This window comes from Drosophila obscura, unplaced genomic scaffold, assembly GCF_018151105.1.
Source record: "Drosophila obscura isolate BZ-5 IFL unplaced genomic scaffold, ASM1815110v1 contig_73, whole genome shotgun sequence".
In the NCBI taxonomy this organism is placed as follows: Eukaryota; Metazoa; Arthropoda; class Insecta; order Diptera; family Drosophilidae; genus Drosophila; species Drosophila obscura.
The window spans coordinates 8745491-8815004 of NW_024542865.1; the positions used below are offsets into that span (position 1 = coordinate 8745491).

Below are 69514 nucleotides of genomic sequence, written 5' to 3' on the forward strand. Positions count from 1 at the left end.
TTGAAAGCTTCCGGCTACAAGAACCCCAATACAGACAGATACAGTGGGGATTCGTTGCAAAGAGATTCGTTGAATATGTACGATAAGATCAGCTCGAAAATCACTGTGGAAGCCTTCTTAGTCAGCCTCCGCTGTAAGCCCTTCTCAGACCACATCTTAATTCACTCTCCATTCATCCATTCATTCAGGCATTGAAAGCCCATCTCAAGAAATATCGCTCAAGATGTGTTCTGAAGGTCAGCCTGCGGCTACACACACGCATACATACATACATACCTAAAACATCTTTATTATCACTGCTGCTCATCGTAATGGTGGTGCGTGATCATCGTGATCGATCGCTGAATCGGTGTTCAAGAACAAATTATAACTGTCGCTGGCCACAGAGTCACAGAGCCACAGGGACAGCCATGTCGTCGGGCGACATTGTCTTGTGGTTGGTTGACTGGTGGTGATCGTTGGATCTGTGTGCTTGGTTTGATTTGATTTGATTTGGTTTGCCTTGCTGCTCGACTATCCGAAGGTTTTCTGCCGATTATCATCGAGTCGTTGGGCAAAGTGCATGGCCAACATGACGCTGCAGAAAGCTTTGTATTTGGCTTTCAGACCAGTTACATAAGTAAGCCAAAGAGCCACAAAGGTTCGGTTGGTACAGCACACACATAGAATGGGCGCCAAATTGCTAATTAGACTTGTCTGGGCATGGGATGGGAGGGCTCCAAAGTGTCCTATAAATTTACTTACTCAGCCTCATATTAGGAGCCAAAGTAGGGTTAATTGGACTCTTTAGACTCCTTCTCACCATCCTTTATGAACGTATGATCCATTAACTAGAAACACGAATGCAAATCCAGTGCAATTAAATATATTTTTTGGCAGTTTTCGGAATGCGGAATTGGGGAAACGATTTTCAAATTCGCAGAAAACTTCCAATCCAATCAAAATTGAATGGAATTGCCCAAGAGACAGTCAACAGTCGAGAGTCGATGCTGAGGTGATTGCGCACTATTGATTGTGCAAATTGCGATCGATAAATTCCACGACACACTAACGATTAAACGATTAAACGATTAAACGATTATACGATTATTATCGAGCAGGTGAAGGAAAAAGGTTTTTCGGGAAGACAAAAACGAAGCGAAACGATCTTCAAGTTTATGCAAAGTGCGCAGATGCGCAGCTGCAGGAGATTGTGTAAGCCGCAGCACAAAACAAGTCGTCGGGGGGGGGGAAGCTCTAATCCTGGACACGGCCCACTGGCAAACTGTCAAACTTACAAACTCCCAACAGCTGATAGACGGGCAGGCGGAATGGGATGGAATGGGACGGGACGGGATGGGATGGGATGGGATGGACAGACTGCCTGACAAAGTGAAGCTGGCAGTCACGAGGCGGAAACTTTTCGCGTAATCGTGTTGGCCAAAAACAAAACGAAAACGAAAACCAAAGCCGAAAAAAAAAAAACAAAACAAAAGGGGGGGAAAAAAAGTATCAAAAACGAAGCCCGAAAACCACTCAAAAGTCTGGTCAAGCTCAGAGGCAGAGCGACTCAGCTTGAAGCTTGGCTTTTGGCTCACTTTCGTTTTCATTTTGGCCAGGCTTTTGAGTCAGCTGCAGAGACGCGGCCCGAGACACTCGGCTCGACGCCGATGCCGACGCCGTCGCCGTCGCCGAGGCGTTAAGCGGCTGACACGGCGCTGCTCTGCTCTGCTCTGCTCTGCTCTCTGCTCCGGCCAGCGCGCTTTGTCTCGAGCTTTAGTCGCTTGTGTGTGATAAAATAACGTTAGTAATCAATTGCAGGCCCAACAGCCCAGACCACATAGAGCAGCGCAGGCACAGGCAAAGGCAACGCACCGCACCGCACACCACAGGCAACGCAGGCAGCACTCTCGATAAGCCACAAGACACTTTTTGTTTGTTGCATCCAGCGGATCCACGCAACTGTTGCCACCCATTTTTTTTTTCGTGTTTATTTGCTGTTTTGGAAGCCCAGGCCAGCGCAGCCCAGCCCGCAGGCAGTTGATCAACGTGTATGTATCTCCGTCGTGTGCCGATCGGATCGGATCGGTTCGGTTAGTGAGGATACCACCCCCCACACCCACCCCCCCCACCACCCAAAATAAACCATCGAAAATAAACCAAAATTAAAGCCAAAACTCAAACCAATAACGAACTCAATCGAAAATAATGAACCCAACATCAAACACAACAAAAACTGCTGGCCAAGCCAGAAATTCCATAAAAGAAACTATGAAAAAGTTTAACCAAAAATTTCATTTGAATTTCCATTACCTATTACATTTTTTTTTTGCATATTTTTTTTGCTGTGCCTTACACTTTAACAAGAAATTTCTGTTTGTGAAAAAACGCCAAACCAACATAAAAAAGAAAGAAGAAGAAACCCAAAGAAAAACCCAAAAATGACGCGTGTGCTGGACTATTTTCGGTTTTTGTCTCATTTCTCATTTGCTGCACTCATTCCGGCCTGGTCTCGATTACCCAATTAATGCGAGTTGGTTAACAGAAAACAGAAAACGTTTTTGATTGCCAACACTGATTGCAAGTTGCGTTTCGGCGGGGCTCGTGTTTTGTGTGTGTTTCGTGTTGTCGAGTGTCGAGGGCAAAATCGGTGGCGGGAAGAGGATACCAAATGGTAGTGGGAGTGGGGAGTGGGGAGTGGGAAAAAGAGAACAGAACATTCAGTGTACACATAGTTAAGCAAAGATCACTCAGCAGATCACGTTGAACTGAAGTCAAGTCTCATAGATGCAACCCATTACTCATACGCACCGTGGTCGGGGCGCTTTGCCCGGTCGAATCAGCACTTGCCGATTGCTTTCAACTCCAAAACAGTTGCCAAATCTCCTTCTCGAAATCCCTTAAAGTCTATCAGCGCTGTTTATTACAGTTTCTGTTTCTTTTTGTGGGGTTTTTGTATTGTTTTTTAATTACGACATGTCCATGTCGATGCATGCACTCAATGCCACATTTGCGTTGTTTTTTTTAATGATTTTCTTTGGTTGTTGTTGCAAATTTTTGTGCAATAACCAACGAGCAATCATAAAAAAAACAAAAACAAAACAAAACAAAAACAAAAACAAAAACAAAAATATCCGTATGCAAAGACCAAAATTTACCAGCAAAATGAATATGTCCAGTCACGTTGAAGTGATTCGCGTGTGTGGAGTGATCGGTGATTGGTGATCACTTTGGACAATTGTTAGAAGCAAATGGATCATAAAAGAAAAACATAAATTAAAAAACCAAAACCCAAATGAATGAGATAGAGACAGAGGCAGAGGCAGAGGCAGAGGCAGGGAGAGAGAGCAGCCTGAAAGTAAAAGCAAAAGTTGGCAGATGACATAACATTGTGGCTCTGTTATTGCCGGTTTGCGTCTCCTCTCCCTATCTTCCTCACTCTCTGCTTAACACTCTATCCATCTCTTTCCTTCTATCTTTCTCGCTGTTGCCTGCTTTTGGCGCTTACGCCCTACTTTAACAGTCTCTGAGCCATGTTAAGCCTAATCATGTTCTCTCTCTCTCTCTTTCCCTCTTGACCATCATCAACAACATGTTGCATGTTGCCGTTGTTGCCACTCACAACAAACTGGCGAACAAAATTGTTTCGGGTACCCTCTTCCGCATACCTCCCTCCCTCCCATCCAATCCCTTGGGATTGCCAAATTTTTTGATTGTCCGATTGATTGACAGAGAAAGACTTAAACAAAATAATTTTTAAGTTCATTTCGAATAAAGATTTTTCATAATACGAAAATATATCTGCTGTAGATACACTACAAAATAATTATCAGAATTCCTAGAGCTCCAAAAATAATTATGAAAATTCTTTAAGCTTAGAAAATTATTATTAAAATTCTTAAAGCTCAAAAAATAATTATGAAAATTCCTAAAATAGTTTCGAAGCATTAAAAGTGCTTCTGTTGACCTTTGGACAGAGTAGCTTGATGGCACTTGCTTGGAGTTTTGAACTTGGACCTGGTTTATCCATAGTTGCCTTGGTGTCAGAGCGGTCCCAGTTGGATCTCTAATCCCTAGACTATCTTTGGCACTTTCCATGCCCAACAATTTTCCACTATTGTCAGTCGGGGCCGCTGTTAACCTTTGTGCCTGCCCATGCTGCCATCATCCAGACGAGTGCTCGAGTATTGTGCGAGTATATCCAAAGTCCAAACAGGCGAAACAGGCGAAACAGGCGAAACAGCAAGCAGTTCTAATTAGCGGTTTCCCCCACTCTATACTTAGTTTCACCTCTAATAAAAGATTGTCATTAGGCCCCCCCACCCAGCTGAATGATTCACCTGCGAAGTGTGGGGTGTGGAGTGTGGAGTGGAGGCTGTCAGGGGCTCTCTGTTGACCAACGAAAATTAGCTGCGACCCGGCACCGGGTACCCTTCCGCTCTAAGCCCTTCAATTGGAGTCGCGACTCAAGCGTGAGCGTTTTTAATGCATTTTCTCACATTTTTTGTGTTTGTGTTTGTGTGTGTAATTTTCGCACTACCACTTTTACTCTCCATCTCTCTTTCTCTAAATTATTTTTTCTCGGGTCATCGCTGCCTCCGGGCCGCGTACAATTTCTTTGAAAGGCTTACAGCAACACAGCCACAAATACACAGCAACAGCAGCAGCAGCAACAGCGCTCGCTGCTGGCCAAATACAAAAAGTGAACAAGAAAATTACATAATTCTGATTGCCGCGCTTTCTGTTGTGATTTAAACAAGTAAATTGCTCGCTGCTGCTGCTGCTGCTGCTGCTGCTGCTGCTGTTGTTGTTGCTGCCGCCGTTTCTGCTGCCGTTTCCACATACTGCATGCGGCATTACTCATACGGCGTGTTGCCCAAGAAATGTCCAATATTTAAACTTGACCAAAAACCAACATATGCCGCGTCGCGGCTATATTGACAGTTGGCGTTAGCATCCGCATATCCGCCAGGGACCTTGGACGCGAGAATAGCCGACAAAAGCCAACACCAAACCAAAAGCCAACATCAAACGCGAGTTTTGGCTTTAATTTAACGTTTAACGTTGATCATTGACATCGGTTTTTTTTTTTTGGGTGTAGGACAAGATGCGAGACATGTGAGATATAACAGACAAAAAAACAAAAAAAAACCACAGCAAGAAAAAATAAACTGCCGCATCATCTGAAGGTCAATGCGACGACCTTTATCGATTGTACAGCAGTAACTGTGTATCTGTATCCGACTGTGTGTGTATCTGTGTATCTCATTAATTAATATGCAACTCTGGGCACCTCTCTTTCCAGCGCACATCTCCATATAGAGAGACACATACACAGACATAGACATAGACTCCAGAGCCATGAGGCAGCCAAGCAGACAGCAAATTCTGGCGCTGGCCCTTTGCAGCGCCGTCTGCCTGATCAGCGCCGTACCCGTGCCCCAACCCCAACCCCAGCCCCAGCCAGCCGGCAACCAGGAACTGGATGTGCTGCAGATACCACTGGCCAATGGCAAGGTAAGTCCAACAAACGAGGGTAGCCAAACAAGTTCTACACTTTGCTTAGATATTGAATCGAAACCATTCAAAAGTTCTCTTTAATTGTGAGAAAATTTAGCACTAAAATAAACCAAATGCATTAATTTTCAATTGAAAACTTTTATGCCCAACCTCGCTTAGAGTAGCGCGTGCTGCTGCTTCTGCTGCTGCTTCTGCTGCTGCTGCAGTCGCTCTGCCTCTGTTGCCCTTTCGAACATATTTGCTTGACAAATTTGCACTTGGATGAGTAAGCTCCAGAGACGACAGAGCGTAGAGCGTAGAGCGTTGAAGAGCGGCGTAGAGCGGTGCAGAGCGGTGGCCCCAACGTGTTTTGGTGCGACGCAAAAAAAACTTCCTTTTACTTTTTTGGCAAAGCCACGCCAATGCAGGTCTCGGGGTCTCTGGGCCCCGTCGGACCTGCGTGACCAGCTCGACGCTCATGGCTGCGAGTCGAACCAGTTCCAAGGAAGTTGGCACACTTGTTACCTGTTTCCTTAGCCAGCTATAGTCTCAGCTGCTGCTTGGCTAGTTGGCTACTTGGCTACTTGGCTACTAGCCTGGTGTGTCTTGGTGCCTGGGTGTTGGCCTGCCTGCCTGTCCACAATTTACCGCTCCAAACCGGACTTTTGGGTTACTCGGTTCGAGTGTTGGGCAAGCTGCAGCCAGGCAGCCAGGCAGCCAGGCAGGCAGCAGCTCTATTATTTTATTACTTAATTGCCAGCAAGACAATTCCCCACTGCCATTTCCAATTCCATTCCCAGTCACCAATTCAATTTCGATTTCAATTTCCATTTCATTTTCATTTGGGGCACAGTTTCGTGCTCGTTGTTCGCATTCGATCATCGTCAAAGCCACCATGGATCATGGATCATTGGGCTCTGGGTATGGGCGGGGGGGAGCAATTAACACTCCGGCCAGCCCCTGCCTCTGCTCCTGCCTCTCACCTGCACCTGCACCTGCACCAGTGCTAATTTGTTACCCAAAAAGATACCTATTCGGTCTGCGTTTTAGCATTGTTTTATGTCAATTTATGGCTTTCACTTTGTGCAACAAATTTGCACAAATGCCTGTCCCTTCCCCTTCCTTTGCCTCTGCCCCTGCCCCTTTCGTTAAATAATTATTTGCCAATTATTTAATGTGATATTTAATGCATTTTTGAAGGCAACCTTAAACACTTTTTCAAAGGACAAAAGACCAAAGACATCTGCAGATATTAACGCCGCTGCTGGGTGTTGTTTTTGCCTCGTCCAGATTGGGATCTTTCAATAGTTGTTCAACCTTTGATTGCTCAACTGAACTGAACTCGTTTAGGCAATTTGGAATTGTGATATCATGCACACACTCGTACAATGAATACATTTGAGTGCATCGCCCACGCATTTTGAAATATCATCTACTTAGGGCCCAAAAAAAAATTCCATAAAAAAAAACCAAAAATGTTTAAAAATGTTAAACAAAGTTGTAAGCCCAACAAATTTTGTCATTGCCCAATTTGACTATGGCTATGGCTATGGCTATGGCTGTGGCTCTGTGGCTCTGTAGCTCTATGGCTGAAAGCGGTAAACTAGGTCAAAATGTAGCCCACAAAACGATGATACGATAATGATGCCGATATATACATACATATACTCGAATATAGTATTAGTTTGCTATAGCCCACACGCTATGCAATGCCTGGCCATCCGTCTGCTGCTCTTCATCATTGTCTGTGGGATGCTCATCATGCTCATCTCGGCGTGTTGACATGCCTTGCGCCATAAATCATTTAACGAGAGGATGACAATGATGATTGAACCACCCCTTACCCGCTCCCCTATCACCAGACACAGCCGCACCACTAAGTAGCTCTGTGGAAGAGAGGCATCAGAGAGCTATGGACAATTTTTCCATCGTACTGCAGCGATGTCAACTGCAATGATATCTCCATTGTGTGCAGTTGCTATTTTTGTTTGGTGTGTCTGTCTGTCTGTCTGTCTGTCTGTCTGCCGGTCTATTTGTCTTCGACTGCGTCTCTCTTTCTATTTTTCCGTTTCGCTCGTTTCGCTAACTTCCTTGGCGCTGGCGCTGGCGCTGGAGCCCCCCAGCACGTGGTTCAAATGACATAACAACAACCGGTCGGCTGTCGGCTGTCGGCTGTCGGTTGTCGCTTGTTGGCCCAAGGAACACAACGAACTTTGTCATACCCTGAGGACAGCTGCAGGTCAGATACCAATTGCCGGTCCTTTATACTATCTCTATGCGGCAACATTTCAGTGGGATATCCTAAAGGTTTGATCCATCCTTCATTCAAAATACTTACGACTTGGGGCAGCCCCCGCTGAGGGTACCCCCACCCCCACTAATATGATTTTGCTTTCTGTGCCACAAGCCGTCGTACGTCTCGAACTGCCCTTTGTCACTATCACTGTCATCTTTGCTTCGGTTTTTCACCCACAAGCGACAGCATTTTTGATTCCTTGCCAAGTGCAAGTCCCTCTCTCTCTCTCCCAATAGCAGACTTGCCGCTTATGTAAGCTAAGCCTCTGCCTGCCCCTGCCCCTGCCCCTGCTGCTACTGCTGCTCCTTCTCCACCGGTCTGTTGCACACATATCACGCATATGCCGCCGCATTGTGCGACAATCGCAATTTGTGGCACTCGGAGGGTTGGGTAAGGGGGCTGTACGAGCTCTGTAGGCAATTTGTTGGTAGCTGCATTTTTGTTAAGTGGCAAACGAGACGCGCTTGCCTTGTCAGTCATGAAGTTGAGACTGAAAATTTATGCAGTTGTAGTAAAAAAAAAAATAAATCAAAAATAAAATAAACATGAATGGAAGATTAGCTTTGGTCTACACGAATCGAATAACATTTACCTTTGCCCTGCCCTGCCACCAGCCATTATGCTCATTGGAGATGTACTGGCAGCAGGATTGAGGGGGCTGAAGGATCCTGAACATATATGGACCCTCTCTGAAAGAGTATCCCACAGGGAATAGCAAAAAAAACCAGATAAATGCCTGTTTTCTTAGGCGATTAGCAAACTCTTGAGAATAATTAATACGTTTATCCAATGGTTAGACGCATTTGATTTATTCATTTTAAAATTCCAGTTTTGATCAGTATTTATGTATTTTTTTTTTCCAATTTAATTTAATTGTGTCGCGTATTTTTTATTAGCTCCGCTTGAGCAAGGCCTTAAGCTGGCTGACAAGTTGGCTTAAGCATTAAGCATTTCGACCACCGCCCCTCAATGGATTAGCCACTCATGGGCGTGTCCCGCATCCATATGGTTATAGATATAGATATAGAAATAGATAGTTAATCCACTTTGATCATGACACGCACTATGACGGGGTCGCATTTGCAATTAAATTGATATTTGATGGCCTCCATTGGAGTGGAGTGGCAGGGTGCAGTCAGTGTTGGCTAAGGCCTGAAAGCAGTGTTTGTCAAACATCTCTCTCTCTCTGTTAAATATTCTCTTGGAGATCAATTAACGCCTCGACAGTTTTTATTGTATTTCGCTTGAAGAAATCTTCCACAATTTGTTTTAAACAAATTTGTTGTATTTGTTTTTTTTTTTTTTTTTTTTTTGCATAGCTAATTTATGCGTAATTTCGTCGCTTATCGAATCTAGTTATTGCGGCTCCACTTTGCCAGCTATTCGCCATTGATTGCTTTGGGGGTTTCTTTTCATAAACCAGCCAGACAGCCATATATAGATAGCTACATATCTGCATACATATGTATATGTATTCATTGTATATACATATATGTATGACAGTTATTTGTGGCATTTTTTATTAAGTTTTAGAGTCGCCTTAAGTTGGTTAAGGTCAAGGCAATTGATATCTGTCTGGCTGTCTGGCTGTTTCCATTTAAAAAAACGTTGTTGGATTTTTTACTAGGTATTTTTCGTTATCACTGGGCTGGGCGTGGAGCTAGCGATGGCCCAGTGAATGAGCTCAGTCCACAGGTCATTAAATTCTACTATATCAATATTTATGTACATATCACATAGTTCACATACATATGTACATACATGTGAAGCCTGCGAGCTGTCCGCGTGCCAACGTGGCGAAGTGGCAGCAGCGGCTTCTTCCGCATTTGTCTTAAAATTCCCAACATACTTGGGGCAGCTGCTTAAAATTCACAGCATTCGCTTTAATGACGTTTGCCTGCCCGTTGCCTCCTGGACTTGAACTCATTTGAAATTCATTAAGATGTCCCATAAAAATGGCAACTTTTGCTTCAAGTACTTTCTGTCTGTCTCTATCCAAACAATTGTCGCACTAAACTGACACTGACAGACAGCTTAAAATATGATGAATACTTCAGAGAGTGAGAGTGAGAGAGAGAGAGAGAGAGGCGCGCACTGTGTGGCAGAGTCGCACAAACAGAGACAGGGGACAGGGGACAGGGAACAGGGGACGGGGACCTGCCAGATGGCAAGTAGCAAGTGGCAACAGTTTGTTGGCCAAACTATCAAAAGTTTACTTTATGCCATGTCTCCGCCCCATCATCATCATCATCATAATCATCTTTGCTGCTGCTTGCTGCTGCTTGCTGACTTCCGCCCGCGTGTAAAAGTCAACTTCCGCACCGACTTTGGAGTCAATTAAACACTGCAACAGCACAGCAGAGAGGCAACATCAGGAGTTGCAACAGCATGAGGAGGAGCCGCACTCTCAGCTGAATGAGCCCCGAGAATGATTGGCTGGACTGGGACTGGGACTGGGACTGGGAACGAGGCCATTCCGCTTCCAATCTTTTACCTTTAAGTAGCTGCGCGAAGCATTCCAAAAGTTTTACCAGCTGAGAAACGTGACAATTTCATTGCGATACTCTGCCAAATCAAATGGGGCAACATAGGCACACAGATGTGTGTTGCACAGTTCAAAGTGTACGAAAGTTGTGACGGCAATTTTACTTGGAAATTTAACTCGAATAAAATAAATTATTCATACTAAATACAATGGAAATCAATGTCAACCCTTCAAAACAATGGGCGCATTGTATGCAGCATATATGCATATTAATTACAGATTACAGATTCTGCATACTTTATCGTATCGGTAGGCAGATCGACTGAACCCCTCCAACAATCCCCGTAGAACAAAATTCCATTTGAGTTGAAAAATGAAATATTTAATTCGCTCTGCAGTGCCCAAGGGCTTCCATTGCTTAAGGGTATAAACAACTTTGAGTGGATTTTATCTCTCTGGCATTGTCCGATATTGAAATGGACACCTCAACCCCCTGCTCCTGCTCCTGCTCCTGCTCCTGCTCCCGCCCGTACCGCTACCCCTACCCTCCTCTCTGTGGCTCTGTCAGGGAAAAGCTATGGGGGCGGCAGAAACTTTTCCAATTGTTAAGGTGTTGATGGTATATTATTAGATTGTGCAGCTTGGGCACACCGTCAGTACCGCCCCCCGCCCCACCCGTTCGCCTTTCCACGACTTGCACCTGGCACCTTGACAATTGCTGCGACTAAGAAGTGGTTGTTGCTGCTGCTGCTGCTGTTGCATGTTTAGTGACTCGTGCTGTTGATTGTCCAAGTTAGTTGCTGCCTACCCGCACAGCCACCCACCCAGCCATTTATTCAGTGACTCATTCATTCCACCCACCCACAAAATGCAATTTTAATGCAATTTTCAAAATTTATTGTGCAATATTTTGATAGCTTAGCCCTAGACTTGTTGTTGTTTCTGCTCGGAATAGCCCATTAACGTTAACAACTTTTTGTGTAAAGTCATTTCGCTGTCGCTGTCGCTGTAGCTGTAGCTGTAGCTGTGCCCTGGCTCAAGAGCCACCCACTTAGTGGCTCAATGTGGTGCACAGACTGCTGCAAAACGGAGAATGATGCAGTGGAGACAACGGGAAAGGGAAAGGTTGCTGTGCAACCGATAGAAGACCACAGAGAAGAGACAAACAGCAAGAAAAACATAACCACATACAAATTACAATTTACAATTTACACTTGAAACTTGATTGCACAAATGACAGGGGGCGGGCAGGGTTGGGGTTGGGGTTTGGGTTTGGGTTGGAAGGGGGAGTGGAGTCACTCAGCCAAAGGCTACTCATTGTCTAAAGTGAAAGTCTTTTTTATTTTCGTCAATTTGCGGCCACTTTGGGGGCATTTTTGTTGTTTTCTTATTTTCATTTTTATTTTTATTTTTTTATTTTCTTTGTTTGACTTCATCTTCCTCAACTGCTTGCTCTCTGGCATTTCACTGTCAGATTATGCAATAGATATATATATATATATAAATACATACATACATAGTCTCAGAGTTTGTTTGATATTTCTTGCAGGAAATCGATGTCTTGACATTGGGCGCCAAAGATCAAGAACAATTGATAGCCGATCGCAATAAAAGAACAATTGGCTTGCTGCGCGAACTGTTTCCGGATATAACCAAGGTATGCATCGAACTACTATATACACATATACATATGTACATATATATATATCGAACTCCCTACCCGCCCCATGCCCCTTCTCTCTCTCCCTCTCTGTCTCCTCTCTACGTCTGTCTCAGAGCAACGCCACCCGATAAAAAAAAAAAGAAAAAGAAAAAGAAATGCAATCACAGTCCCGACCGCCCGCCCCCCACACTCAGAAACTTAACTCTCTATTCCTTCCCAGACTAGACTAGGGCTAGGCAATCACTCAATCAATCAATCAATCAATCAATCAATCAATCAACCAGTCACACCCCAAACTAAATGAAATGTGTTTTGTGTTTATATGACAAACGAATCGATTCGAATCGAAATGAATCGAACGAAATGAAATGAAATGTGTTCCGTGTAGGAGATCAATGTGCAAATCAATCGTCTAGTCAATAATGTGTTGGCACGCGTCGGGCCCGTCGTCCTTGGGACGATTCTTAATCCACTTTTTGATGGGCAGCCGGCCAGCCAGAGACCCTCAGACGAGGACGAGGACGAGGACGATACTGAGAACCAGTCCGATAATGGGGAGAAAATGAAGCGACCGTCCAGCGATATGGACTATGAGAGCCTGCCCGAGGAGTTGACCCGCTTCGAGCCCGATGGGGAGTTTGCTGGCCAGACCAAGGAGCCAAGACCCAGCCCAAAAATCTAACCAATATCTGCACACATATATATACATATAGAGATATAGCTTAAGGCATTACCCGAACTTCCCCACTTATTGGCACATTCTGATATCGGTTATTAGTGGCTGGAATTCCCTACTCCCGATACTCCCGATACTCCTCGACCCTTCGACTACCCGTTGCATGTCCCTGGGGCTTGGCAAAAGTGCACTCAACCACCCCCACCAAACCCCTCTCCGCATGCCAGCACCACCCCCCCACCACCAAGTAGAACCAACCAAAAAAAAAAAAACCAACTCGCAACACCAGACACAGAAACAGACACAACCCAACACACACATACAGCCCAGCAATACGAATCTCATATTGAGTTTTCAGCAAACGAAAAACCAAAAAAAAAACCACGAAACCAAATGAAACCATTCAAAAATTGGCCAAAGATCATCAATGAAACAAAACAATCAGCAATCAGCAACAGATATCGAAAAAAAAAAACAATCAATCGAGACACCAACCAGCATCAGCATCAGCATCAGCATATCTCATGTGGAAGCACCAACACCAACAACCAACCACCAAAGAATCATCCACGAATCCACCACAAATCCACGAATCCACCACGACAATCATGGAGGTGGAAGCTCAGCTCTCAGCTCCCAGCTCAGTGTTTAGTGTTGTTGAAACGATTTTTTGTTGCATATTTTCTTGTGCTCTACTCTCGATAGGAAATCGACTCGATAGTCAATCGCATTATAGCCCAGGTGATCCGTGTGGCCGGACCCGGCCTGCTCACTAGCATACTGGCCGGCAATCGTGGCGGTGCGGGTGCTGGCGGTGCGGGCGGACGCAGTACGACGCCAGCCAGCGATTTCGATGCTGATTTCGATGCCGATTTCGATGACGATGACGATGCGGCACCAAGCAGCAGCGCAGGTGGTGCAGCAGCAGCAGCAGCCACCAATGAGGTGAATGGCAGCGATGACAGCTCGCGGGTGAAGATAGATTTGCCCACATTTGAGCCAGAGACAACAACGACGCCAAGCACGGCGACAACTAAAGGTGATAGCTTACCCACTTTAGTAGCATCTTCATCCAATACCAGTCCCACCTCCACCTCCACCACCACCTCAACCACCACCACCACCGAAAGCAGTGTGGATATACCGAGCCTGTTGTTGCCGCGCTCTTTGGAGCCAGTGACAGCTGTAGATTCAGCAACAACAACTACAACAACGCCTGCAACAACAACCACCTCCACTACTGAAAATCCCCCTCCAGTACCTACCAAAACCACCATCCAGATTCCCACCGACAATAGCATCGATGAACCACAATTGCTAACCATCATCGCTGAAATCAATCGTTTATTAAATTCTACCAATTATTTTATTACAACCAGAGATAATCTAACAACAACATCAACAACAACAACCACCCTTGCACCAACAACAACAACAACGGGCAGCATAACGAAATTATTGCCAGTATTTGATTGATCTGAACAAAATGCTAAGGATTTAAAGCAACAACCACAAACAACAACAACAATCACCACAACAACAACAACAACAACCACTCCAACAGAAAAAACAGAAAAAAATACAACAACAAGAACATCCACAGAACAAAAAGAAGGAGAAGAAGAAGGAACAGGCATCTGAAAACATCATTTAGCAGAAAAAAAAACATTTCCAGTCTCACTCATCGTTTGGATTGAAACTTGAAACGGTTCAACGGTGGTTCCGGTATGGTTCGGTGGTTCCATAAGGAACTTCAAAACTTGAGAACAACTTCAAAAAGATTCAAAGATAAAACCATTTCTTATGTGTAATATCGAGCATAATGCGCGCTCAATCCCATTGGCTGCAATCTATTTTGAAGCTTCTATTTTTACACCAATTCTGAACCATGCGGAAGTGAAACCACAGCCAGGCTACGATTGGAATGGAATCTCGAACTGGAGAGCCAGAGCCGCACTGTTGAACCGTTTCTGAACCAACATTGAATCCCATTCACAAGTCACTTCACTCGAAACATTGGATGTACCATTGCACCCACCCCGTAGACCTCACGCCACACCACATTTATTGCGCACTCTTATCGTTGATATCCCTTAGAGACCCAACAAGTTCCCAGTTCCTTTCAGTAGCGACCCCTGACCCCACCACTCCACCACTCCACCCCTTCCCACCCACCAACGTATGTAACCACACTCAAGTAAACTAATCTCCCCCCTATGCACCCTATACGACCAACAAACACACCGAATCCACAATCCGCAATCCGCAATCGATTCCTGGTTGTTGTAGCAAATCGATGAGCAAGCGAACCGCATCATCTCCAAGCTGCTGCGCACCCTGGGACCCACGGTGCTACGAACGGCCATCCAGGGCAACAGCGCCAATGCGGCACGAACCAGCTTCGATGCGGACTTCGACGACGACGATGATGAGAGCAGCAAGAGTGACAGCAGCCCCAGTAGCTCCAGCACCTCCAGCGACTCCAGTGGCACGCGGGTGACCATCGAGCTGCCAACCTTTGAGCCCGACGATGACAACGAGATCGATGCCGTGGACAAGAGCAGCAGCAGCAGCAGCAGCAGCAGCACCACCACCACCACCACTGAGTCGGCTGACACCCTGTAAAGTCACAGAGAAACAAAGAAACAAACAGAAATGTGCGTTCCATTTGCTACAACAACTGTGAGATAACTCCAAAAGAAATGGCACTTAAATTGGTTTTTCTATCTATTAAATTTTTCCGTGCAGCGACTAAAAGAATATCCCCAACACAACAACAACAACAACAACAACCACCACCACAAGCACAGGCACAACCACATGTGTGACCAACAACAGCCCCAACAGATCCAAACAAATATTAAAATTATGTTAAATGGAAATGAAATGAAATGAAATTGGCATTGCTTAACAACACGAAATTGTTTTGAAATTACTTTTACCAACACTGGTTTTCAGCACACCACACCCACACATACCCACCCACTCACCACCAAGAAAGCACTCTCTGTCACTCTCTCTCTTCCTCTCTCTCTCTCTCTCTCTGACTGTACTATATCTGCCTGTCTCTCCACTGTCCACTCTCCTACCTTCACTCAGAACCTCTCTACCTATACCTACATCTATATCTCTCTCTCTCTCTCTGTCTCTGTGTCTCTCTGCATATCTGTACCTCTCCCTCATGCGCACTCTCATTCACTCGTCCCTAGGCTAGTAGGTGTTTTTTTACAAGAATTATATTTTACATTTATGTTGTATTAGTTGTGTAAGACATTTTTTTAAATACATTTCCAAATATACCGAATTAATGTTTACCCCTCGAATGACTTTTGCTATTGAAACTATACCCGCTCCAGATATATATAACAGATATATGTAGATGGTATCTCCCTCCCTCTTACATATACATATATATATTTCATACACACTTTTGGTGCCCAGACAGACTGCAAAACCCATTTCATTTTGTGGGAAACGAGTCACGCATCGAAACGAGTCACTCTTATTTTTTTTCTTCTTTTTTTTTTTGGGTAGATCAATCCTCATGCTCACGAGTATCCTCATTCATATCCTCTGACTTCTCTCACCCAAATATCGTTTCGCACATTCAAAAAGCATTCCACAAAAGCGATCTATATCCGTGTATTTATTCATTCCTGCACTCATCATCGTGTGCCGTGTCTCTGTCTACTATTTGCGTTCGTCTTGCTGCCGCTCAAAAACAAAGAGAAGCCAAAAACAAAACAGATGAGCAGGAACTGGCCATTCCTTCAATAGTTCCATATAGTACTCAGATATTCTCCACTCAAGTTCAGAGTTATTATCCAATCCGAATTTGACTTTTCCGTTCGAGCAGTGGCTCGATATACCATCTACCATCCAAGGTAGAGTCCTTGTCTCTTGGCTTGATCTATCTTCTATACCGCCTTCGCCACTCCACTCCACTCCACTACCATTCACTCCACTTTTGTTTTTCGTCTTTTGCTTATTTTTGTATCTTTTTCTCTTTATTTTCATGTTCCATTAAAACCCGATTCGATTTGTGCAATATCAATAACTCACAAAAAACAAAAACAAAACAAAATAATTATCAAACGATCAACTGATAACCGATAACTGACAACCGATAACTGCAAATCATTCCGACAATCAACGAAACAAAAACCGAAATCGTCATCGAAATCCAAATGTATACAAAAATACATCAAAACGCATTTGTGCACGTGCATTTATCTACTCATCACCACACGATTAATTAATCGATCAATCAAACAAATCGATTGTGCAAATCTCCTCGAAAACATTCCATAACATGCCTCCCCTCTCTCTCTCTACCTAAATCTAACCTCACATCGAACTCAATCATCAAATCAATCACAACCCACACACACACACCCCACCCACACACACGTTGGATGATACTCAACACACCCACAAACAAAACACACCACACTGCGCCGAATCTTATGCTTTATCCCTTTGGCTTCACGCTCCATGCTTCCCCGCTCCCCGCTCCCTGTTGCACACCACCCCCCCCCCCACCAACCCCCTCCCTATGTATACACACAAACGCACAAAATCAACGCCAAAAAATTCGAAATTTGTAAAAAACATCACCAAACAACCAACAACCATAAAAACAAAACCAATGACAATCCCGAACCCGTATCCGCATCCGTACCCGAAAAAAAATGCCACAACCCGCAACCTGCAACCTGCCACCCACCCGATAACACACACAGAACGGCGCCACCGATACACAAATCGATCTGTCGGCGATTAACAAACAGCTCGAGGAGACCATTCGCGTGGCACGCCAGGTCAAGGAGGCGGAGGCGGCCGCCGCTGCCTCACAGGCCTCGCCCGTTGCCCAGGCCCCCATTCCCCTCAAGTCCAACGAACCCATTCAGCTGAGCTTCAACAACGAGCTGCCCACGCACAGCACATCCAGCGGCACATCCTCGCCAACTGCCAGCCTCGGCGATGTCAAGGCCCTGAGCACCAATGATCTGCAGCAGTCGGAGTCAAAGTCACCGGCCATCGATGAGCTGACCCTCGACTCGGCTGAGGAGACGGCCGAGCTGGATGACCGCAACAAGAGGTAAGTGCGGTACACACATACGATATGTATATGGGGCCGAAACAGGAGTCACTTGACACCACCACCCATCCATTGGTCGTGCAGAACATTACATCACTTATCGATAGAACTGTTCGATCAATTAGCGATCCTATCGTCTATCGATGGCATTAACTTTTTAGTGAAAACTCAAATGAAAATTCCACCCCAGACACTCAACTAATCTCACACTTTCCTCCAATCACCCCCTCTTCCCCTCTTCACAACAATAAAACAACAAAACAACAACGAAAAATTCAACAACAAAACCCACACAAACCACCAATGGAATGAATGAATGAATGCACCCACCCAACCAAATAGTAATCTGTTCAAAAGGTTCCTCAATTTCGGCGGTGCGGGTTTGGCCGGTGGGTCCAGCGGCAACGGTGCCGGTGGCTCGCCCAGCGGCAATAGCCTGGGAGCCGGCGGCTCTGGCAATTTCCTGCTCGATGTAGTGCGGGTGAGTAGCCGCCCCCACACCGATCCAATTGGATGAACCGAAATCAAGCATTATATTCCATCTGTTTAGCTCTTCTCGGGCAGCGTTCAGACCCAGCAGGGCGATGAGGCGGCCAACTCCGTGGGCGGCGGCACCAGCAGCAGCAGCGGCGGCAGCCTCGGCTCCGACGACACGGACGGGGACAGCACCCGTAATGCCGATGGCTACACCGAGGGCATTCCCGGCCCCGTGACGCGCCTGGTCGTGCTGGCCAATCGTGGTCTGGCCAATCTGGTGCAGGATTTGATTCTGGTAAGCGACTCATTCCTCCCATTCCCATTCCCATCCCCATCCCCATCCCATTTTCGATGTCTTGGATTTTTGAAAATATTTTTTAATTCTGTTTCTCTTTTTGCAGCGCGTGGCCGCCACCAGCGAGAAGTTTGTGAACTTCAAGGCCAAGCTGATAACGGCACTGATCTAAGGCCCGAGGATTCCAGCGGATCCCCCCGGCCTTGGCCTTGGCCTTGGCTCCATCCCAGCACTGGCCACGCCCTCGCCCGATTTAGTCAAGTCACACGCTCAACTGTACAGAGTCAAATGCAGCAGCAGATCACACACCTTGTCCCCCACACACCCCCATCCCCACCCACAACCATCTTGCTACCCGTCACCGTCCACTCTGTCTATCTCTCTCTCTCTCTCACACACGCCACTCATTTGATACAAACAAAAAACAAAACAAAAACAACCACAAAAACCTTCTGGCAATGTACATTTTTTTTTAAATCGTTTTTAGCAAAATTCTCATAACAAAATATAGAAAAAAAGAGACATGGAAAAAAGGAAGAAAACGAAATACAGAAATTCAAACGAAGAAATTTATTTATATGTTAATAAAAATGAAGAACAACAAAAATCAAACAAAAAATACAATACGAATATGAATATATAAAAATATAAATATATAAAAAAAAAAAACAAAAAAAAGAAACGCCTAAAGTCCCCCCGCCCCCCTCTTAGTGCTGTCTTTTTCTTGTAATTCTTTGGCTTTTGTAAATATTTTGCTATTTGCAAGTTTTCACAACATTTTCCACACGTATTCTCGAGCTTTTCCTTAATTTGTACACCACCTCCCCTCAGACTACCCTCCCTCCATTTGTCCCACTACAATTTTTTGTGTATATTTTGTGTTCTATTAAAAATCATGACTGTGGTGTTTTATTTACTATTATTTTTAATTATTTTAAACGAAAAACGAAATATGAAGAGAACGAAATGATAAAGGAAGAAAAGGAGTGGAGGTTGCAGATGAGGAAAACACATCAAGTTTCCCGTCCCCCCCCTAAGAAGAAAAATATACTCGATCTTATATTTTAATATCTACCATATATATATTTTTTTTGTTTATTTGCTATTGTCACACACACCCGCACACACCCACACACACACACACACTCAAAGAACAGATATACTCATGTAGACATATCGATCGATCGAGCTTGCAACATACAATCTATATACCTATGCCACGCCCCATTTTTGTGCCCCTGGATTTGTTCATACGCCTCCCTACTCCTAAGCGAATTGTGTTTCTGTTTCTCATTATGATTTTTTTCTAGCCACCTAAGTGAATGTTTCGACAAATGTGTATAAAATATAAATAAAATGATTCTTAATATTAAATTTAAACATACATATTTCTTTTGATTAACTGACGACTGGGACACCTCCTTATGAGCTGTGCCACTTGCAGCAGTCTATAAATATCTGGATTATCCCTCTGGGCACATTCCACGGAGCTGCTGGAGAGGGAGAGGAGCAGGCAACGCATGCCGCACTTGAACGCATGCGTGGCATGTGTGGTCTTCTAAGGGCCACTTCCGTTTTCCAGGCAGCAGGCCGCACATAAAACCAACAAATAAATTGGCTAAACAAATTATCGATGGACAAATGAAGATGGGTATTTATCCTTGGGACGGATCGGATCGGATCCGTCCCTCAATGCGCCATTAATATTGTACAAGTACTTCGTTTGTGCGGAGAAAAAGGAATGGGTGGATGGTGAGAGTGAGCGGGAGAGGGAGAGGGAGGGAGCTAGTTGTGCGGCTTTGTTTTGACAAGTGCGCGAGCTGAGGGGCCAATGTAAGAAATGCTCTCGTTATTGTTGTTTTTGTTGTGTGTGTCTCTTCATGCACAATTTGTCGTCACTTGGCGATGACTTAATTCATTTAGCAGAGGCCCAGCGGACCAGCGGACCAGCAGATCAGCAGACCAGTGGACCACCATTGGACCTGAGGCTGAAGCGGAGCCAGAGGCAGTGATTCTGGGGCAGAGCTGCTGTTTCGGCGGCGTGCCACATTCAGTCAGCGATCGTCGAGGCAAACGGATGGCGATCTCATCAGCAGCAACAGCCACGTATCTGCTGACGGCCCTCAGCCACGACAGCCACAGCCACAGCCAGAGTCCCACCGATGGGAGTGCCAGTGGAGGGGCTGGCGACTCCGAGGACTCGCAGCCAGGCGGAAGCGGCAGGAGGCGGCCACCCAGGCAAAAGATCAATGCCAGAGAGCGTTACAGAACCTTCAAGTAAGTCCAAGGTACACACATAGCCATAGCCGCAGCTCTAAGGCCCTTCTCCACTCCTATAGTGTCAATGCCGCCTATGAGGCCCTGCGCAGTATGATACCCACGGAGCCGATGAACCGCAAGCTCTCGAAGATCGAAATCATCCGCTTGGCCAGCAGCTACATCACCCATCTGAGCAGCACATTGCAGACAGGTACGAGAGCTGCACTGGGGGGGGGAGTGGAATACCCGCCTTCAATTTTATTCTCATCTGTGGATTCTTCTCTTCTACCACAGGAACTGATTTTCAGCCTTGTCTGCTGCATAAGTACGAAAACGAAGGCGGCGGAGGTGGAGGTGGAGCTGGAGGCCCCAGCAGGCGCATCAGCATCTGCACTTTCTGTTTGAAGAGCAAGTGAACAATATTAAGTAATCAGATTAAGCTTAGATTATGTGCAATTGCAATGAATTTCGCGGTATTTATTTAAATTAAAACAGCCTTGGCAAATTCTTTCAAATTAACCGCCCACTACGAGCGCCATCTGTTGGATTTCGTTTGTACCCCATCAGCACTCAGTTGGACTTCACTGCCACTATGGTTGAACTGCTGCAACAATTAATTTAAGAAACATATTAATGGCAGCATAAAACTGTTGCCCAAGTCTAAAAGGAGTCCTTCAAATTACCAATCGCGTGGAAAATTAATTCGTGAATTGGATAAAATTATATGTGCAGAGCTTAGAGTCCCAGCTAGCTAGTAATATTAAACGGAATATCAAAATTGAGGAATATCAACATTGAATGTTTTGAAAATACAATCGATACTATCGTGATAGTATCGGGCTCAAATAATTATTAAAAAACCATTGAAACCTTTTAGGAACTTGTCCATTGTAAAAATTATATGCCACCTGTCGATTTGTTTACAAATGTGTCTTCGTATTTTATAGCAGCCAATCCAAACATCAAAAGCGCAACGACTCTAGCTCGATACTATCATGATAGTCTCAAAACCGTCGATAGTAGAGGCTAGCAGTAAAATATCGATACTATCGATAGTGCCCTCGATGGTTTGACACCTCTATTTTATCCATAAATCCACGGTCACACTGATTAGGAAGACCTCAAATTATTGTATAGTTTTTTTTCTTCGTAAAAACGAAGAAAAAACAGGCGAAAGGTATATTTAGAGTGTATTAGTGCACAAAAGGACAGACGCCTGTTAGCCGGCAAGCATTGTAAGTAACATTATTTAACCGGGCAAGCCACATCTACGGGCGCTACCGCTCCAAAGAGAAGTGTGTGTGTGTGTGGCGGCGTTTTTTTTGAGTGAAACAAAAACAGTGCTGTGCTGCACGAAAACAAGTAAAGAAATAAAGAAAAAGAAGACGAAGCCGGGAGAAGGCGTAGCGAGAAGGACCCGAAATCAAATTGAAATTTGATTTTGGACAAACACCAAATAAAAGGTAAGTAGGGAACGGGCCTGATTTCTCTTACTACCATGTGCTTCGTATTCGGACAGGTTTTCTCGGTGTTTAAAGATTGATTCCGAGATTGTGTGCGCCAGTTTTCCCCTCCATCTCATATAGGCAGGAACGCAGGAACGATGAGCTTTCTGCCGGGCGAACCAGTGCCACCCGGTTTCGAGGAAGATGACTCCTCAGTCCGCCCGGCAGTCATACAGAAGCAAGTTGAAGATTTCAGACGCGGACCATTGATTGGCACCGAATATAGCGTCGAGATCATCGAGGAGGGACGCCTGCGCCCCAAGTACTTTTGTGTCCTGTGCAACAACTTCAACGAATTGAGCACGGTGTTTGTACACTGGACGTCGGTGTCGCATCGCAGCAAATACTTGCAGACACATTTTCAGAAGGCCTACGAGGAGCTGGAGAAGATACAGAAGCGGACGCTAACTGAAACCGGCGATCTGGTGATTGCCACTGGGATTCTTTGCCAACACATTGAAAAACATTACGGCCGTGCGCGTCGCATTGTGTCGGTGCTTGGCGCACAGTTTAAGCAACATCGTTCGAAATTCTGCAGCCAGGCGCGTGACATGTACCATTTCGATGAGTGCTCTGGCCCTGACTTTGTCCAGGAGGCGCAAGAACTGGTGCAGGATATTAAGAAGAGGGAGGAGAAGGCCGGCAAGAATGCACCAAAAAAGAATGAACGCGATGAGAAAAAGAACAACAGCAGCGACTTCATTGCCCTCGATGCGATATCCAGTGATGATGAAAGCTTTGGCCCCGGCACTGGCCCTGGATCTGGCCCAAATCAAAAGCAGAGCATCATCGACGAGCAATCGCATAGTGGCCGTGGGGCCAATCGTTCGCCACCGGCGCCCGGTGAGCTGCCCAAACAACAGCTGCCCACGCCCAAGGAGCTGTCCATACAGGCATCGATTATTGCCCAGGAGCGCTATAAATGGGAGAAATTTCGCTGCATGCTCGAGCTGCAGCTGAAGCAGCTGCGCGATGAGACGGAGACATACGAATCGTTTCCGGAGAAGCATCCCGACTATCCGGACGAGTGGAAGCAGTTCTGGAACCGTCGCTACAAGCAGCTGCAGGAGGAGAAGAAGACCGATCCGAATAGCTACGATTACAAGCCCGAATGGATTAGCTACTGGAAGGACAGACGCGTCGAGCTCTTCAACATTGCCGTCACCAAAATCAAGAAAGAACTAAAGGACAAATTCAAGCTGACCGACGAGGATGAGGAGAAGACCAAGGACCTAATGGAACGCTACAAGATACGTGTCTCCAGTCCGCGTGAGGCATCAGCCCCTGCATCAAGCGGCCCCCATGTCCGCCGTAAGCCGAATTTTCGCAGCAATCGAGGTGGCGGCGGCGATGCTGCTGAAACTGTCATCGAACTTAGCGATGACGAAGCGCCCAATCCATCAACGCGGAATCGTGCGCAGTATAGACGCTCTCGCTCGCAATCGAAGTCGCCCAAGCGTGGCTTTGGCGGCGGAGGAGGCCGTCATCCAGGACGCAGATCACGCAGCCGTTCGCCGCGGCGCCACTACAGCAGACACAACGATTCGCGTAGCCCTTACTCGCGCAGCCCACAGCGTGGCCATCGCTCTCGTTCGCCTGTCTACTATCATCGCCGTCCCATGAACCATCAGGGTTTGTCATCGAATCATGGACGATCGCGTGATGACTACTCGGATCGTCGCAGCGGCGATCCGGAGCGGGACAGGGACAGGGAACGCACCAGTGATGCTGATTTCTATCGCAGCGGCAGCTATAGCCGTACGAGTCATGCGCCATACGAACGCATGGAGACATTCCGTGTGATGGACTCGCGTGTCTATCCCGAATATAGTTTACCCAAAAAGACACGCTCCGATTCGCCAGCAAACGCAAAGGATAAGGATACAGAGACGTCGGTGGCCGACGATGGACCCCTCACTGTGGTCAGTGTGCTGCGCATGCTATCCGCCGTCGAGGATCATTTGGGTAGTCTCGGACCGAAGGCATTGAGTCTGCTCAGCAAGGCACTGGCCATGGAGATGGTGCGGGCGAATGCGGCCGATGATCTGCTGCTGAACGAGGATAATTGTGTGCTCTTGGAGACAATCAAAGAGAAACTGAAGGGCATCCTCATAGCCGAAGTGCTGGATGATCCGCAAAAAGTGCGCGTTGTGAAAAAGTTGATCACGAATATAGCGGCCATCATCTTTCAAGTGAAAGCCAAAGGTATGTTTACAATCCCAATTATTTTATGCTCTAAGTTACCGAAAATTCGATTGTATGTACATATATCCCACTATATCTTTTATCGCGTTTCTTCGATATTCTCGTGTGTATGTGTGTGTGTGTGTGTGTGTGTGTGTGCGGTAAGTATTTAGTGTTCTATTTGTTCGTCCTACTCCAGTTTTCTTCTGGTCTTTTAGATCCTCTTCGAGTCAGTAAAAGGTATTCCCCCTTTGTCCTAGTATTTAACACTCGTTTTGTCCCTTCGGAATTCGCGATTCTTTCATTCAATCTCTCGCGCGCGTTTGGAGCCTCCCTCTGGCTTCAGGTTTTTTTTTTTTTTTCTTGTCGGCTCATACAACCGATAGAAAACCCGAATTCGTGTATGTCCTTTGTGACCGAATGAGAAAGGTTTTAAGCACCGGACTCTGTACCAAAAAGACTCTTGAAAACTATTGTCATTCCGTTACAAAGAAAGCATTAACTTTGGTTTTCTTTTTGTTAAGGGAATAATATATTAATTTGAAATAAATTACATTTCATCCACTATTTAATTCAGCTCAAACAAAAAGCAAATAAACGAAACGAACAAAAAGAGAATTGATATTTAAATAAAACGTTGATCTGAACCCTTTTGTTTTCAATCTGCTTGGGGGTCTATCTTTCTCTCTCTCTCTCTCTCCCAATAATGGTCATTAACCACTCTGTAAGTGAACGCGCGCACACTACAGCCGAAAGTGTAGCCAAAAACTGTTGCTTAAGCTCCGAAAAGCCAGGCTAAAAGCTCAACTAGATCCGCTGAAGGTGTGTGTTCTGGTCTGGTCTGATATCTACCTATCAATAATATTTTGTTATTATGTCACCGGCTATACATACATATTTATGATATATATTCCGACAAATGATTTGCAAAGTCATCAAAGAAAATTAAAGGCAACATTTCCACTCTATTAACTTATTTGATAAACAATTATCTGCTAACTATGGATTAAAATGTGAATATTAAAGGGAAATATTGTTGTATAAGCGAGAAGGAACGTTGTGAGTCGCTTCTGTGGCCGCGACTCTACTTTTATACTTATGTGAGCTTATGTTTTATGTAGAATTTTGAAAATTGAAGATACACATATTGGTAAATATTGTAAGCAATAATTCTAAGGCATATTTCAGGGCAGAGCTTACTATAATTATGATATAGAAACCTAAAAAGATAATTTCTACCGGAAACGCAGAAAGCGCTGGTATGGGCAGCAGCAAACCGATTTTCACCAAATTTAAGATGGTTTAAAAAACTCTGTGTTCAATCAGACCAGAATTCCAGTCAGCTTGAAAGCTTATTTTAGCCTCAGCACCCGCTTTGGGCTAAGCCTTCAGCTATAGTAGTGTGCGCAAGGCCCAAGAGAAATATACAGCAATTAATCCGATAAATAAATCGCCAACTCGATTTGAATCGGTCCGGTTATCGGTAATATCGCGCGCATTTTGGGGCATGATTTTTGTATACTTCTTCCCTTCCGAACCGGATCGGATCGGATCGGAATTGAGTACAACACCCTACAGACGTCGTCCGTTCAGACCCTTTTCGCGTTCGTGTTGCAGCAGTTGTTGATCGGTGATGAATTTGAGTCTAGCTTTCAAACAAAAAAAGAAACGAAAAAAAAACATAACAAACAAAGTGTAAAATTGAACGCCCGCAACGCCCCTGCGGAAGGGAGAGCAGCATCCTTCTACCACCGCCACACCATTCCATAAGTATAAAATGTTATTTTGTTGCCGAGTAATTTTTGTTGTACTGTAATTCGATTTCGATCCGCTGAGGTGGGATCGGAATCACATACACACCATTTGCGTTTAATATACATGAGACGACTGACGATTAACCTTTCCCTTTTTTTTTCTTTTCGTGTTGTGCTCCTTGCCGCGCCTTTTCACGTACCATTTTAGCCAAGAATGACGGCGGCAATAGCAAGGCGGCCAGTGCCATACCACCACCGCCCATACCATTGCCATACGATCGGCAAATTATCTACTCGAAGCTGGCCAGCGCCTTGGTTGTCAAGGGCTACTATGATGTGAGGACCGATGATATGGACAGGCTGTTGCATTTCTATGCCACGCTGGTGAAGATCGAGAGGAGCCGTCGGGTGGCGGGCAAGAAATTTAATTTCTCCGAAGTTCTCAATTTGCTGGGACTGAAGAAGAAGAAGGACAAGGTGGTCACCGATCCCATTGAGATTGATATCGACGAGCTGATGAAGGAGGTGGAGAGTCAGCTGCACAAGAAGGAGAAGATCGAAACGGTGGTGGGGCCCAAATCGGACAGCATTGGCATGGAGTCCCTCACCGATTCCGATCTGCAGACATTGCTGCAGAATTTCAAGTTCCTTTCCAGCGAGGAGCAGGTCCATCTGATCGGTCATCTGCGCAAGCTTGAGGTCCAGGAGCCGTTGCGCGTCGAATGTCTGCGCAAGTATGTCAATCTGGCGGAGCTAAGCGGCGATGGTGAGTCTTGCAGTGATTTTCTCTCACGCGTCGCTGGCACCATCAATCCGGAAAATACATCCGCTGTCTCGGCTGCCGTTGCCACTGTTTCATTGTCCAACAACTCTGCATCTGCTGGCGGCTCGGCGGCGGCGGCCACGGCCGCTGCTCTATCCTCGCTGAATGTCCGTCGTCGTAGCTTTGAGCGCGAGTTGAATTTGCGCGAAGGCAGCAAGCAGCGTCGCCTCGGACGCCCCTCACCAGGATTCCTCATTGACGATGACGACGATGACGATTACAACTTTGATGATTTGGTGATGAAGGCCTGCGACTCGAATGGCGGCGGCGGAGGCAATGGTGGTGCTAGTGGCAGGGGCACCGGCCTACTGTCTGTTGTACCAGTCCCATCCTCGCCGAATGCTTTGACTTTCAAACCGGCCGCCGCTTCAAAGTTTTCGCTCGACACTGAATCGATTATAGCCAATCTGATGGACACGCTCACCAACTGCCAGAAGCAAGGAGGCAGGGGCAGCGTTGGCGGCAGCAGTGGCAGTGGCGTCCAGCAGGCGAATCGTGAACACCCGTCTGGTGCTGGTACTCCGGCTCTAGGCAAGACCTCGCGTTCCGCCGCAAAGAAGCAGCAGCAGCAGCTGAAACAAGGATTCAACAAAATGGGAGGGCCCAATGCCAATCCAATGCAACAGCAACAGCAGCAGCAGCAGGCCGGCTACAATCAGCAGGATGTCAATTCGGCATTCCAAATGCCGTCGCATCATTTTGGCCAGGATCCCAGCACCAATTATAATGGCGGTTACTCCTATCCTGGCTACTCGAACTACCAGGGACCTGGGCAGGATATGCCGCCCGGCTATGGCGGTGTACCACTCAATCCTTGGGCCAACAACGGCGCTGTCCCCCAGCCGCCGCCGTTCATTCAGCAGCAAAACTACATGGCTGCCCAGCAACAACAACAACAGCAGCAGCAGCAGCCCCACCCCTCACAGCAGTACAACAACATGTTCGGGCCTCGTCACTAGTTTAAGTTTTCAGGCGTAACCTTAATATTTAGTAAATATTCATATTTCATTTCGCTCGCAACAAAACGCCCAAACCCCAAAAGGAAAAGGAGCTGCATATGCTGCAGCATACATACACATTTTTGTCTCATTCTATCTCATGCATAGCCGCGTTGTGTATGTGTGTGAGAGCAGTTTAGTCCGTTAGCGAACTCAGCTACAGCTGTTGATCACATCTTCATATCGATATCGATCATCAGTTTTGCTGCTGGCCACAAGAAGTGGAATTTTATATATATTTTTTCGGTTTTGTTTGAGCTTGAGTATGCGTCAGCAGATTGAGATAAGAGCGAGACATGTGAAGTGCAGTAATGCCGATTTTATAGCAACGGAACTATAGCTTCGATCATAACGGAGCGAGACTTCTTACAACACGACAACACCACCTCAGCTCTGCTCCCTCTCTCAGTGACTTGAAGTCGAAGAAAGTCGTCACCGTCTTGCCGGCATAACATTTTTGGTTTTGTAATAAAAATACAATTAAATATTACTATAACAAATAAAGAAAGAGAACGAAAATAAGCAGTAAACGTTATGTATAAGAAATTACATAGTTTGTATCAAGGCCCCGTGATCAGGACATAACGGTACTGTACCGGGACAAAAGCTTATTGATGCGAAGCAGATAAATAAATAAATGAATCAGTGATAATAAACGTTTCAGCAGATCTGCCCTCAGCATCTGTCCCGTCCCCCATTATTTAGCAGAATAATAAAGATATAACATAATCTGCAGTCCAAAGTTTACAGCATATTTTTTGTTTGTAATAAAATATAAATTTAAAACATCCCCATTTTAGCAGAACGAACCAATAAAGTGAGCGAAAATGTAAAGCATTAAACGATCGACTCTCTGTTTTCTATCAAGTTTTCTAACTCTAACTACAGTGTGGCAATCGCATGAAGTCCACGGTCTGTGGCTTCACAATAGTTGGTATTTCGAGCTGCAACAACTGATGCAGCGACTGGCCCGTGTGCTTGTATATCCATTTGCCGGCTTTGGGTGTGCCAACGAAATCGAAGCGCTTGGGGCCGCTGGTGGGGGAGCTCAGCCAGATTTGCTTGTTGGGCGTCTGGCGATTGATCACATAGGTGCCGTGGCTCTTGCCCAGATTCACTGTAAGCACACCATCCTTCCGAAAGAAAGGAAAAGACACTATAGCATGATGTAACCATTGCGTGAAAATCTGAGGCAACTTACGCCATAGGCCACGTCAGTGCCAATGAGGTCTGGGGCGTTCTCGGTCAGCTCCTCAAAGTAGTCGCACAGGCCGTCAAGGGTCTCGGAGCACAGGCGCTCGTAGGTGGCCGTGTCCAGGGCGCTCTCCGTCTCGATTTGGCTGCTAAAAAGCCGCCGGTTCAGAGGTCCACTGTTTTGATTGAAACTTTCAGAGGCCGTCGTTACCGTGGGCAGATGACTCTGGCACTTGTTGTGGTAGCCCGCAGCGGTAGCAGAACGTCTATTCAAGCGGCTTAGCCGAGCTATTAAACGCCTGGTAAACATTGTATTTGTTTATTTTTAATTCTAATATTAAAGTGAGTGATGCTGCCAACTTGGGTAAAATTGATCCATAATGGTATTTTTGGCAAGGGGTGTATTTTACGTTGCATGCGTTCCATTTTGTAGTCCGTTTTGCCTGTTGTCAGTATTTTATAAACAATCCAATGAAGGGGAGACCTTAAAATGGTCTAGATTGTAGAAAATTTATTCGGCAATTGGATAAAACTATATTTTTAGCGCTGAGTGTCTTAGTTTTAATGTAATTTGAAATCGAACATCAAAATTGAGGAATATGATTTACGATTTATTGTGACAATGAGAACATATATTTCGGTATATTTTTGAGCGTCAGACGGTATATTTTTTCGATAAGTCCGCGGTCACACTGACACCGACGCAAACCAGAGAAAAATGGCGTCCGCATGAAAATTTTTCTGTTGTTGTCGATGAAATAACCATTGAATCGTGTATTGGTCTAGATGCAATTGCCCTTAAATAAAACTAAAACATTGTGAATGAATGATAATGGCGTTGCCGAGCAACTACAAGCAGATAGCAGTGGGTGCGCCAACGGGGCCCGGGCCGGTGACACCGCTCCAAGGCGGCAGCCGGTCTCGTTCGTCTGGCGGCGGTGGCGGTGGGGACCGGAACAAGGACCAAACGCCCATCTTTACCCACAGCAACTATGGTAATCCGGCCTTCACACCACAGAAGGTGACGAAATCATCGAGCAGCAAGAACCAGAACGAATCACGCCTGCCCAAGCCACCGAAGCCGCCAGAAAAGCCCATACTGCCCTACATGCGGTACTCAAAGCGAGTGTGGGACATGGTGAAGGCCCAGAACCCGGAGCTGAAGCTGTGGGAGCTGGGCAAAAAGATCGGCGCCATGTGGAAGCTGCTCAGCGATGAGGAGAAAACGGAATTCATCGACGAGTACGAGGCGGAGAAGGTGGAGTACGAGAAGGCGCTCAAGGCATACCACCAGACGCCCGCCTATCAGTCGTACATGTCCGCCAAGAGCAAGTTCAAATCGGATGTGGATATGCACGAGACGCCGTCCCGAGGCGGTGGCAGCAAATCCCACGAGCGTCGCATCGACATACAGCCGGCGGAGGACGAAGATGACCTGGATGAGGGCTACACGGCCAAGCATATGGCGTATGCTCGGTATCTGCGCAATCATCGCCTGATCAATGAGATCTTCTCGGAGGCTGTGGTGCCGGATGTCCGATCCGTGGTCACCACCACCCGGATGCAGGTGCTCAAGCGGCAGGTGAGCTCCCTGACGATGCACCAGACCAAACTGGAGGCGGAGCTGCAGCAAATGGAGGAGAAGTTCGAGGCCAAGAAGCAGCGCATGGTGGAGTCCAGTGAGGCCTTCCAAGAGGAGCTGAAGCGGCATTGCAAGCCCGCTGTCGATGACGACACCTTCCAGAAGATGGTGCACCGCATGTACGAGGACATCAAGCGTGATCGTCAGCGGCTAGACGAGCCCAGCAATGCCAACAATAGCTCCACGACCGGCCCCGTCTCGGCATCCGTTGCTGGTGGTCCCACTGTGGCCAGTAGGAACGAGGAGGCCTCCAAACAGCAGCAGCCACCGACGCAGCCCGGCCAACCGTCTGCAACGCCTGCGCCAGCACAAGACGCGCTACCGGGAGCATTGACACCAGCGAAAGAAACGCCAGCGACGCCGGTGACGGTCAAGCCGCCACAGCCTAATCCAGTGCCAATACCAGCACCTGCGGCGCCGGTGGTGCATGTCCATGAAACTGCAAGCAAGACGGATCCGGAGCCCATGGATATTGAGCCACCGCCAAAGCCCTCAGTTCCTCCGCCACCCATCAAGCCAGAAAAGCTGGAAATGGCCGCTGCACTGCCACCACAGTCGACGGTGACGATAGGAGAACCGCCCAAGGATGTGCTGAAGGTGCTGCCACCCACTAAGGTGCCAACGCCGACGCCCGTGCCAACTCCCACACCGCCACCGCCGATGGCTGTTAGCGAGGTGACAGGAGCTAACCCTAGTGCACCGGGATCTGTTCCAGCGGCAGCGACGACGCCAACGCCACCGCCACCAAATGTACAGCAGCAGCAGACACCACTGCCGCCACAGCAACAACAGCAGCAGCAGCAGCAGGCACCACCACAACAACAGCAGCAGCAGCAGCAACAACAGCAAGTGGCCCCTCCCCCAGGAATGCCGCAGATGCATCCACATCCTGGCCATCCGCCACCGGGCCATCCGCACATGCCACCGCATATGACGCCGCATCAGCCGCCGCCAGGAATGCCGGGTCTGCCGCCGCCGCCACCACACACGGGTTATGCCAACTATGGGGGACCGCCGCACGGTCCACCACCGCCGGGCGGTCCAACACGGTCGCCGTACTACCAGCCTCAGTACGGTGGCCATCCCACGCCGCAGCCCTACTATGCACCCTTCTCCCCCTATCAGCAATCTTACGGACCACCGCCCGGCTCACACTACATGTCGCCGCGTCCACCGCCCCAGCACAATGGGAATCCGGGTCCGGGCGTGCACTATGCACCCGAGCACGGCAATAACCCACCTCCGCCACCACAGCAACAACAGCAGCAACAACAACAACAACAACAGCAGCAGCAGCAGCAACAACCACCTCCGGGACATCTGCACGAGCCGAGCGGAGCAGCAGTCGCCGGAGTCGGAGCCGGTGTGGGTGTGGGCGTCTACGGCCAGCAACCTCAGCCACCTCAGCAAGCAGCACCTCCCAGCGGCGGAGTCGGAGCAGGAGCAGCGACGACACCAAGCGGACCACCACCAGCAGCACCCGGAGCGGCAACTGGCGAGAATGCGGCCCCGACACCCGTAACAGCGGTGGCACCACCACCCGGCAGCAAGCACGGAGTAGATGCGGAAAAGCAGGAGACGGCAGACTAACTGGGACTTTTACCTCCCCCCATACCCATACCCATACCCATGGCTAGGTGCATCTCAATCAGATCCTAGTTGTAGTTTTTAAATTATTATTGATACATCTCTTTTTTATACGTGACGTCCTCCCCCTCGCCCCCGTGTTGTAACATAGCTCCCGCCCGTCCCGTACACCAGAGGTTGCCTCCTCCCCTAACATTGATCCCTTGATTGATATCTTGATATATCTCCATCCCCGCCCCCTCTGCGATCAAGTGGGACGACAAAACATTTTCATTATGTAATAAGTTGAATACTTATATCTCCCCTACCCCTCTTTTTTTGTCTGCTCTAAATAAATATTACTTTGTAAGTCGAATCATGAAATATTAAAATTAAATTAAAAAATTAAATATAAAACAAAAAGAAAATTAATTGATTTCGCCTATGGAGAGCTAAATAAGAGCTACAGATGGGGTTATATTTAATTATCACGATACGATATGCTGCTGGTTTCTGCCGATTTATTACACATGTATTAATTACACTCCAGTGGCGCCATGATCCTGCATGTTTGTGTTGTCTGATTTTGGTACTACATGCTGTCGAGATGCTGTAAAAACTAGCTCCGTGACGCCGCCAAGTTAAGCTTAGACTGCGGCCATATTTGGAACTAAGCTCAGAAGCTTTAATGGGAAAAATATGTAAGCAAACTTTGTGAAAAATGGTACACACACACAGAAATAATAAATATATACATATGCACATGCATTTATGCAGGCGGGGGAGGGGAGATCATCTTTATATTTCCCACCTCCAATACATCCACCCACCCACTTACACATCAGCACATACATGCAAGCATACGCACACAGCCAGTTGTACTAGAAATCTCTCTCTCTCTCTCTCTCACTCACTCTTTCTTTCATACACTCACACACACTTAGAGCCACACAGAGATTATCGCACACGTCGACAGAGCGCGCAAATGACGTTTGCTTAGCTTTTGTAGGCAACTGTACCCATGAGGCCACCAGCCACCACCACCCCCCACAAAATAAAGACACAGTAAATGGTTTTTTTTTTTTTGGTTTCTTCTCTAGAAAAAACCGTTTATTTTTTGTGTGTGATTTTTGTTGTTTTGTAGTTTAAAAGAGTTTTAGGGTTTACAATTTCTTTAGCCATTTTGGGTGTTATGTTTTTGTTGTTGTTGTTGCTGTATTGGTTAATTTCTGATGTTCTGTTCTTGGATGCTGTGACAATCTTCAAGATAAAGATTTCTGCTGAATTTTGTTGTAAACTATTTCTATGTATTGCTTGTATATAATGTGTATTTTTTTTGTTTTTGTTTTGTTTTATAATATATAGCATATGTATATAATAATGTGTAATTTGTTGTTATTGAAGTTTACGTTAATTTCTGCAATCTATGCGTGTGTTTTGAATGCCCGCCCCACCATCCCACCATCACACCATCTCACCATACATGATCCGTGGGGGTGGCTAGCGTTCTGTTCTATTTCTCTTCGTTCTCTCTCGCCTAAAACGTATAAAATGCATGTAATTCTAAAACTTATTTAATCAACTACCTTCGTCTCCGCTCCCCACACAGTGAGAGAGAGCGGAACGAGCCACCAGGGGGGGGCCACTTGTTTTATTCCTTTCGTTTCCTACTCTCGCCGTAACACCACAACATGGATGGGTGGTATTTATATGTGTGTGTGTGGTGTACTAATATTGCTTGATCTTCCAACAGCAATAACCGTTGTTCGGGTCCCGCGAGTAAAGGAAAGGACGAAAAAAACAAGATCTATTTTATATCTAGTGTCTACAAGATATATGTATGTTTTTTTTTGTTTGCTTGTTTGTTTACGTGGTATATGTATGTATATATGTTTAGAAATAAGTGTACTCAATTCGGTCTTCGGTGTTATGTTGGATACCATTTTCAGATGTTGTTGTTGGTTGTTTAAGTTGGGTGTTAAAAGTGTTGTTTGCCTACCAACCGTTCGCTTGCCGTCTCTCCCATGACTCTCACTCTCTCGCCGGGTATAGCCAACCTCCTGGTCTCTTGCTGTTTGCCAGCAGTCCCCATTCACACTCGCTGGATGGTATTGGTGCGGCATGCCCCATGCAGCAGCTTCTTTCGGGGACCACTCCACAGGGCAATTAGTTAATGGGTTCTGCCAGCAAACAGCGCATCCTCCACGACAGTTGGAGATGTGGTGGCGATGCTCCGAGACATTGGGATCCCATTTGAATGGGATGAGAGAGAGCGAGCGAGTCATGTAGTTTGCGGCGCAGCGACGACGGTGGCTTACAATATATATATATATATGTTGTATATATATATAAATATATATAGAAAAAAAACTTAAGTTCTAATGTACAATTATAATAGCAATAATAATAAGTGTTATGCGCAATATGTGTATGTATGTTTAAGTTAAATCTTCAGGTGCCATCTCTTGCGATGGCAATCGGGCGAACGAACCGTTGTGTTGTGTGGGTGCCCAAGTTGCCAGCATTTCGAAGGATTAAATTAAAGAAAACTGCCTCTTCTTAAATTAATCTTAACTCGAAAACAAAGATGGTAGGTGTATACATGTAGGTTTATGAATGGATGATTGATCAACTTGTTTTTGATTTGCCCATCAATGTGGCGCGACCATTTGCATGATGTTTGTATTGCTGCTGCTTCTGCTGGTTTTTGTTGTTGTTGTGTGTAGCAGCGCAGCGGTCGCGCGTCCATTGCACGGGGAATTGTTACACTACACTGTGACCATACTGCTCCTCCTTAAGCACGCTCGCCACGGATGCGGCGCGCCAACTGAATGTCCTTGGGCATAATAGTGACGCGCTTGGCGTGAATAGCGCACAAGTTGGTGTCCTCGAACAGGCCCACCAAATAGGCCTCGGAGGCTTCCTGTAAGATGTACCAGAGATCGATAGTTTTAGTTCAGTTCAGGTCATTCGTGCATCTAAGCGAGAGGGGGATTGGGGACGGGACGGGACTCACCTGAAGGGCACCAATGGCAGCCGACTGGAAACGGAGATCGGTCTTGAAATCCTGAGCGATTTCACGAACAAGACGCTGGAACGGCAGCTTACGGATGAGCAGCTCAGTCGACTTCTGGTAGCGACGGATCTCACGAAGGGCAACAGTGCCGGGACGATAACGATGGGGCTTCTTGACGCCACCGGTGGACGGGGCCGACTTCCTAGCGGCCTTGGTGGCCAGCTGCTTACGTGGAGCCTTGCCTCCAGTCGATTTACGGGCGGTCTGCTTGGTACGAGCCATTTTTCTTCTTTATTTGAATCAAAGACTGCAAAATCCGTACAAAATTGAATTCCCTTTTTAGTAAAAGATTTTGATCCTCTTCAATTTGAGTTAAATTTCTACGGTTACACTTAAAACACTGACTTTGATCCTATTCTACACAATTTCTAGACTTTCGGAGGAGCAATGCCCAAGCGGGCGATGCTCAGCGCCAGAGCGCTGGCAGCCAACTGTGGCAGATGAGGCCGCTGTGGCCCAGAGGAAAACCTAGCGAGGGTTGAAATCTTTGGCCAGCTGCTGCTGCTCAGTTCCTCTACATTTTCCATTTGCCGGCATTCGGTGCTTTCTGGGTAACACTTGAGAAACGTCCACTCGAGTGGAGACGGACGACGTCTGGTGTCTTGGTGAGCTTGGGCTTGCCCGCCTCAGTCGCAGCTATGGCTCGCTCTGGCCCCCGGCGGCGGCAGCAGCTTCGCTTCGAGTGCCTCTTCAGCGCCCTCTTGAGCCATTGTGCGAGTGCATATATTTCTTTTTCCATGAGCACACACAACATGATTCGCTCTTTTTTCCATCATCTTTTTTTTTGTATGTCGTTTCCCCCGAGCCATGCTGGGCCTTTCTTTTTTTTTTTTGTCGTGTTGCGCGCCTCTTCAACTTATTTTATTTTTTTATGCGGAATCAATCAAGTTGAAGTAATGATTCGTGGTTTTACATTTCTCTCTATTTCTGTTATTTTTACCCAATATTCTTCACCGTCTTACTCTTCCCGATCTGAATTGGCCTGGAAAAATATTACTTTCCAGAGCGCGGCGGGGTGGGGTGCGAAGAGGTTTGGTTTCTGCGTGTGTGTGTGTGTGTGTGAAGTGAACGTTAAATTGTACGAGGCGCCAAAAAAGTAAACAAAACAAAATAAATTATTGCGATGGCGCGCATTAAAACGCGCCAAGACAAAGAGGGATGGCACTACTACGATTGGCGTTAGACAGAGAGCGCCAGTGGTTGTGGCGGCCAGGCCAGCCAACAAATTGCGTCGTTTGTCAGAGCCTACATGTGAATTCGTGTGGCGTGTCCGTGTATGTCTGTGTGTGTGTGTGTGTGTGACAGCTGCACATCCCAACGAAACTCCAGACAAAAGAGAATATGATGCAAGCAGGGGGGACTGGGACTATAACTGTAACCCGGGGGAGGTGGAGAGCCTTCTGAAAGCACAAATCATCATCGACCAAACCAGTGCGCATGACTAGTCACACAAATATGCAACTGCACTTATCTATCTACATATATGTATGCATGTGGGCACGAAGACACACTTGCACACAAAATTATTTTATTTCTTTGCCCGCCTTTTTTTTATTACACAAAACTATTTAATTCGTCTCGTTACGCACACACATACAAATGTAGATTTAAACATCTGTGTGTCGTACAGCACTCAACAAAAAATAAAAACACAATCACATGAGTATGCATATGCATGTACGTATGTGTTGGTTCAGACAAAAAGCACAGCGCATACAAATTTAGATATTGTTAAAATATAAAACTACTTTAAGTACACCTTTAATATGCACCGTTTTTGTTTTTAACGATCTCGAAAATTCTCACAAAACTGTTAAATGTAGCACTTTTTAACACATTATTTCGTATATGCATTGTAATGCTTGCATGTGTGTGTGTGGAAATTCACACCAAAAAAAAAAAGGAACCGCCTCACCAATTAATAACAAATTATTTTATCTGATTTACAACCAAAATATGTAAATATATATTCTCGCGCCCTTTTTGATGGTCCATACTTTCCATACTCACACAAATATTTATAACAATCACTTAAACTATTTTGTTGCTACTCTCCCTCTGGCAGCCATTTTGAAAATTCGAGAAACAACAAACGGTACGGTACCCCACTTCAATGCATCCATCGTGCAAAACGAAGTCACCTCTCACGTCGTCTTCGTGCATTTGTGTGTGTATCCGTCGTACAAGAAAAAAAAATATTTGTAAAGCGGTATTACAAATCTGCTGGCCGTCCACCGGAACCCCAACAATAAAAACAGATGCAGACAGACGTCAAAAGTTTGGGGCTCCGCCAGCTGTCAGAGCCCCGAATACGAGAACTGAACATTTTAGGGCTCCACCGATTGGTTTGGCCAGCGGAGCACCCGAAAACCAGAAAAAAAACTAAGCAGACATGTAAAATCAGGGCTCCGCTAGACGGCCGCCGGAGCCCCGAAAACAAAATTGTCGTCCATACATATCTACCGCATATTATTTTAACAAAAACATTTCCTCTACAGCTATCAAGCAAATCTTAAGCGAGTAAATATATTTTAATAGACTTTTAAAGAGCACTCACCGTTTAATTAGTTTAACAAACTGGAAATCTATAAATTTCAAGATTTTTTCACAGAGAACACACGAACACACACTTCGACGAAAATTTCACAATCAAGACTTTTTTCCTAGAGGTGTCAAACCATCGATGGCACTATCGATAGTATCGATATTTTGCTGCTAGCCTCTACTATCGATGGTTTTGAGACTATCATGATAGTATCGAGCTACAGTCGTTCCGCTTTTGATATGTTTGGATTGGCTGCTATAAAATACGAAGACACATTTGTAAACAAATCGAAAGGTGTCATATAATTTTAACAATGGACAAGTTCCTAAAAGGTTTCAATGGTTTTTTAATAATTATTAGAGCTATCACGATAGTATCGATTGTTTTTTCAAAACATTCAACGTTGATATTTCTCGATTTTGATATTCCGTTTAATATTACTAGCTAGCTGGAACTCTCAGCCCTAAACAAATAACTGTATCCGATAGATACATAAATTTGGTTCAGGATTGGCAAGTTTTCAGAAGTCTTTTTTATTGGATTATTTACATATTAAGGTTCAAACAAAAACAACATAGATCGAATGTGTCGTCGTTTTGTGGCGTTGCCAGACTCGTGCAATTCGTAGTTGCAGCGGGCTGCCATACCATAAATATCAACAACAACAAAAATTAATAATTAATAATTATTTAAGCTCGATACTATCACGATAGTATCGATTGTTTTTTTTCAAAACATTCAAAGTTTATATTCCTCGATTTGGATATTCGGTTTAATATTACTAGCTATTTATGACTTTAACAACTAAACATATCATTTTATCAATTAGGATAATCAATTTTCAACAAACTGGCTTATTTTAAAGATTATTTATTAAATAAGGTTTAAGCTAATGCAAAATTGCAAGCAACGTGACCGATAACGATAAGAAATACCATGTCGCTAAAAAATAAATACCATTAAATACCATTTCAGTTTCGAGAAAAACCATTTAAATACCATGCCATAAAAAAACCAGGGCATCAAACGAGACTTAACCCACTTAACACCCCTATATTTAAAAATTTGAGCACCCTTTGTTAAACCGCGGTAAATAATACTGTTTGTAGAGGCTCCTTGTAACTCCATCTTCCTCTTTACTTACAAAACAAAAATGACCACCGACATCTTTCACCTGTAATGCGTAAAATATGTTAAAGTTACATACATTTTGTGGGAATATTAAATACCCCCTGGTCGACAATGGGATAACGTTCCATTTTATTAATTGAAATCGTATTCCTCGATTTTGATATTCGATTTAATATTACAAACTATTTAGGACTTAAACGACTGAACATATTATTTTATCAGATAGTTGATTCAATTTTCTTCAATCTGGCTTATTTTATTGACTCTTTGTTATGAGATTGTCTATAAAGTAAGGTTTCAATAAAATAGGTCAACAAAAATGTCCACACCGTCGACCAGAGCCCTCGTCCTCTCTCACTCTTTCTCGTCCAGTGGCGGACCGGAATGCAAACATCTTGAATATTTGTCAATAGGTGGAAAGAGTATAGAGCAGATTGCATTTATACTAAGTACTGTTCCGGGTTGGATAGTATCAGGGCACGTTTGCCCAGACTCCCAACGACAGGAAGCAGAAGAGACGCATAAAACAGGGGGAGAGGGTTTAGTGGTGGAAATCAGTGTAAAATGATTTTATTTTTGATTGCATTGCATTCACAATTGCAAGAATGCTTGTTTAAAGTATTAAATATTCTATTGCGACTTCTTGTCCTCCCTGAGCGGTTTGCCGAGGGGCTCATCCTTGAAGTGAAGGAACACAAACGAAAAGATAAAGACGCCAATCATCATGGAGAAGGCGCTCGTGTAGTACGGGAAGGCGCTGGGAATGAAGCGCTCGTACTGCGTGTGCTCTAGCGGACGCACCGACACCTGGGTGGTGCTATACAGATGGGTGTAGCCGACACGATTGTAGTCCACCTTGAACTGGTAAACGCCGTAGACATCGGGTATCTTGAACCTGGCCTCGTAGCTGCCCGTCTTGGTCTGCTTCAGGAAGGTCCTCACGAACGGATCGATGCGCACAAACTCCAGCTGGATGTCACTGGCCTTGTACGCCTGCCACTTCCCAGCGACCAGCTCCTCAATGGCAATGGTATAGATCACGGGATCGGTGATGGTGTACGCCTCCACTGGGGGCTGCAGCTCGCCCTCCTTGTGGTGCTGCACAGAGGCAACGCGCAGGCGGCCGGTCTCGCCAAAGACCCACTGGCTGATGGACTCAGCGACGACTCGATTGCCGGAGAGCTTGTGGAACACACCGCTCTGGGCATACTGGACGGCCGTGGTGAAGCTCTCGTCCGAAAAGAAGAGCAGGGAGCCGGAGAAGACGACACGGGCATTGTTGCGCGCCTGGAGAGCGGCAATCAGCAGAGTGCCGCGTCCCACAGCATGCGGATAATCGGTGACACTGGACTGAGGATTGTAGCTGTACGCGCTGCTCTCGGCGGTGAGGAGCTTTAGGACCAGTGGGTTCTCCTTGTCGGCAATCAGGCCCGTACCTCGGTACAGCAGTGGTGCCGAGTCGGCCTTGCTGTTCTCCTTGCCAACAATGGTATCGGCCTGGATCAGGTTCTTGGCCGATGTCAGGATGGTTGTGTGTTCGCCAGCATCGCTGACGTCGTAGTTTAGATGATCGATGACCGCAGCGTTCTCCTCGTCCAGCTCGAAGCCGCACTCCGAGGCAAACTCCCGCAGGGCGTCACCAGATTTTTCACTGCCAGCCACCAGAACATTGCCACCGTCGTCCACAAACTTGGCCAAACGCTCCACATTGATGTCGCCGCCAAACTCCTCCACACTGGGCGCAAAGATGATCACATTCTTGAAGAGATACTCGCCATAGCGCGACAGCAGCAGGCTAGAGTCGTCCGCTAGCTTGTAGGTTAGCTTAAACCCGCGATCTGCAATGAAATTCGTTTTTCCCCAATCAAAATTTGTACACGTCATAGGTTAGGGCCAGAAGCCGGGCGCGGTGTCTCTTACCCTGCAGCGTTTTGAAGAAAATCGAGTGAGTCTCGCGTATGGCCAGATTGTCGAGCAGCACAAGCGTATTGGCATCCGTCTGCAAAACTGCATTGCAATTAGAAATGCCCAGCAGGGCGATTAGTACCAATTTCCACATATTTAAGACCCTTTTTTCTCCCGGACCGGCTTTTGTGACACAAAAAAAAAAGAACCACTATAAATGGCCGCGACGATGGAGGCTACGCGTTAGTGCGTTTCTCACTGCGCGCTGTGTTTTTGAGCGCAGCAAGGGTACTCTTGAGTGTGTGGAATCGTGCAATTCACACAATATATTTTCATTCATTATCTTTGAATGTAGTAAAACCCTTGCAATGGACCGACTTACAACGATACGGAAATTCATTTTTGATCCGATATTTCACTTAGTAATCCCATATTAGGGTTTCGTAAAAGAGATCTATATTGTTACACACAGTATGGAACTGTCAGGAACTCGACAAATATCTTATAAATAACGCTTTTTCTTCTAATTTCTGTTTAATCTTTAAAAATGTTTATAAACTTTTGCGAGTTTCATAACAGACCGAACCGTATCAGGGATGCAACATTTACTGGAATACCCCCGATACAGCGCCAGGCTTCCATGGACTCGCGTATTTGAATAGTTCTCTGTATACAAAAGGCAGAAATAGGTTTATCTAAGAGAAAAGTTTTGATTGGTAAGAAAGCGCAATGGAAATATTCGAAAGCTGCTGTCGAACTTGCGGCAGCGAGTGCGTGGAGTCCCATAACATCTTCGAGGATGTGGTCATGGTACGTGGTAAGAAAGTGACGCTACTGGATATCCTTACGGCCTGTTTGCCCGCGTCGCTGACATCTTTAGAGGAGGACGATGACTATCCCAAGCAGATCTGTCGCATTTGCGTAAAGAAAGTGAGCCTCGCCTACGAGTTTCACAACACCTGGGTAACAGCCCACGCAGAATTCAATGTGGCACTGAAATTCGAGCAGAGACGAAAGCGCAGCCTGGCCTCAAAGACGCAGGCGAAAGCCAAAATAGAGTACACGCTGTACCCCAGTGTCGAGGCTATCGAGGATGCCCATCAGACTGATGATACCCCCACCAACACAGTGATATTCAAAATAGAGCCTGGAACAGGTAGGCTACTGGCGCACACACTGAACTTATCGAAATGAATTAATCCTCGTCCTCTCTCGTTTCAGCATCTTCCCCAGATATGGCGTATATGTTGCCGACAGGGCCAGTGGCCGAGCCGCCGACAGAGGAAGGGAACTACAAGTGCGCTCTCTGCGAGGCGCGGTTCCACACGGCAAAGGCCTGCAGATTCCATTGCAGATTCGTGCATGACGTACAGTACAGCCCATAATCCAACGCCATTCCATTGTGTGTACGTTTATGTTTTTGTTTTACTTAGCTATAGCATGAAGCAAAAAAAAAAAGTGGTGCAATGAGAATGACATTTTTTGCTAGTTTGTTGTTGTTGGCTTTCTTTAATCATCCTCATCGTTGCGCACCTTCTGGGCACGGGGATCGTCGTGACGGAAGACGACATAGCCCAGTTTGTAGCGGCGATTGTCGCCGTCCTTGGCATAATAGTTGGCCACTCCGATTCCTGCCATCACGATGCCACAAATGGCCATGGCAGAGCCGGCGACAATGTCGGGTATCTCGTTCCAGGCGCGCTTCAGCAGCGACGTTGTGCCACGGGCGGCGGTTGCAGACATCTTCGGTGCTCTGTTAAAGTATATTGTTTTGGTGGGTTTTCAAGGGATATTTTGCAATTATTTACCAAAAATTGCCGTTTCAGTTACACAACAAGAGACAAGCAGCTGCTGGTGGGGATGATGTTTAATATATATTGATATATCGATATACACAGCAGCTGTGTAGTTTACATGCCATGTCAACTACACGTATTATTGCGTTGTTCCAAATTTAAAAATGCCTTTTTGTGCTCTTTTATTAACAAATAAATGCGCTTTATTGTCCCAAACGAAGCTGATTTTAAAGTAGATCACGAATTGTTATTCGAAAGGGTGGCCCGCAATGCTCGCATATGGAATTTTTACATACAGGGCCAATATCGATATTTTTTTAGGATCGAAATAAAAATTCTTTTCTTTTTTAAATATACTTTTTAAAGGGGCGACTGCAGTGGCCTTGAATATTAATTTGTATTTTTCTTTTTGATTTAAGATAAGTTCCTAGTGTAAGAGTAGAGCAACGGTTATCACGCATCCTGCTCATAGTTTTCGGTCTTCATGTCGTTCAGACCCAACTGCTCGTTGTCGTCAAAGGAGCGATCATATCTCTCCACAATCAGCTTGTCGTCCGCCTCTGTATCGTCATCGCTCAGCGATTGTACATAGGTATTGCCAGCGGGATCCTCCAGCACCAGAGTGAGGACTTTTTCCAGTTTCATGACCGCATCGAATGTTTCCAGGAATGTATCCATTTTTGATTTGGTTTTCTCATCGGCGGAGTCATGGAAGAAGGTGCCGTCCAACTGGTCGCGCATGGCCACCAGCAGACCCTCAATGGTGGTGAAACGTCCACAGAGGGCATGGGGCCCCACCTCCAGATCAAGTTCGGGTATCGAAAGACTGCACGTCTCGGACTTGAGCACATCTCGGGACAGATCGTCCTTGGAGGCAATGCTCACCTTGAAGCGCACGCCCTGTTTCTCGACACCGCCGCCCGACTTCACCTCGTTGGTCTTGTGGCCGCAGCTGCCGCACACCGTGGCCATGATGACCACCTCCTTAAAGTGCGGTATCTCCGTTAGCTTCATGTTCGTCTCGCACGGCGCCTGACAGTTGGGACAGTTGGTGGCGAACTGCAGAACCTCGCCCTGCAGATTCTCGATGGGCCACTCGTCCTCGGCGATGGGCTGCAGCAGATGATCGTCGTGGTTCTGGTCGTAAAGACCTGGTTGGGGGATATGGAGTTATCGTTATCCATGGCGACTGACAATCAATTAATCCACTTACCCAGTTGTTCGTTTTGCTGCTTGGAGCGAGTGAAGAACGCTGTCTTTAGCTGTGGATCTGTGGCGGGCGCCACAGTATTCTCAATGAAGCTGTTACCGGAAATGTCCTCGAGCAGGAGGCGGAAGGGTTTCTTCATTTCCTTGAGCTGCTTCAGTCGATCAATGTAGACATCAATGGATGCCGCCTCGGTCGGATGGTCGATGCGGCGCTTCTCCTGGTCCTGCGACAGTCCGGCAATGGTGCGTTCGATGATACCCTCCACCGTGGTCACCTCGCCCTTCTGCGATTGCACTGGTATCTCCAGCTCCACCTCGGGTATGTTGATGCTGGAGTTGTCCGAGCGCACCACCCGCCGATTAAGATCGGCTGCCGTCTTCGCCTCCAGCTCGATGCGAATGCCAGACTTTTGGATCTCGGATGCCGACTGCATTTCATTGTTCGAGTAGCCGCAACTGTCGCACTTAAAGGACATGATCACCACCTCGCGAAAGAAGGGAATTTTGGTGGGCAGCACACGGGTGATGCCATTCTGGAAGCAACTGATGCAGACCGACTCAATCTCGACAACATCCTCCGTCTGATCGGCATTGATTTCGCGAAATATTGCCTCCGGACGCGCCTCGTCCACGCTGGCGGCACTATTCGCAGCGCCCACAGTTGACATGTTTATAGAAAATAAAATCTCACTTAAAATATTGCTGAATAATAAAATATGAGCAACGTGCAACCAGTTAGGGATGTGATTTTACAATATGTATTGATGGCATTTCTACGTGGTTTTTACATGAATTCTACATGAATTATGACTGCAGCAGGCAGTCGATAGCCGGATGGCACTATAGATATTTTGAATTCAAGGTATGTTTGCGGTATATGTTGCAAATGAGAAGGTAATTTTCTGTATATGTCTGCGCGTCAGACGTGCTCAAGGTGTTTTTAGAGCTGAGAGGGCCGACTATCTAGTAATATTAAACTGAATATCAAAATTGACGAATTTCATATAACAAAATATCATGGTATGGCAGCCCGCAGCAACTACGAATTGCACGAGTCTGGCAACGCCACGAAACGACGTCACATTCGTTTTATGTTGTTTTTGTTTGAACCTTAATATGTAAATAATCCAATAAAAAGGACTTCTGAAAACTTGCCAATCTTGTAGAAAATTTATGTATCTATCGGATAAAATTATTTGTTTAGGGCTGAGAGTTTCAGCTAGCTAGTAATATTAAACGGAATATCAAAATCGAGGAATATCAACTTTGAATGTTTTGAAAAAATCAATCGATACTATCGTTATATTATCGGGCTCAAATAATTATTAGAGAACCATTGAAACCTTTTAGGAACTTGTCCATTGTAAAAATTAGATGCCACCTGTCAAATGTGTCTTCGTATTTTATAGCAGCCAATCCAAACATATCAAAAGCGCAACGACTGTAGCTCGATATTATCATGATAGTCGCAAAACCGTCGATAGTAGAGGCTAGCAGTAAAATATCGATACTATCGTTAGTGCCCTCGATGGTTTGACACCTCTAGTTTGTGTGTGTGCGTTCGTGTACGCGACGAAAAGTATATAAAATCGTAACGAGCAGAGGAAAAAACGTGTGAAATATACATAAAAGGTACCGCCAGATGAAGAATAATTGGCGAATAGTTTAAGACAGTAAACGCATGGCTTTCTGTCTGGCTATATCTTGTTCAGATATGGCTGCTGTTTAGGCATTTCAAGGACCTTCTTTGCGTACTTCTCCTCCTCCGGCTGGCTCCCCGTTTTAGTCTGTGTTCTGCTATATACAGTGTGTTTCGGTGTGTGTGCGCTTGTGTCGCGTGTGTCTTCTGACCACGACCACCTGGGCGGTAGTCAAGTGGAAATTTTGCGTTCAAGGACAACACGCTAGTAACACCCTCTCCATCCCTTCCTCTGTCTTGTCCATAGGCTCCTTGCATCCACTGCGGGAGGGGCCTTCAAGGAGCAACCAAATGTTCTTTTTCCCTGGTCTAGTTATTGTCAAGAAGAGAGCGGTGGAGAAGGACGGCGACAACTTGTCTGGTATTTGTACAGTTACATTTGGAGGGGTTCCCCCTCTCAGAAACAGTGGTGAGGTGGTAAAGCGTTTGAATAGAGAGTATAAGGATTGATTATTCTAAAATAGAATCATATTTTCAATTTCAATTTTCATACAAATAGTCTAGTACATATGTAGGTACATATGTGTTCAAATGTGTGTGTGTGTGTGTGGCGGGATGCCGTTGCTTTTTCTGTTCTCTTATTTTATGCCTCCGCGTTTGAGCGAGCTTGCGCACACCAATACAAATGTACATGCATGCCGCTCTTTCGGTCGCGCGCCCCGAAACACATGGGACCCCAGCCAGGCCCCAGCATTGCACTCGAAAATAACTGTTCGCAATTGTGAGAGCGAGAGAGCAAAACAAGCGTTTAGAAGAAAAAATGTACGTAAAAGATGCGAAAGAAATGAGAAAAAAAAATCAGCTGCGACGTAAATCTCACACAAAAAACCGTTAGGTAGGATGAAGTGATGATGTGGAGGGGGGGTTGGCGTTGGGAATGAGGCATGAGGCATGACAACCATTGAAAAAGTGAAATAAATCCGGTAAATGGATAAAACAAAAAACCGTCACATTTCACTACCACGTGTGTGCTCGGTGTCTGTGCTTGACATGTGTACATATGTATGTACATGCATACCTATGTGCGTGTGCAATTGTTTTCTGCAGCTGATTTATTCGAATGTGCGAGTTTGCGTTTGTCGGGTAAGCGGTTATAGAAGGGGAGACCACCATCTAATCAAGTTTTAAATCTGTTACACATCCGCTGCCCAAAAAAAATTTTTCAAACTGTAAACGGCGATGGTTATTGAGTTTGTATGTACTATATTCAATTGCATACGCAATTTTCCCCTGGTCAAGGACTCAATTTTTGTTTGTTTAAATGTGAGACGGTTGTCCCTGTGAAAATGTCATTGGAAGCCAGGAGACGGCGAAGAACGAACTGGAATATTCCACAGATTGTTTTCCATTCATTCCCCTCCCAATCAAATTCCCTGTCAATTCAATTTCGTTTGACAGCTAATTAACTTATTGGACCAATTAGCCAAAAACTGGTTTTTAGTCCGTTACGTGCCTTTGCCCCCCCCTCAACATAGACTGCTAGACTTCAAGAGGTGATGATTAGAGGAAATGGGTTGGTGGGGGGGGGGGGGGATAGATGAAACGACAGCACTGCTGCTGCTTTCAGGTACCGTTCGACGCAGACGCAGGCGCCTGCGTGTTCCCCTCCTCCCCTCAACTGACGAAAAAAAAATGGCCAAAGGCTAAAGAGCAAAAGAAGAGCTCAGCTGCTTACGATTCGCGCGCGTGTTGTTTGTGTGTGTGTGTGTGTGTGTGTCTGTGTACTAGTACATAGCTATACATATAAAACAGAAATCGTAACGTAAACGTAACGTAAACTAGAACTTCCTCCCTTGCTCTCCCCACCGTTGCACTCCATTCCATCCCCGCTCTCAGCTTTCGCATGAAACGTGTATCCTATGAAAAGGGGGTAGGGTGGTGGGCGGTGCAGATTAAACAAATTGAAATGATGTGCGGCATGATCTGTCACCGTTTTTTGTTTATTCATAATACGAAATGATTTCTTTCCTATGAATTGGGGTTTAGGGTCTCATTATTTCCAGCTAACGGTGCCGCCGTTTCTCAAACGGCATCGGATACCAATTGGATTTATGTTTCTGATTCGCCTCAACCCGTAAAATATGCAGCATAATGCGTGCGTGCATATGCGCGCTCTTGCATAAGAGCGACAGGCGTTGTCTGAGTGAGAAAGGGGTGGAGGGTACTGCTGCCTGCGTACGGACTGCTTTCCCCCTACCACTGCTTAAAGAAGTCCTGAATAAAAGAGACATCAACTACTTATTTGCATCTTACGCATCCCATAATTCGCAGTTTGAACCTTCGAAATATATACATACACACGTACATATGTATGTAGAGTAAATGTCAAATCAAAACGGATCATGAAGGATCTATTTGGTTGAAAACCTTATTTGTCACTTTCTCTCAGTTGTTCAGTAGAGCAGGCCGTTCCGTTAGGTTGTCTTTTCTAGTTTTGTTTTTATTTTTATTGTTGCTGATTTAGTTCTTTTGTTGTGTGTTCTTGTATTAGTTTACTTTTTGGTTTTTTTGTTATCGTTCCTATGTGATTACTAATCGATTCTGTCGCGTTGATTAGGGTTTAGGTAATCGTTATCGTGGGCGATTATTGAAATCGACTGTTGCATTAATTTACTGACAACAAATTTATCAAATTGCAGCGCGGCGCTGTCGTCCATTATCTTTCTTCTTCGTCAGTGTTCGTTATCGTCGTAGTCTCGTCGTCCTTTTTTTCGTGCTCGTCGTCGTTCCGAACGAAGAAAGAACTGCATCAACAAGAACAAGATCACAAGCAACAAACACCCACGCAATGCAAATGCTTTAACCGTTGACCTCAAAGGATCAAAAAGACGACTGGCAAAACACGCAACACACACAAAACAGGAGGAGTATCGCCGCCGAGGATGTCCACAAATTGTCAATAAATGATATACGTGTGTATTTATGGTATGTATTCCCAAAGATCCGAATAGAAATAAGTCGTTGCAAACTTAAGAACAACAACAACAACAACACGTAATCGAAAAACAAATAACAGCAACAATTCAGTAATAATTCGTGCCGGCTTTTTAAAGTGTGTGCGTGCGTTAGTGCATGTGTGTTTGTGTGTTTGTATGCGTGCAAATGGATAACTGAGAGACGCCAACTCATATTAGTCTCTCTCCCACTCTCTCTCTCGGAATGACTCCCACTCAATAGCGTTACTCTGACGACTCAACCTCTCAGTCGTCTCTCTCTCACTCCAACTGCTCTTTGGCTGTGCCTGCGTCTTCGCCGCTGCTCGTTCTGGTGTTCGTGTGACAACAACAGCACTCGCTCTTCGCTTCGTGACTATTGTGTGTGATTGTGTGTGGAAGTACCGTTTTCTGGATCATTTCAATACCGAGGCTTGGCATGGCCGCTCGTGGAGAGATCAAGAATATCAGGGAGGAGAGCCAGCAACAGCACCAGAATCAACAATAATATTAAGCTCAAAAGTATTTAAAAACGAAAACGAAAATCGTAGAAAGAACTAAGTGGAAAAAGTGCAACTCTTATACATCAACAAAAACAACAACAACAAAACAAAGCCAAAGCCAAAGTTTAAGGATTTATACAACTAAAAAAAAAAAAGAAGAAGTTAAGGTTCCACAACTTAAGAGTGGAAAAAAACCACTGTAAGAATAAGCACACACAACAATCTCTCTCCTTTACGCAATCATTCAACCATCCACCAACACCACCACACCCCACAAAAAGGAAGAAACCACAAAAGACGAACACACACAACATCCAACCACAGAGTGGGTGGCAAAAGGAGGAAAAGTCAATATATATTTATATATATATTCGATTATATAAAACACACAACACACACCACACCAAAACAGAAATAAACGAAGAAAAAAAAACCTGTTGCTGGCAACAATGACAACCCTCGAGGAGCATATCGTCTTATCTCCCGTGGAGGCGGTGGAGTCGTCTCACGTGTCGCTGTGCGACGATGTTACCAATCTATCGGTCCTCGACACGGACACGGATGTGAGCAACACGAGCAGCAGCTCCAGCAGTTCCAGCAGCTCGAGCAGCTCTAGCTCCGGCACGGACACGGACACCGGCAAGGGCAGCAGCACCGTGGGCAGCCTAGATGTGACGAGCGTTAGTTCATCCAGCATTGGATCGGCCGCGGGTTCGGTTACATCGCCGGCCCCATCAACGGCTAATTCGAATACGTCGTCGGGACTGGGCCTGGGTCTGGTGGTGGACATAGACAGCACGGCGAGCAGTCAGGAGCTGAGCAGCCATGGCGTCACCGAGCTAGACTCGCTGGAGGACTCGTGCAGTGGCCTGATCAAGGATGGGGATAAGCTCTGCAAGCTGTGCAGGTGAGTCGATATCTAGATCTACATATTATGTACATGATATCTATATTGTCTAATATTTGATAGCTCTCGCTTGGTTATGCCCCGCATCTTGACCTGTCTGCATGTCTTTTGCGAGGATTGTCTACAGGCCCTGGTGGCCACTGATTCGGTGTCGGCCAGTTCGCCCAATAGCTGTTCCTCATCCTCCTTTGATGGCAGCGAGAATCAGCATTCGCATCGTTTGCCCTTGCTGTTGGAGTGTCCCGTTTGCAAGGATGTCACCCGACTGGGTCCCAAGGGTGTGAAGGGGCTCACATGCGATTATATTGTGACCAATATACTGGATCTATCGAACCTCGAATCGGAGCAGATACCCTGCACCTCGTGCAAAAGCAAGGAAGAGGCCATATCCCGATGCAATGATTGTGCAAACTTCTTGTGCAACGGCTGCGACAATGCCCACAAGTATATGCGATGCTTTGAGAACCATCAGGTGGTGCGCATTGAGGATCTACAGAAGAACGTCCAGGACAAGCTGTTCATCCATAAGCCCGTGTGCTGTGGCCAGCATGTTAGCGAGAATCTCAAATACTTTTGCTTCACCTGCCAGGTGCCCACCTGCAATGATTGTCTGCTGGGCGAACACAAGGGCAGCGACCATCACTATGAGACGGCCGTCGTTGCCGAGCAGGCAGTGCGCGCCGATCTGGAGGATATCATTAGCGAGACACTAAAGAAAGCCGACTACTGCAATGATGCCACCGGAAATCTAAGCAGCGCCCTCACCGAACTGCAAGCCCAAAACGACATGGTCCATCAGCAGATCGAGGATAGCTACAAGATGTACAAGCGTATGCTCGAGAAGATCAGAGACGATCTGATCAATGAACTGGGTCGCCTGCACTCGGATCGTGAGCTCAAGATCATGGATCTCATGCAGAGTCTGGAGAACAACTCTGGGCGGTTGCAGCAGGCGGCGCAGTTTGGCCAGCGGGCCATTGACAAGGCCAATGCCGTGGAGTTTCTGCTACTGAAGCCCCTCGTCACAGCCCAGTGCAAGAAACTAATGGAGCAGACACCCAAATGTGACATCAACTACCAGCTACAGTTTGAGACAAAGCCGGAAAGGTTCGAGCAGTTTGCCCGCAATATGTTTGGTAAATTTGCGACCGAGTCGAGCTGCAGTCCCGTGGATACACCCAAGCCATTGTCACCGGTGCCGTCGTCACACCAGCACCAGCAGCAGCATCAGCAGCACCAGCAGTTGCAGCAGTCGCAGTTGCCATTGCAATCGCTGCATCATTCGTCGCCACTGATTGTGGGCCATGGCCATGCCCAAGGTGGCAGCTCCTCGACGCGCGGCAGCTCCTCGGTGCAGGGACGCCTCAGTTCGGCTGTGTTTAGTCCAAATTCGTTGCCATCCTCATTGCAGAGCTCCTTTGATGGCGATAACTCGGCCATGACTAGCTTCTCGCTGATTAGCACTCTGCCACCGGACTCACCGTCACAGCTGCAGCAGACGCCACAGCTACCGCAGTTAACACAAATGTCGCAGATGCCACAGATGCCACAGCTGCCACAGATGCCGCAGATGCCTCAGCAGCAGGCACAGCAGCAGGCGCAGCAGCAGCAGCAGACACAACAACAGGCGCAGCAGCAGGCGCAGCAGCAACAGCAGCTACAGCAGAAGCAACACCAACACCAACAACAGCAGGCACAGCAGCAGGCTCAACAACAACACCAGCAGCAGCAACAACAACAACAACAACAAGTAGTACTCCATCAGCCGCAGACGCAGCAGCCTATGCCACCGCAGATTGCTCAACTGGTGACGCCTCAAGGCATTGTCCAAGTGCAGCAGCAGGCTCCTCATGTCAATCTGAATGCCGGACCCGGACCCAACATGGCCGCACTCAATGGCATGGCCGGAGGCGGCGGTGGTGGTCCACCCTCGTCCTTCAGCATGCTGGAGTACAATATCTCGAGGCTGGCCAGTCTCACCGAAACAATGTCCGATTCCCTATCCGAGGCATTGGCCGTGGGCGGTGCCGCCGCCGGACCGAATGTGTCTCAGGTAACTGCTGGCTCAGCTGTTGCCGGAGGCGCTGGAGCTTCGCACCATCAACAGCAGCAGCAACAGCAGCAGCAGCAACAGCAGCAGCAGCAGCAGCAGCAACAGCAGCAACAGCAGCAACAACAGCAGCAGCAGGCTGTTATGCCCGCCTCAGCGGTGACGCCCAGTCAACCAATCACTTTGGCGGACATTCTGTCCGGCGATCAGCGGGCGCTCAACAATCTTCAGGCCCTGGCCAAATTGGGACTCAATAATAATGGTGAGTGGATTCGATTCGATTCTATTCGATACTCTCTTTAACGAATGGTGCTTTCGTTTTTATATACTGTACCATTTATTGTTTTCTAAACCATTGCAAAGTCTTGAGGAAAATCATAATTGAAAAGAAAAGAGATGGAAGATATGTATGTAGGATATGTAGAGGAGCTCTTTACGCGAATTTTATATGAATTCCGTCTGTCAAAAATTATCACCAGGTTAACTATTGTTTTATAAAATAGCTATACACTTTTAGGATATTTCCCATATTCTCCAATATCTGGCTTTGCAACAACCGTTTTAATTTTTTCCAAATTGCTACGAAGCAGCCAGCTTTCCTACTCTCGTGGCAGGCCGTTTGTGCAACCAATTTTGGCTTCCAGACTCATGTATGTATATCACACTGTTACAAGTGGATTTCGAAATTTTTCCACGCCCTCTTCCGCCATCACAAAAGGCGAAAATCTGTGGCATGCACAACTTTGAAGAGAATTACCATATTTACCAGGTTGCCGAATTTGGTTCAGATCGAATTATTATTATATCCAGAATGAAGAAATTTTCAGTTGCTAACCCCACCAGCCGTTACTCATTCTCTTTCTCACTCGCAAACACTCTATCTCGTTCAAATCTACATCATGACAGATGTAGAAACAAAAAATGTAAACTGATGAAATATTTAAAAATTTCACATAAATCATAAGTTTACATATATACTGACTGATTACGGCTGTAAAAGTAGAGTCGCGTAACAGAAGCGGCTCGCAACGTTCCCTCTCGCAGGTAGTTACATGTCAGACAGATTTCCTAGCTTCATATCAAAGATCTCTCCTAGTCTCATAGTAGGCAGCTTACATGGTTTTATAGCAACAATCTTTTATAGTTTCATGGCAGCCAGTTTTCTTAGTTCATTAGATGTCTTAGTTTTCCAGCAGACACTTTTCCAGCTTCGTAGGAACGCGTAGTAGACAGATTTCCTTGTATCATAGCAGAGAGCTTTTTCCAAGACAAGTTTGATATTTTATCCCTGTATGTGGGTCAAAGATGTTCATGATAAGAAAATGTAAACATGTATATCTCTTCCAGACCTTGCAATGGTGTCCTTCCTATTATTTCTTGTCGCGCCTTCAGTTCTTATGCTTTTGAGTTTATTTTTCTTTCCTTTCCTTCCACACACACACACACACACACACACTCCAACCTCTACCACTGTACCACTCCAACCCACACACACACCCACTGCGACACTGCACACAGATGATCTGTTGTCGAGCGAAAGCTCATCGGGAATTGATTTTTTATCAGATTTCTGCCTGCCAGCTGCCACCTCGCCCAGCCTCCAGGCCCTCAATCCGATTGTCGGCGGCGTCGAGGATATTGGCCTCAACAGTTTCCATGCCGTTGCCCCTCCCGGCACCACTAGTGTAGTGACCGGCCGCAATAAGGCCACACCCATGCAGATCAGATGCAAATTCGGTTCCCTGGGCACGGCCAAGGGACAGTTTAATTCCCCGCATGGCTTTTGCCTGGGCGTTGACGAGGAGATCATTGTTGCCGATACAAACAATCATCGGATCGAGGTCTTTGACAAGATGGGTGCCCTCAAATTCCAATTTGGGGTCGCTGGCAAGGAGGAGGGACAGCTATGGTATCCCCGGAAAGTGGCTGTCATGCATAATAATGGAAAATTTGTGGTTTGCGATCGCGGTAATGAGCGCTCGCGCATGCAGATATTTTCAAAATGTGGACATTTTATGCGCAAAATAGCCATCAGGTGAGGGCCTACACATATTTCTTTATAGTATTTGTGTAAATACATAATTAATATGTGTTAATCCCTAACAGATATATTGATATTGTTGCCGGACTGGCTGTCACAGCAAAGGGTCATATTGTGGCCGTCGATAGTGTATCGCCCACTGTCTTTGTTATATCCGAGGAGGGGGAGCTGGTGCGCTGGTTCGATTGCAGTGACTATATGCGTGAACCTTCTGATATTGCCATACGAGGTGAGTGTCCCTATTTTTTATTTTTCCAATATTTTCTAATCAAATATAACTCTTTTTATTTCTTTTTCAAGACAACGATTTCTATGTTTGCGATTTCAAGGGTCATTGTGTGGCCGTTTTCCAGGACGATGGTACATTCCTCTATCGCATTGGCAACGAGAAGGTCACCTGCTTCCCCAATGGCATTGATATATCGAATGCCGGTGATGTACTCATCGGTGATTCACATGGTAATCGCTTCCATGTGGCCTGCTATTCGCGCGAGGGCGCCCTCCAGTCGGAGTTTGAGTGTCCCCATGTTAAGGTTTGTTGTGTACCCACCTACACTCACACTCACACTCACAATCAGACCAAACTAAACGAGAGCCATCATCGCACATCTGAACTCTCAAAAGACAATACTCACTGTTCCAATTGTAATTTACATGTAAGCTTTTTTATTTTCCACACTATCATTTCATTGTTTTGAGCCAGCTACATTTCTGGTATGCGTTTCGTGATGATAATGATTTGATTACAACGATCTCTAACTATTTTATTTCGACACATTTTTGTGTACTCAATATCAATACATTCATATTGCCAAACAATTATACCATGCTCGTACCATCAAATACTTATCATAAGACAATATTTAGTTGTAGTAAAAGTAGAAGTAAATGATGTAGCTTTTGATTAATTTATGTACTTATTTTACGAGTATTCGTGCATTGTATTCTGAATGTAAAAAATTGTATATTCCGTTGGGTCCATTAGTAGCACATTCACATTCTCTTTATTGTGATTTTACTCGCCTCTCACTTGATTTTCTGTCTACGAGTTGTACCAAATTCGTTCCTAAAAAACATCTACTAGTTATATCCTTATTAGTCCCTTGAATTTGTAGAAATACTGCCACATAACCTAGAATTTTTGATCCATTGATCTTATGGCATACTAGTAACTCGCATTTGTATTTAAGTTAGTTGATATGACACGGCGATTAACATGCAAATTATTCACAGGTTTCACGATGCTGCGGCCTGAAGATCACATCCGAGGGATATGTGGTCACTCTGGCCAAGAACAATCACCACGTTCTCGTGCTGAATACGCTCTATGTTCACTGATTGCAAATTAAAGCCCGCAACAATCGTCCGTCAGTCGACTTGATCAAATACAATTATAAATACTCGTCAGGGAAAATATACGGCTGTCGTCGTCACCTGATGCCCGGCCATACACACAATGCTATCTGTCATATATTGGCGAGAAAGCAGCAGAAGTACGAAAACAGGATGAACAACGCCAGCGTAAATGCCAACGCCAATGCCAATACCAACACAAGCGGCAGCCAAAACAGTCAGCAACACCATCACCAACAGCAGCAGCAGCAGCAGCCGCCACCGCATCCACCGCAGCCCCCGCCGCCGCTGCAGCCGCATTCGGTCATGGACCATCTACCAAATAGTCGCAATCCAATCGAAACCAACAGCTACATCTTCAACCACAACTACAACAGCATCAATTGCGACAAAATCAATGTCAATGTCACCAGCAACGTCAACGTCAACAGCAACACTAACAATTGCCAACAGTAAAGTGTATATAATCGAGAATATATATATATATATATAGACACATTATATATATTCAAGTTGGAGAAATACAAGGACGCAAAAACAAAATCTCGAAAACCAAAAAATCCTTTTAAATAATAATAAAACAACAACAAAAGCGTGTAAAAACGGCGATAAAATAACAACAAAATGAAAATGATACAAGAAAAATGCAACAAATACTATTTTTGATCTCTAATTTAAAAACAAACAACAAAAAACAATTAGCGCTACTATTAAAAATTATAAAAACAAAAACAAAAACCAAACATCAAACAAATCTAACAAACGAAAAACCAACAACAAATATTTTACTTAGTCTAAACAAAAACTAAAAAAAAAAACAACTAAAAACTAAAAAAACAAAAGGGAAGATCCGATATTTTCAAAATGTTTTTTAAAAACTTTTTTTAATCTGTTTTTCATTATAATACGTTTCGTCATAAGATTCTGTTCTTGTTAAAATTGTCATAAAATACACTATCACACGTACACACACACACACACACACACACAGTACACGCAAACATACACACACAAACACAAACACTACTATACATGTTACTTATTATCTATATAGACATATATATTGTTATATCGTCCGATTAGCTTTTTTGTGCATATACCCTTCCAGAATCTTTTTCTATAAACCAAACCAAACGAAACAAAACACGCATATATACAATAAATATATGTATATATATATATATATACCTAAAGATATACGTATATATGTATGTATAAAGTTCTATATCTATGTAAATCTAGCAAAATGTGCAACTTTTTGTGCACATCTTTTTTTTGCTAACAAGTAAAAATAAACGAAAAAAAAGCGAGAGAGACGAGAAGAGAAGAGAAGTGTAGAAACAGGAATAAACAATTTGTTGAGGGCGTCATAAAAGGTCGCGTACAGGCAATAATTATAGAGGATGGACGGTGGATGGACAGGAGAAGATGAAATCTAAGTAGTTTTATTTTGATTTCGTAAAAAACAAACTGAAACCAAACAACTAACAAAAACAAAAAACACAAGAAATTTAAACAAAACAAATTGAAATTGTTTAGGTTTTTCCTTACGCTGCTTATATAAGGTGATATCTATTTATATATAAATATATATATATATATATGAGTATATGAAAAACAAAAAACTACAAAATTATATATATACATATATATATATATATCTTAAACATATATGTGAAATCCTATGACTATATGACTTTGCCATATATATACAAAAAACCAGAAGAGAGAGAGAGAGAGAGAGAGAGTGTGCAGGAGGAGAAGTTAGCGATAAATAGAGAAAAACACAACACAGTACACCACAAACAGAGGCAAATATGATGAATGGGGGTTGAATGTGTCGGGGCAATATACATATATCTATTGAAACACGTATAACTAACTTAATAGCAGGATCAGGATCAAGCAGGCAAGCGCGCTGAACCCTTGAAAAAACCACACATTCTCGATAGGCTCATTACGTTTATGCGTTCTGTGTTCTGGCACTACAAAAAACAACCAACCATCAACCAACTCAACATACAAATTAATCTGTAAGCTTACAAACCAAACCAAAACAAAACCACACATGAAACAGTGCGAATCCGCACATATGGCCAACAAATATAACATGAAATGCAATATAAAACCGAAACAGAAACAATAGAAACAACCGAAAGAACAGAAAGTGAAAAGCGTGAAAAAACCTACAAAGCAAACAAAAATTATTTGTTAAGTTCTTATATACATTGTTAACAAAAAAACAAAAAACGATATTCCTTTTGCTTATATACAACAAAAAAAAACCATATATACAACACATGTGCATGGTATCCACAGGCACACCACACCATACCACACACACACACAGAACCATATATATACATCTAGAGATCTAGAGATCTAGGGAAACATTTACGATGATATACTATGTATGGATACATGCAACATTTCTTTCCCGTTGTAATACAATATAAGGCTGGTTTACTCCCAAGACATTATTATTTTACAAAAAAAAAAAACAAAACAAAAAAAAAACTAAAAAAACAAGAAAAAAAAGCACAGATATATATCTACCATATATCGTAAGTTTTCTTTTATGATTTATTCATTTTGCGTTCTCTTATACGTATAAGTACAATAGTTGTGAACTCTTTTTGTGTTTTTTTTTTAGTTTTGTGTAACATTTTTATTACTAAAACGTTAGAGCGTTGATGAAACGAAACGAGAAATGCAATTCAAAATGCAATTTATTTCGATCGAAGTTGAGCGAGAAAGCAAAGCGAAGCAAGCAACTTATTTTTTATAGGCTGTAACCACATTTATTATATACACACCACCATCCCCCAAAATCACCCAAAAAAACACACTCACTCAACAAACAAAACAAAAACAAAAAACAACAAAAAACCTATACATATACATACAACGAAACGAATCTACTTGTATTTTAAACACTTGTTCGTTTTGTGTTAATGTGGCTTTATTTCCGCGATTCCTTTTCGATGTTTTAAACAGCAAACAAAAAACTTTCATTTTAATTATAATTCCCACGAAAGTGGGAACAACTGTTTTTAAATCTTGTCATTTTTTTAATTCCTAAACTATAGGTTTACTCTGTATACAAACACACACATATACCATATACCATACTATATACATATTTTAAATGTTAAGTTGTTTTAAAAAACGAATACATTAATTATTTGAATAACGTATCATACATACATACATACTATTGTGTAATCTAAACGATTTGTGTTTTTAAGTTTTTCTGTTGTTACGTGTGAGGCTACACATATAATTTTAGACTTAAACAATAACTAGACGAACAATTTGTGAAACTATTCTTATTATGTTAATCATTGAAATTATAAAACAAAAACACAAACGCTGTTGATGGATAGATAGAGACCCGGGTCTAAAGAGAGAGATGGCTAGCGATTGATCGATAGACAGAGATAGAGAGATCGTGGGAGGAAGGGGTTAAAAAGAAAATGCAATTTTTTGTGAAACAATTTGGCTGTTGAAACACTGTAATTTTTAATTTAGTTATTTTTATGATTTTTCTTTTATTAAATTAAGAACAAAATGTTACATAAACCAAGTACAATACCAACATAAAGTCGTTTTGTTTGTTGTAATTTGAATTTAACAGAAACATTTTTAGTTTTTAAATTTTTTCTATAACTATTTAATTGTTTTTCCCTTCCGAATTCCTCTATATGTTTCCCCTCTCCTGTTTTATTCTTTAATTTTTATTTCTGCAACTAACTTTTATTGCAAAAGTATTAAGACAAAACGTTTTTCAGAAACACTCAAATGCAATGCAAATTATTTACCAAAATGATTTTTTTCTTCTTTGCCGTTCTTAATATTGATTTTATTTTGTACTAATTTTATTCATTTTAGTCAACAAAAGAAAACTCAAAAACTGTTATACAAAAACCAATTTACATTTGTTTCTAGTTTTTATGGAAAGCCTTCAAATGAAATTGTAATTCCACACGCTTTTATTTTATAAAACAACAAAAACAACAGTACACATGTATTTCTCAAGTTTGTTTTTCGCTTTATTTTCTCTCTTTGTTAAAAATCGAAAACACACAGAATGGAAAATATCAAGCATTGTTTTAATGGAAATTTTAAATTTATCAAGTTTAGTTTAAAACAACAAAAATGATATTAGTAAATGCTTTTTGATTAAACATTTTTCCACACCAAAAAAAAAAAACAAAAACAACCAACCAACAAATTTATTTCCTATGGCATACAAATTTTTAAGTAAAAATAAACAAAAAATGTGCTTAAGTTTAAATCAAATTTACAATTTAGTTGAGATTATGCAACTTGACGATGGGGGGAACCATTTATACCTATTATGTATAAACTAAACTATAGAATTTCTAGCGAAAATATATAAATATATTTTTATTGCTTGTGCGGAATAAGGGGGGGAGGGGGATTTGGTGTAGACGGGTGACGGGTAGATGGAGATGTAGGTGTAGGTGTGTGGATATGGCACGGGGTAACGTCGCAAGAATGCAGCCAGAATCAGAGCCAGAGCCAGAACTAGTCAATGTTTTTGTGGAGGGGTTTGGTAAGAGGACGACGACGACGCTATCGAAAAACCGTAACGAAATGTAAACCAAACGAAACTCTTGTAACGTTACGAAAATCTCTGTAACTTACTGTAAAACTTGCCGATAATATGTAACGTACTGTAAAGCTAATCGAAACTTTTATGTAATGCAAAGTTAAACGACATCCCTTATCGTTACGCAAATACGAATAGAAAATGTTTTCGAATACGTGCTACACAAATACAAGTTAACTTAACGTAATCCGTACAAACTTATGAAACGTAACGGCGGGAGGGATAGCCATCCATCGATCCTTCCCACAAAACCGAACCCGTGACCCCTGGACAAAGACAGGCACCACTCCTCAAGCATTCTTTTGCCTCTGGGCGGGCGTCCTACAGCTCTAAACTTAACGATGGACGAGAGAATATCGAAAGAAATTGTGCGAACGAAAAAGAGATAAACTATGAAGAGATATTTTCTTAGTTGCTTACTGTGTATATTGTGACAAAGTGAAAGCTTTCCACCTTAACTCTTTACATCTACATTATCTACATATATACTAAATATATATACATATATATTTATATTGTCTATATATACATACATTAAATCTTCTGTTCATATTCCTTGTACTTTATCGTTTTTCTTATCATATTTAATTTTATGTACTCCAAAAAAAACTCCAAAACAATTTTTTAAGCTTATTAGAAAATATTCAAATTTACTCTTAATCCATAAACACACATACAGACACACACATGTTTCTCAAAACACTTGATATACAATATAGCTATGTTAATTCCTACCTATAAAAATATACATAAAAGTATGTAGTCAATAATTTGGCAAAGAGAAGGAAAGGAAACCTTTTATAAAGATGCTGCCAAAGATTTTTTATACAATCGAAAAGAAATTGTTTCGAGCAAACCAATTAAGAATTATTACTGTGTAAATTATTAACTATTGTCACCTCTTTTATTATGATTATGTTAATTATTATTATTATTATGATTATGATTATGATTATTACCATTATTATTGTGAAGCGTATTCATTTTGTTTTATTTTTTTGTGTTTTTGTATATGGTCGAAAATAAATGGAAACGGATAACGAACGAAAGTCGAAAGCAAAAAAAAATTCTTTGCAAATGACAAAGAAATGATACCAATTGATAGCAGCGCTAATGCTAGAACTAACTAGAACACTAACTAACGATTAACGATCAATGATAAACGATTATTAATACGAGTAACGACGTACGATTAACGATAATTGGGGTAGGGGCGCAAGACATTTCTTACAGAATTTGTTGAATTATTTGTTCCTCAATGCGACGCTTACGAAATGCAAAACAATTTTCTTGTTGAGAAGAGGAGAGTGCAGAGTGCAGATATAGGACATATAACACTATACACTATACATATACGAGATATACATATTGAATGTGAATATATATTTAGAGGGAGTTACTCATGGAAGGAGGCCCATCGCTTCGATTGGGTTATCTCTCTTTGGGCTCAGGCAATCAGTCAGTCAAGGGTTTAGTTAACTACTAACACATACACTTACACACACACACACACATACACCATCAAAGGCCTCTACCAAAACCCCACCATCGCCCACCACCCCAAACCCAAGCCCTTTTTCTCATAGTTTATTGTCCCGCTCCCTTTAAAGCCTTGTATTGAATCATATTTGCATTTAGTTAAATTTTTAAACAAAAAGTAATATAACAACAAAAAAAAAACGCTTTATACATCAAATTATTTTAATATAAATGTATAAAAAAAACCATATATCTATATATATATATACATATACAAGCAGACATATACAAAACAAACCACAAATATATTATGTATTTTATTTAATTTAAATGAAATGAAATGAAAGAAACCAAACAACATTTTTAAATGTATTAGCCATGAAAGGTAGCGTTGAAGCTCCAAACTCTACTCTTAACAAAAAAACAAGGAAAAAAACTACAAAAAAAGAAAAACAGAGTATAAAAAAACTCAACTTATTTAGAGACAGTCCCCCACTAAAAAGGTGTTGTCTGAATAATTAAGAAATCGGAAAACAAAACAAACAAATTTACTAAATCGATATATACACATGGCATTAGCGTACATATAGTTATATACATACATGCATACATATACTTACATATATGTATAACAATAATTGATAGAAACCAACTACAACAACAACAACAAGAAAAACGAAGAAAAGCAGAAACAAGAAAAACCAACAGAAATACAATCTAGTGTACGTCAATTTTTTGATGATATTTTTCGCCTTATTATAGACAAAAAAAAAAACAAAAACAAATTAAAACAACAGACGGAAAACCAGATTAGAAGTAAAACTAGTTTAAATCAAATACATAGTTGAAAAAATTGGAAATGGAACAGAACGAACACAGTTTCAAAACAAAACAAAAACAAAACAAAAGATCGAAATGTTAGAAACTACTGAAACGGGAGGATGCATTTTGGGACTTAGTATTTGCAGGCAAGTGGAAAGGAAATGAAAGGAAAGGAAGGAGACAATTTGATAAAGGGATGATAAAAAAAACCATTTAACGACAAGCAATCAATTACTGAACAAAGCTAAAGAATATATATTGTATACCTAGATCATTAACTACACATTAAGCGGTGCAAAATGAAACAAAACAAAAAAAAAATAGGAAAAATATGTAATCAAAAGCAAGTTTACAATACACACACCCGATAAAACTAACAAACATTATCAAAACTCAAAGACAGCAAATCAATTAAAAATCTAAGCAAAACAAGAACTAACCTAAGACCAGAACACCAAGAACTAACTGAACATAAAATTAGGCTAAACTAAAAATAAAATTGTATGATCGAAACACCAAAAGTGAGAAAAACCATTTGTCAAGTTACAATTCAAAGAAAGAGAGAAAAAAAAACACTAAGTAATAGAGAACAACTATTGAACTAATTAAATACAAATAGTAATGAAAATATTTTCAAAGTTCAAATCCCTCAATGAACAAAAGTATGAAATCAGCAATATACTCGTATGATTTGCCTTCAATGATTAATTAATAAAGTAAAGAAGTTCCTCAGGTCAACACCGCATAGAAATATTCAATTTGAATAATTGAAAAATATGTTTAGTTGTTAACTCTATTTTGCCTTATTTTAACATTTGTGTTTTATAGTTTCATTCACGAAATTAAACGAAAACGAATTGAAATGAGAGAATGTGAATTATATTGACAGTTTTTTTCAGCGTTTGTGAATTTTCGTGTGTATGTATGATCGGACATGATATTTATATAGATGCATAGATAAATGAATATAGGGAAACCAGGGATTAACATGTAGTAATTAACAAATTAACAAATGTTTTTGTATCCTACTTTGATCTACCACTTTTTTTGTTATCTGTTCTCTTTTTATGCTATTATGAAATATACGAGTATGCAGCAATTTTTGTTGAAGTATTCACAAATGTTCTTAATTTATTTTTGAGTATATTTTATACGTTCTGTTCTTCTCAATTTATTCAGGTTTAATTCAGCTCAAAGTTGCATCGCTTGTAATAGTTTCTATTCATTTTATGCACTCAGATCATCTACCAATCAAAACTACGCTTCAATCAACGCTTTTAGCTTGAGATCCAATCACCGCCCTAAAGTAAAGTAAAACAAAAACAAAAGATTGAAACCAAAATTGAGAGATAACAAGCAACAAAAAGTAATGTGAATAACTCCCTTGGAAGAGTTTTTGTGTTAAAAATTTGCGTACATATCAGTGAAAATTATTTACACTAACAAAAAAATATTTAGAGAACAAAAAAAAAACCAAATCAAAACAAAACCGAAATAAATGAAACACTTTTTGTTGGCATAGTGTTTACACTATTCTAATATATGTATTACTTATACACCATATAGGGATTGGTTTTCTCAAATTGTTTTTACATTTATGCATGGGTTTTTCTTCGATTGATTGATTGTTGCTCACTTTTTTATTTTGTCAGTGTGCGTGTGCTTGTGCAGGGTTTTTTAAACGTATATATTTAAGTGTATATGTGTTATAGAGGAAACCATACAGTAAACTAACAACTATAGTGCCATGATTCATGATAGAGAACAAAATAGAGAAACTCCCGCAACAAAAATACGGGGGAAACTATGTAGTGAGTCCCTTTTTGACAAACAAACAACAAATTGAATTAAAATAAAAAGAAATGCAAATATAAATATACTTACATAAAGTATAGACATACATTATATACATATTTACTAGTATGTAGCACTGCAAGGATCAGAAGTAGTAACAAAAGATAGCAACAAAAATTTGCAATACAAAGTAAAAGAAAGCAAACAAAACAAAATACAAAATAAAACAAAAATAGAATACAAGTTTTTTCGTGCTTAGGCCAGATCGATCGATCGACGGGTATATATGTGCTATATGTAACGGAAGACGACAAAAACATATGAAAACAGAAGCAATAAGAAAGCTTTTATTTTTCTAGAATTTTCATACAAACCGAAAGAACAAAACAAACAGAAACTAAAGCAACAAACAAAACAAAAACGAAAAATGATACACCAACTTCCTAATTTCTCTCAGTGTATTACCAAAAGCAAAATCAGCATACATAAAAAAATAACAAAGTACATACAACTAGTAGCATATACAAACCTATATATATATACATACTATAAAAGATACAAACGTGTATAAAAACACACACAAATATATTATGATATACAAGAAATGTCTACAACTATAGAGCAATAATTATAAAGCAAAGATCCGCGAACTAACAATTTCAAAACCAAAACAAAACTCAAAACCAATGTTTCTGGGGCTTGTTCACCAAAAACCAAAATGAAAACCAAAATATAGAATCTTTTTATGTGTAAACAAGAGCGTAGAAAACATTATTAAAAATAAAAAAAATGTACACAACAAAAAAAAAAAAAAAACAATTTATGCATATAAATCGATACTGAATACAACAAAACAAAGGTAAAATATAATGAATATATTTAAACTAAGATTTGACCAAAAAAAAAACAAACCGTATAAAATTGTGCGCGCCTTGGCAAATTTTTAAATATATTAGATAATATAAGCGGATATACATATGTACTATTAGTGGAATGAACACTGAAACAGAAGCAGCCACAGAAGCACTCTTCCCAAAATGTTTGGCCAGGCGAATGCGAAAGACGTCGTCAAGCCAACCGCTAAACAATTTGTCAAGTAATTTAAAGAAAGATGTTTTAAATTGAATGTAGAAGATATACATGCAATACACAAACACACAAGAATATCGAAGGATATGGCAGAATTACTCCTGTTTCGAGTATTTTCACATTATTAATAGACTACCGCATAGAAAAAAACGAAAATAATCAACATTTCAAATACAAGAAGATATCGAGAGAGCGAGAGAGAGAGAGAGAAGGAAAAACCGAGCAGAGCAGAGATAAACCCAATAAGATAAATGAACAAATTCCCTGTGTTGTCAAAAGGCTTTAAATAAAAATAGGTTACCCAAAAGAATACGATTTGTAATTTAGCATAAAACAACAAAAAAAAAAACAGATGTATTTTATAGACCGCAAATTACATTTTTTGTGGTATCGCATCACGTCGGATGGGGCAGGAAAAAAACAAAAAAACACAGTCAACCAAGACAGCAACAATATTTTTGGGCACCAAATATACAGTCAACTAATTGTATTGCATTATGATAAATATACATAATATATACATATATACCATATTATAGATATGTATGGTTATATGTATGTGGTTTACATACATACTCGTACGTTTGGAGTACGATGTACGGTGTACGTGTGCGCAGGGGAGAGAAGGTTGCCAGAACAAAACCGACAACAAAACCAAATAAACATATTAAACTTAGAGTGTTTTATGAATTATATACACCATATATACATGATATATATATACAGACATATACATGTGTACTTTAGCCTAAACGATAAGATGTTGAATGAATTTTATGTGAGTTATTTTTGATGTTGTATAATTAAAAAGGAAACAAAAAAAAAACAATTAACAAACCAAAACAATCTCCCATTAATCAACCAAAAAAAAAGAAACAAAACAAATTGTTGGGCATTTTAATTAAACAAAACACAAAGAAGTAAATTCAAAGTGCAATACAATAAAAACAAAAACAATTAAGAAAAAAGGATGGCACATAAGACATTTTTTCGAATGGTACATACATATATACCGTATATACTATATATGTGTATATACCCAAAAATAACATATAGTGTATGCATATACTATATATGTATATATTCATACATATGTTTAAACCAACAACATCAACTCTTAAAAGATTTATGAGTTAGTTGTCTTTGAAACAAACAAAAAAAAAACTAAAAAAAAAGCTGCCTCAAAACGAGATTAAAACAAAGAATATTTAACTAGAATCGATCAAGAAGTGTTATATATATACATATAAGTTTACTTAAACAAAAAGCAGTTTTACCATATGAAAACGAACACCAAAAATAATTATTTAACTAAATTTACATACGATTTATTATTTTATTTTTTTTTGGGCAGCATTTAGTTTATAGCACAAGGGTTAAGGGCGACACCAATAATATATAAAAGAAACAACTTAAATATATATGTATGTAAATGTTCCTGTAGAACCAAGCTAACTGTTCTTCTACCTACATTTAACCCTTGTGCGTCTGTGGAATATTTCGATAATTTGATGCTTAGCTCAGATAGATGTGTTAGATAAAAACTTTATACCTACATTATAAATGATTCAAAATGAAAACAAAAAAGCAACAAGAAAACAAAAAAAAACTATTTACATAAATGTGTAATTACTACAGAAATACAGAAACCAACTTATACCATTTTTGCTGACTGTACTCCTTAGGCTTTTTACACCTTTTACCATTTTACTCGAAAAGGCAGACTATTTAAATGAAACGATAAGTAAACTTTTGCATGCCACCACACCCCACTCAACTCTTAGGCCTACATCCATGTATACATCGACACGAATATATACATATATAGTACATATATCGCTCTTAATTACATATATGTAATTCTTCTGGCGGCACCTTACTATATGCGAGTTTGCCTTGAACTCAGACGAATCAAATCCAGGCGAACCGAAACTAGTTTCAATTGTTGCTGCTATCCTCGAGAGCAGATCAGGTCCATCTTCTTGGTCTTTTTGTCCACTCCACCCCATTTATATTTACAATCTTAGACTTGAATAGGAACAAGTATCTTTAGCCCCCCCCCCCCAAAGGTCTCACTCACTACCCCTGTCCCCCGCCTGTGATAGTGTTAAAATGAACAAATATTATTTGGTTTTAATCATTTTTGATTGATTTTTGGAAAATGTATTCATGCGTAATTTTGTGCGTGCACGTGTGTATTTTTTTTTTAACTTTTAACGTGCTTTATACATATGTGTATAAATGATTTATAACAAATATTTAAAAAAGAGGTATACAAATTTTTAAAAAATAAATGAACAAAACCAAAAAGACAATATTTATTTATTGAGCAAAACGATAGGAGATTGCAAAAAAAACATATCTTTCTTTTTATTTAAATTAATTGCGAAATGATAAAAAAAGTTTATTTTTTAGTGCGCCACAGTCCGGTCCGGACATAAACGCTTTCTTTACAAAAGATAGAAACGATGGAGAAAAAAAATTGGTTGAAAGACCCCTATGTATTAAACGATTTTGTAACTCGAATGATTTTAAGCTGAAACCCGCAAAAAAGAGGAATACACACACACACACACACGTGCATACACTTAGCAAAACTTTTGAACCAATTATACAATAAAGAAAAAGAATTAAGCACAAGTGACGAAAACGAAATGAATAGCATTCTTAATGGTAACTGTACCTTTCAGCCCAAAACTTAAACTCAAATGGAAAATTCCCTCTCACTTTTCCAGCAATCGAAATCGATATCGATTATCACCTCTCTCTCTATCCTCTCTTTGCCCCCCATTGTAGAGCTGACAATATTTTATTGAATATTGCGTATGTGAAAATTACTCGTATTCCAATTCAATTTTTAACATTGAGCAATCCCCCTAGAGAAATCCTAATTTTGTAATTTTTTTGCAAAAATGGTTTCATTTAACAATTATATATCTACACACCATTTAACGGCGAAAAAATCTCTACAGATATTTTTGTATATATACCAAAAGTGAATGCAACACATTAAATGGTAAATCCCCCCCTTCCCATAAAAAAAAAAACAACAACAAAAGCGAAGAACAACATTTTGGTCCGAATTTTTTCAGGCAGCAAAACAAAAAACCATTGAGAAATGAATTGTATTATCAAGAAACGATGAATATATATAATATATATACATATAGAGTGCGTGTAATAACTAGAATCACATAATTCCATCCACTTTTGATATTTTAACAAATGATAAAAAAAGGAAAAAAAAAAAAAAAAAAACCTATTTATTAACTTAACGAACCATCTTAAGTGTTTGAATGTTGTCTTATAAATGTAATATTAAATTATATTATATGAAAAATATATTATACACATATACATATATGGATACATAGTTAAGAGGGGGTGTCATTCCTACAAAACAAACACAATAAATACGAAATAAAGGAATAGACATAGATCGATTCAGAACAGAAGAGCGCAGTGCAGGTGGTGGGAAAGACATTTATTTCGTTGTGCTTTTTACACGAAAATGTTGAGAAATCGTTTCCAAAGGGTTCAATCGAGTTTTCTTATGCCTGGTACAAAAGTTTCTATACACGAGTAGAGCTGTGCTTTGGGGAAGGTCCAACCTCCTAGGCCTACTATTCTACTCCCCTCCACCCAAAAAAAAAACACACACAAAACCAAAAAACCAACTAAAACACACACACAAAAAGACTCACACACACATACATCTGAAGTATCGGGTATGGACGTTGAACTCCTCTCCCCAATCTTTCGATACTTGGACACTCACAAGATACATATTTATATATACGTATATATACCATATATATAGTGGCACCAAACAAAATATATAAGCATCTATATTGTCTTATTGTACGAGTAGCAAACAGTTATTGATATTTACACATCATACAATAAATGGATAAAAAAAAAAAAAACTATATACTATATATAATTATATATGTATATATATACATATATATATATATATATAAATGTAAGAGTGCTTTAAATTATATTCAGAAATATATATACATTATATACACTTACAATATATTTACTAAATAAACAAGAAACCGAAATCAGTTAGGAACCTTTTTCTATAGAATGTTATGTCTTCCCTTTGAATCAATTACAAAACCGCAACAGCAAACGCAAACAG

General features: G+C 42.8%; 11 protein-coding genes across 19 annotated transcripts; 6 read left to right on the forward strand and 5 right to left on the reverse strand.

Annotated features, from left to right (window-relative positions):
- Window positions 1-1776: 1776 nt before the first annotated feature.
- On the forward strand, window positions 1777-18680 carry LOC111081786 (zinc finger CCHC domain-containing protein 10). 8 transcript variants are annotated; one of them, XM_022377946.2, is made up of 7 exons: window positions 1777-2030; window positions 5285-5496; window positions 11809-11916; window positions 17341-17699; window positions 18057-18180; window positions 18250-18471; window positions 18578-18680. In XM_022377946.2, exons 2-7 carry the CDS (start codon window positions 5341-5343, stop codon window positions 18641-18643), a joined length of 1035 nt encoding a protein of 344 aa, XP_022233638.2. In that variant the 5' UTR covers window positions 1777-2030; window positions 5285-5340; the 3' UTR covers window positions 18644-18680. The 8 variants fall into 8 exon arrangements, 7 of the variants coding, with proteins under 7 accessions (XP_022233638.2, XP_022233668.2, XP_022233621.2 ...); XM_022377929.2 differs by having other exon boundaries at window positions 1778-2030; window positions 18042-18180; XR_002608673.2 differs by lacking the exons at window positions 17341-17699; window positions 18057-18180; window positions 18250-18471; window positions 18578-18680 and adding exons at window positions 14888-15280; window positions 15347-15908 and having other exon boundaries at window positions 1785-2030.
- A 1638-nt stretch (window positions 18681-20318) lies between these two features.
- Window positions 20319-21496, forward strand: LOC111082299 (transcription factor 15). The gene is made up of 3 exons (XM_022378492.2): window positions 20319-20748; window positions 20811-20941; window positions 21025-21496. The coding sequence occupies exons 1-3, from the start codon at window positions 20549-20551 to the stop codon at window positions 21144-21146; spliced, it is 453 nt and encodes a 150-aa protein (XP_022234184.2). The 5' UTR covers window positions 20319-20548; the 3' UTR covers window positions 21147-21496.
- Window positions 21497-21836: 340 nt separating this feature from the next.
- Window positions 21837-28830, forward strand: LOC111082332 (uncharacterized protein CG7065). Its single transcript, XM_022378537.2, has 3 exons — window positions 21837-22193; window positions 22250-24440; window positions 26382-28830. Exons 2-3 carry the CDS (start codon window positions 22334-22336, stop codon window positions 27953-27955), a joined length of 3681 nt encoding a protein of 1226 aa, XP_022234229.2. The 5' UTR covers window positions 21837-22193; window positions 22250-22333; the 3' UTR covers window positions 27956-28830.
- Window positions 28726-29556, reverse strand: LOC111082334 (frataxin homolog, mitochondrial). Its single transcript, XM_022378539.2, has 2 exons — window positions 29196-29556; window positions 28726-29127 (listed from the first exon to the last, which is right to left on the reverse strand). The coding sequence occupies exons 1-2, from the start codon at window positions 29496-29498 to the stop codon at window positions 28873-28875; spliced, it is 558 nt and encodes a 185-aa protein (XP_022234231.1). The 5' UTR covers window positions 29499-29556; the 3' UTR covers window positions 28726-28872.
- Window positions 29557-29883: 327 nt separating this feature from the next.
- Window positions 29884-32769, forward strand: LOC111082333 (formin-like protein 5). Its single transcript, XM_022378538.2, has one exon. It carries the CDS (start codon window positions 30015-30017, stop codon window positions 32418-32420), a length of 2406 nt encoding a protein of 801 aa, XP_022234230.2. The 5' UTR covers window positions 29884-30014; the 3' UTR covers window positions 32421-32769.
- Window positions 32770-33644: 875 nt separating this feature from the next.
- Window positions 33645-38136, reverse strand: LOC111082335 (histone H3.3A). Its single transcript, XM_022378540.2, has 3 exons — window positions 38030-38136; window positions 35413-35719; window positions 33645-35319 (listed from the first exon to the last, which is right to left on the reverse strand). Exons 2-3 carry the CDS (start codon window positions 35692-35694, stop codon window positions 35191-35193), a joined length of 411 nt encoding a protein of 136 aa, XP_022234232.1. The 5' UTR covers window positions 35695-35719; window positions 38030-38136; the 3' UTR covers window positions 33645-35190.
- Window positions 38137-39688: 1552 nt separating this feature from the next.
- LOC111081558 (dolichyl-diphosphooligosaccharide--protein glycosyltransferase 48 kDa subunit) lies at window positions 39689-41266 on the reverse strand. The gene is made up of 2 exons (XM_022377653.2): window positions 41069-41266; window positions 39689-40986 (listed from the first exon to the last, which is right to left on the reverse strand). Exons 1-2 carry the CDS (start codon window positions 41205-41207, stop codon window positions 39779-39781), a joined length of 1347 nt encoding a protein of 448 aa, XP_022233345.1. The 5' UTR covers window positions 41208-41266; the 3' UTR covers window positions 39689-39778.
- A 400-nt stretch (window positions 41267-41666) lies between these two features.
- Window positions 41667-42526, forward strand: LOC111082284. The gene is made up of 2 exons (XM_022378470.2): window positions 41667-42209; window positions 42275-42526. The coding sequence occupies exons 1-2, from the start codon at window positions 41783-41785 to the stop codon at window positions 42436-42438; spliced, it is 591 nt and encodes a 196-aa protein (XP_022234162.2). The 5' UTR covers window positions 41667-41782; the 3' UTR covers window positions 42439-42526.
- LOC111082285 lies at window positions 42461-42969 on the reverse strand. The gene is made up of 2 exons (XM_022378471.1): window positions 42862-42969; window positions 42461-42806 (listed from the first exon to the last, which is right to left on the reverse strand). The coding sequence occupies exon 2, from the start codon at window positions 42794-42796 to the stop codon at window positions 42563-42565; it is 234 nt and encodes a 77-aa protein (XP_022234163.1). The 5' UTR covers window positions 42797-42806; window positions 42862-42969; the 3' UTR covers window positions 42461-42562.
- A 56-nt stretch (window positions 42970-43025) lies between these two features.
- Window positions 43026-44811, reverse strand: LOC111082283 (zinc finger protein ZPR1). The gene is made up of 2 exons (XM_022378469.2): window positions 44063-44811; window positions 43026-44000 (listed from the first exon to the last, which is right to left on the reverse strand). The coding sequence occupies exons 1-2, from the start codon at window positions 44724-44726 to the stop codon at window positions 43303-43305; spliced, it is 1362 nt and encodes a 453-aa protein (XP_022234161.1). The 5' UTR covers window positions 44727-44811; the 3' UTR covers window positions 43026-43302.
- A 777-nt stretch (window positions 44812-45588) lies between these two features.
- On the forward strand, window positions 45589-56151 carry LOC111081718 (E3 ubiquitin-protein ligase TRIM33). Of its 2 annotated transcripts, none has more exons than XM_022377857.2 (8): window positions 45589-45690; window positions 48397-48682; window positions 48935-50100; window positions 50164-52412; window positions 53669-54185; window positions 54257-54420; window positions 54492-54724; window positions 55425-56151. In XM_022377857.2, exons 3-8 carry the CDS (start codon window positions 49643-49645, stop codon window positions 55527-55529), a joined length of 3726 nt encoding a protein of 1241 aa, XP_022233549.2. In that variant the 5' UTR covers window positions 45589-45690; window positions 48397-48682; window positions 48935-49642; the 3' UTR covers window positions 55530-56151. The 2 variants fall into 2 exon arrangements, with proteins under 2 accessions (XP_022233549.2, XP_022233556.2); XM_022377864.2 differs by having other exon boundaries at window positions 53717-54185; window positions 55425-56150.
- The last annotated feature ends 13363 nt before the right edge of the window (window positions 56152-69514 follow it).

Coding starts and splice junctions, on each gene's coding strand:
- LOC111082335 (XM_022378540.2), bottom strand. CDS start 35,694: ATGGCTCGTACCAAGCAGACCGCCCGTAAATCGACTGGAGGCAAGGCT. Junction 35,320..35,412: donor CTGCCATTGGTGCCCTTCAG/GTGAGTCCCGTC, acceptor TACATCTTACAG/GAAGCCTCCGAGGCCTATTT.
- LOC111081718 (XM_022377857.2), top strand. CDS start 49,643: ATGACAACCCTCGAGGAGCATATCGTCTTATCTCCCGTGGAGGCGGTG. Junction 50,101..50,163: donor AAGCTCTGCAAGCTGTGCAG/GTGAGTCGATAT, acceptor AATATTTGATAG/CTCTCGCTTGGTTATGCCCC. Junction 54,186..54,256: donor ATGCGCAAAATAGCCATCAG/GTGAGGGCCTAC, acceptor AATCCCTAACAG/ATATATTGATATTGTTGCCG.
- LOC111082283 (XM_022378469.2), bottom strand. CDS start 44,726: ATGTCAACTGTGGGCGCTGCGAATAGTGCCGCCAGCGTGGACGAGGCG. Junction 44,001..44,062: donor GCAGCAAAACGAACAACTGG/GTAAGTGGATTA, acceptor TCCCCCAACCAG/GTCTTTACGACCAGAACCAC.
- LOC111081786 (XM_022377929.2), top strand. CDS start 5,341: ATGAGGCAGCCAAGCAGACAGCAAATTCTGGCGCTGGCCCTTTGCAGC. Junction 11,917..17,340: donor TGTTTCCGGATATAACCAAG/GTATGCATCGAA, acceptor TAACACACACAG/AACGGCGCCACCGATACACA. Junction 18,472..18,577: donor TGGTGCAGGATTTGATTCTG/GTAAGCGACTCA, acceptor CTCTTTTTGCAG/CGCGTGGCCGCCACCAGCGA.
- LOC111082284 (XM_022378470.2), top strand. CDS start 41,783: ATGGAAATATTCGAAAGCTGCTGTCGAACTTGCGGCAGCGAGTGCGTG. Junction 42,210..42,274: donor CAAAATAGAGCCTGGAACAG/GTAGGCTACTGG, acceptor CTCTCGTTTCAG/CATCTTCCCCAGATATGGCG.
- LOC111081558 (XM_022377653.2), bottom strand. CDS start 41,207: ATGTGGAAATTGGTACTAATCGCCCTGCTGGGCATTTCTAATTGCAAT. Junction 40,987..41,068: donor TTTCTTCAAAACGCTGCAGG/GTAAGAGACACC, acceptor ATTTCATTGCAG/ATCGCGGGTTTAAGCTAACC.
- LOC111082333 (XM_022378538.2), top strand. CDS start 30,015: ATGATAATGGCGTTGCCGAGCAACTACAAGCAGATAGCAGTGGGTGCG.
- LOC111082285 (XM_022378471.1), bottom strand. CDS start 42,796: ATGTCTGCAACCGCCGCCCGTGGCACAACGTCGCTGCTGAAGCGCGCC.
- LOC111082299 (XM_022378492.2), top strand. CDS start 20,549: ATGGCGATCTCATCAGCAGCAACAGCCACGTATCTGCTGACGGCCCTC. Junction 20,749..20,810: donor GAGCGTTACAGAACCTTCAA/GTAAGTCCAAGG, acceptor CCACTCCTATAG/TGTCAATGCCGCCTATGAGG. Junction 20,942..21,024: donor GAGCAGCACATTGCAGACAG/GTACGAGAGCTG, acceptor CTTCTACCACAG/GAACTGATTTTCAGCCTTGT.
- LOC111082334 (XM_022378539.2), bottom strand. CDS start 29,498: ATGTTTACCAGGCGTTTAATAGCTCGGCTAAGCCGCTTGAATAGACGT. Junction 29,128..29,195: donor GCACTGACGTGGCCTATGGC/GTAAGTTGCCTC, acceptor TTCTTTCGGAAG/GATGGTGTGCTTACAGTGAA.
- LOC111082332 (XM_022378537.2), top strand. CDS start 22,334: ATGAGCTTTCTGCCGGGCGAACCAGTGCCACCCGGTTTCGAGGAAGAT. Junction 24,441..26,381: donor CTTTCAAGTGAAAGCCAAAG/GTATGTTTACAA, acceptor GTACCATTTTAG/CCAAGAATGACGGCGGCAAT.